At 39.7% G+C, this 72,089-nt stretch overlaps 7 protein-coding genes across 7 annotated transcripts; 4 read left to right on the top strand and 3 right to left on the bottom strand.

The window, feature by feature from the left end:
* Positions 1–8,136: 8,136 nt before the first annotated feature.
* Positions 8,137–8,813, bottom strand: LOC121146263 (NTF2-related export protein 2-like). The gene is made up of 2 exons (XM_040965655.1): positions 8,689–8,813; positions 8,137–8,635 (listed from the first exon to the last, which is right to left on the bottom strand). The coding sequence occupies exons 1-2, from the start codon at positions 8,811–8,813 to the stop codon at positions 8,137–8,139; spliced, it is 624 nt and encodes a 207-aa protein (XP_040821589.1).
* A 7,881-nt stretch (positions 8,814–16,694) lies between these two features.
* Positions 16,695–17,681, top strand: LOC121146130 (trace amine-associated receptor 2). The gene has a single exon (XM_040965438.1). The coding sequence runs from the start codon at positions 16,761–16,763 to the stop codon at positions 17,679–17,681; it is 921 nt and encodes a 306-aa protein (XP_040821372.1). The 5' UTR covers positions 16,695–16,760.
* Positions 17,682–25,006: 7,325 nt separating this feature from the next.
* On the top strand, positions 25,007–26,083 carry LOC121146155 (trace amine-associated receptor 3). Its single transcript, XM_040965473.1, has one exon. The coding sequence runs from the start codon at positions 25,031–25,033 to the stop codon at positions 26,057–26,059; it is 1,029 nt and encodes a 342-aa protein (XP_040821407.1). The 5' UTR covers positions 25,007–25,030; the 3' UTR covers positions 26,060–26,083.
* A 7,619-nt stretch (positions 26,084–33,702) lies between these two features.
* On the top strand, positions 33,703–34,742 carry LOC121146202 (trace amine-associated receptor 4-like). The gene is given in 2 exon segments (XM_040965556.1): positions 33,703–34,204; positions 34,207–34,742. Coding segments are annotated over 2 exon segments (1,038 nt in total).
* A 6,170-nt stretch (positions 34,743–40,912) lies between these two features.
* On the top strand, positions 40,913–42,000 carry TAAR5 (trace amine associated receptor 5). Its single transcript, XM_040965394.1, has one exon. It carries the CDS (start codon positions 40,962–40,964, stop codon positions 41,973–41,975), a length of 1,014 nt encoding a protein of 337 aa, XP_040821328.1. The 5' UTR covers positions 40,913–40,961; the 3' UTR covers positions 41,976–42,000.
* Positions 42,001–51,098: 9,098 nt separating this feature from the next.
* Positions 51,099–52,145, bottom strand: LOC121146126 (trace amine-associated receptor 6). The gene has a single exon (XM_040965433.1). The coding sequence runs from the start codon at positions 52,131–52,133 to the stop codon at positions 51,099–51,101; it is 1,035 nt and encodes a 344-aa protein (XP_040821367.1). The 5' UTR covers positions 52,134–52,145.
* A 15,336-nt stretch (positions 52,146–67,481) lies between these two features.
* LOC121146138 (trace amine-associated receptor 8-like) lies at positions 67,482–68,510 on the bottom strand. The gene has a single exon (XM_040965449.1). It carries the CDS (start codon positions 68,508–68,510, stop codon positions 67,482–67,484), a length of 1,029 nt encoding a protein of 342 aa, XP_040821383.1.
* Positions 68,511–72,089: the final 3,579 nt, after the last annotated feature.

The raw sequence follows: 72,089 nt of genomic DNA, 5'->3' as shown, positions 1-72,089 counted from the left end.
CCTGGGAGTTATAATGCTTGAATAAAGTGCTGGAATACCTGTGTGTGATCGAGATTCTGACTCCAGCTTTCAGTTAATGCAGTTCTGGGAGCAACGGTCACGGCTCATGTGGGATTCTATCACCCATGTGGGAGGCCCGGATTGAGTTCTGAGCTTTCCACCTTAGCCACGGGAACTGGGCCATTACAAGTCTTTGAACATCGATTAAGGGTGGAAGCTCTCTGTCGGCCTGTTTCTCTGCTACTCTCATGCTGGCTTGTTGTTGACTGTTGCAGGCCTTTCTGTTTGTTTACATTCCATATTAAAAAATGAAAATAAATACCCTCAAATAAAAGGTAAAAATATGTCATGTGCTACTTAATGAGAGGGCTCTGAGAGCCAAGCCATTGTGTGATTTGTTTTCATTTGAACAGGATGAGTGCAACACACAAAGATCATTGGGCAAAATAATCCTGTGGGATGACAGCCATATATACAGACTGCTCTTGACCAAAATCCCATTATATGATGTATAGTTCTATATCACTCAGCAGCAATTTTTAGCTCAAATCACATTACATGTCACCCTTTCTATCTAATGAATACATTCAAAGCCAAAGGTTATTTTCAGATTTTCACAGTATTCTCCTAAAACACTTTTATTTTTTTCAGCTCAACTCATATAAAACATACCCTTGTTCATGTTTGTTGCACTTCACCCTTTCAATAGACAACCCCAAAATCTATGTGCAAAAATTAAAGGAAATCTCATCACATCAGCTGAAAACTGGGATCCATTCCTGTCTCCTTCTTCTGATTCCCCATACCGAATCAAGTGTATTCATATATCTCAATTCAAGACTTAATACTCTCTCACACAGCTTCTGGGTAATTGTCACAACTGGAATGGTTAACTGTAGTTAATAAAAATGTGTTACTTCAAATAGTTATCATTTTTGTGGTGAAAACGTAACATTCTGTTAGTTTTCCAGTACCGTACAGTATCACAATAGCTTTAGTCACCAGGTTGCACTAAGGATCTCTGAAACATATTCCTCCTAAATTTAAGTATATATTCTGCCTAAATGCTCTGAACCCTGAACCTCTATAATCACCCTAGTTTTAATAACCACCACTCTACTATTCTATTAGATTTAAATTTTTAGATTTTACATGTAAATGAAGTTATGTGTTTTTTTGTCATTCTATTTCTGGCTAATTCCACTCAAGATAATGTCTCTCCAGTCCATCTGTGCTATTACAAACAACAGTATTTTCTTCCTTTCATAACCAAATACTATTGTATTGTGTATGTTAACATATTGTCTTTGTTCATTCATTTATTAAGGTTTACGTATGTTGATTCCATATCTTGGTCATTGTGAATAGTACTATAAAACTCATGAAACTATTATAATATCTAACACATTGATTGTATTTCATCTGAGTATATAGCCACTAATAGGATTCCTGGATAACATGGCAATTATATTTTTAATTTTTAAGAAGTATTTGTGGGCCCCAGTGTGATGGCTCAGTGGCTAAATCCATGCCTTGCACATGCTAGGATCCTATATGGGTGCCAGTTTGTGTCCTGGCTGCTCCACTCCCCAAACAGCTCCCTGTTTGTGGCCTGGGAAAGCTGTAGAAAATAGCCCAAAGCCTTGGGATCCTGTATCCAAATGGGAGTCTGAAAAGAAGCTCCTGGCTTCAGATCAATTCTGCTCTGGGTACTGTGGTCACTTGGGGAGTGAAGCAGCAGACAGAAGATCTTTTTCTTTGTATCTCTTTCTCTCTGTGTATCTGATTTTCCAATAAAAATAAACAAATCTGCTTCTTTTGCCAAAAAGGAAGGGATTGAGGGAGGGAGAAAGAGAGAGAATCAACCATCATTAAATCTTTAATTATTCATTACATCTATAGGTTGGGTCAGGCCAAAGCCAGAAGCCATGAACCAAATTAAAGTATCCCACCCTGGTGGCAGGTATTTGAGTATTTGAATCATCATCTGTTGCCTCCCAAGGTCAATATTAGCAATAAACTGGAATTTTGAGGTTGCAAAGCCATAAATTATCAAGAGTGAGCAGGTAGCATAAGTTTAGTCAGAACCAGGACAAAGGTGAATCTAAAACTGATGTTAAGTATACACAGGTTGAAATTAAAATAGTAAAAGTAATTAGATGGGATATACATCAGCTTCATTTTGTAGGAAAAGCATCACAGATCTTAGTAGTTTTCATTTTTCCTTTACTCATGGGACTCAAAGAATAGATTTTTGTTTTGTTTTGTTTTGTTTTAAAGATTTTATTTATTGGAAAGTCAGATAGATAGAGAGGAGGAGAGACAGAGAGGAGGATCTTCCGTCCGATGATTCACTCCCCAAGTGAGCGCAACAGCCGATGCTATGCCGATCCGAAGCCAGGATCCAGGAACCTCTTCCGGGTATCTCACACGGGTGCAGGGTCCCAAAGCTTTGGGCCATCCTCAACTGCTTTCCCAGGCCACAAGCAGGGAGCTGGATGGGAAATGGGGCCGCCAGGATTAGAACCGGCACCCGTATGGGACCCCGGGGCATTCAAGGCGAGGACTTTAGCCACTAGGCCACCCTGCCGGGCCCTGTTTTATTTTTTTTTTAAGATTTATTTATTTTTATTACAAAGTCAGATATACAGAGAGGAGGAGAGATAGAGCAGAAGATCTTCCATCCAATGATTCACTCCCCAAGTGAGCACAATGGCCGCTGGTGCTGTGCTGATCTGGAGCCAGGAGCCAGGAACCTCCTCCAGGTCTCCCATGTGGGTACAGAATCCCAAAGCATTGAGTCATCCTCGACTGCTTTCCCAGGCCACAAGCAGGGAACTGGATGGGAAGTGGAGCTGCTGGGACTAGAACTGGCGCCCATATGGGATCCTGGCGCGTTCAACGCAAGGACTTTAGCCACTAGGCCACACCACCGGACCCCTCAAAGAATAGTTTTTAAAGCTTAGATTCAAATGATTCCTTTACATAGGAATGTGTAAGCAATGTCCTCATGTCATGTAAGCAGTTCAGTATAAAATATTTGGCTTAATGATTTGACACTGTAAAAAAAGAGTTGATTCAACCACCTGGGCACTGAATAATGCCGAGCCTGCACTGATGGGGCTAAAATTATTCAGAGAAAAGAGCTTCAGGATGTATCAGAGTCATGTTTGCCAAGGAGTGTTTGACAGTTGTGGAATGGCTTCTGGGACTTATACAGCCCTGGCCACTACACTCACTGGTAAATGAGGGAGGCTGGGCAAGACCCCAGGATCTGCTGGCCTGTGCAAAAGCCAGAACTGGATGTTAGCTGGGCCAAACTAGGCCCAGTACGTACCAATTCACAGAAGAACTGGGATTGGTGACAGGCCAGGCTGAGCTAGACTGTGTAGCACCTGCTGTGAGAGCTGCGACTAAGGCCAGGCCCAGTTAGATTGGGCCAAAACACATGCTGACACAAGTAAGAGCCAGAACAGAATGAGGGCTGGACTGGCCCAATCCACGTTACGACCATTTCACATGAGAATTAGGGCTGGGAGCAGGACGAACTGCACTAAGCTGTAACATGTGCTAGTTTACGTAAAAACTGGAACTGGGGGTAGGCCTGGTGGTTACTTATGGTCATTCTTACTAGGCTGCAGCACCAATCAGGATGCATGGGAAGTGGACCTGCAGCAATCTGGGTAGGGTAGGTGCAGTACCTGCTAGTTCCTGTGAGAGCTAGGTCTGGAGGCAGGACTGATCAGGCAGCTGCACCCACCAGAATGTGAGTAGGCTGAAGCAGGAGATGGACTGAACCTGGTCCTGCACTAACTGGCATACACAAGTCAACTCTGAGGACTTCCAGGTGAGGTTTCTTGAGAGATTCCCTAATAAACCACTGGAGTCAAACCCCATCCTCAAGGAAAACTGAAGATATGTGGTTCAAGCTTGGAGCGCAAATCTCGAGACTGGGGCTCCTCAGTTGTTGATGCCCATGGGGAGCAGCCGGATGCACACAGGAGACATGGCAATGAGTTAATCTAGGCCAGCAGAGGACAATGAGTGCCTCATCAGAGGATGGAACGCAGAAGAGCGTGGATAATTCTCTTGGCCAAGCTAGCAGCATTCTCCTGGGTGTGTGGATGCACTAAGGTGGAACTGATCAGCCAACAGACCTTGGAAAGATTTTCTCTACCCTGGTGTAATGAAGCCAACAACATTTCAGAATTCTTAAAGTCACCGAAGTAACAGCCTCAGGATATTCTTCCCTGCATTGCGATCTCAAAGGAGTTGTTAAACGCCCATCCACTAATCCACAGGTGCTGATGTAGTTTGACAGCAAGGGAAAGATCCTTTCCATTAATTACCACCCCATATCTTCCTGTGGACACTGGAGAAAAAAAGAAAAGAACTGAAACATCGATCTTATCCTCCTTCCTCCACAGCTCAATTCTCACTGTAATCAGAGGCCCACATGTGTATGCATCTATCTCAACTATGTAATCAATATGAAAATTTTTAGATAAAGAGATGAGTCACATGATTTATCTGAATTAACAATAAATGTTTGTAACAGACTGTCCATACTATGTCTAGCTCTAGAGTTCAAAAAACATTTAGTTTGTATAGGTCCTTATACTATGCTTTAAAGTTAATATCCCTTATCAGTTTTAAATGTTGCTTAACCAACCAATTAAAATATTCAACAGCTTTTAGGACAGTTTGATTAGAGAATAAATGGATGTTTAAAAAATATCTATTTCATGATTGAGCTGATTGTTTAATTTCTTTAGCTGAAGAATATATTCCCGTGTTAGATTAAGTAATAGGAAGTATGCAAAAACCAGGCTCACAACATGTCATAGGGAATAAAAATGACACCTACAGCACTGGCATCCCATATGGTGCCAGTTTAAATCCTGGCTTGCCACTTCCAAGGCAGCTCCCTGCTAATAGACAAGGATGGCAGATGGCCCAAGTGCTTGGCCTCTGCACATATTTGGGAGATCCAGAAGAAACTTCTGGCTCCTGACGTTGGAGGGCCCCAGGTCTGGCCTTGGCAGCCAATTGAGGTGTGAATGTTAGTGGAAGAACTCTTGTCCCTTCTACATCTGTCTCTGTAACTGCATTTCAAGCAAATAAATAAAACTTTAAACAAAAACAAAAAACATGATACAAGTTTTATAAAATTCTAAAAACAAATCAAACAATATTCAGATTTTGCTGTGCAAATAAATACATTATAACTATTACAAATACGCATTACATGAATGCAAACTGATACACAGAAAACTAAAGGCCAGTAAATACCTGGTAATGATCAGATAGGAAAGATTATGTGAGTTATTGTTTGTGTATTCACAGTCAAGAATAGTAAGCAGATCACAAAGCAAGATGTGCTCAGCAAAATCAACTGTGATTTAATCAGATTTTGTGTCTCTGATGTCCAGTGAGGAATCCATACTTATGTTAGCAGTATATACCTTTTTCCCAGTTTCAGGTGCAAAACAATGTTTTATCTCTGTAACATTTATTTAGCCATTTTTCACATTCCCTTATGGTTTACCTTCTGCGGGGATGATTCGGTTCTCCCAGGAAGCCACATGGTGTCACTGTAAAAAACAGATCATCATCCAATCTGATCTCATTCTGGTTGCAATGATGTGGAGACGTGGGATGTGCTGGGAAATGGAAGTTTCTGAAGTCTTGATAGGATAGTGAACTGGTGTTTATTACATATGCTTTCACCACAGGCATCATTTCGAGATGATTTTCCCCAGAATTAGGAAAGTTGATTTAGAGGCATTTTCTGAGGGTCAGCCATGGATTACTATTTCAGGCTTAACCATATGCAAAGGTCCTTAAAAACTTCATGAAAAATGTGCATTATAAAAAAGTACTGTGTGTAGATGCTAAATTTTTTTTGTTTGCTGTGAAATATATTTTTAATTCCATTTCTTTTAAGTTTTTGAAGAATTCATATAGTATTCTTAGGACCTTTTTTGTCATAAATTAAATTTCATTTTTTTTGCAAGTTAAAAAATATGAACATGTCAGTTTAGTTATTGCTAGTAGTATATAGCTTTTACTTGACACTCTTCTCCATGAGAGAAGGGTAGTACTAATTGCTGCTATTTAAAGCTGTGGTTTGCAAATAGCCTAAAGCAACCACTTAGCTCACTTTGAGTAGATTATAATAAATACATTTTAATAAGTAGTATGGAAGGTATGTTCTTGATTTCAGCTCTATTCCTTTATCTTTTAAAATTCTGCTTTAGAAATATAGCATATGTTTTTAGCCAAGAGTTGATGAACTATGGTGTTTAAAATTAAACAGTAAGAAGCATTTGATTTTTATTGCAGTATAGAAAGCAGAGCTGGAAGGTCTTTAGCTTTAAAATATTAAAAAATGTTAAAAAAAACCAGGTAAAACCAAAACTAAAACTTCTCTCGAAGCTGAAAAAGTCATCAGTTTGTCATCAATCTTTAGAATGAAGATCTCTTCTCTACTTCCCCACCTCACAAAGATGAGTTAATCACATGATAAACATTTTCTAAAGCAGATCTATTTTCCCATTGGCATAAGAAATAACACATGATAAAATCAACAATTTTAATGTTCAATAACGAAGTAAAAGACAATGTAGTTGCCAGTATAAGACACAAGCATAAAATGAGATATTTTTGAAGTGGATATTATACAGAAGACTTTGGGTCCAAAGTTCACACGGAAGACTTAGAAGTTAATAATGGCACAAACATATAGTAATGGCCTTATTTCCAACTTTCCTGTTAAATTCTGTTGCCAAGTTAGATTTATTGCTGGTATTTTACTTGCAGATGTATTTTTTTTAAATAAGCTGACACATATAAACACACACATACATAGGTGTGACGGAAAGATTGTAAAAAAACATTCTTGAACTAAGTTACACTCATAACCAGTAGGCAAAAATAGTTATGAACTCAGGAATTTAAACATTAAAAAGGCACATTTTTAGGAGGTAGAAAATAAGTACAAAAAAAGTATCATTTTGCCATTCTGCAATACTTTTGGCTTTAAGTTTAGTTTTCTACATTTTTTATTTACTGTTCTCCCACTAGTCTATTAGTTGTACTGCCATTCATTGCATGGATGTATAGACTTAGAGTTGCCAAGAAAAGAAAGGGTTTTTTTGCTTGTTTGTTTGTTTTTAAAGTTTTACTGCTAAGTCACCAAATGCACCTGATATTCAGGCATCAACTAAGAACATTTCTCATGTCTCTACTTGGGTAATTCACTTCATAACACAATACGCCAGTGTAAAAAAAAAAACCTTGATAAAAGAATGCAATTCTAATATACTAGAATAATTTTACAAACCTAAATTTGTGTTGTTTTCATTACACTGATTTGGGAAGGTATATATTACAACTGTATTACTAGTGCTAACTGAAAATAGGCATGTGTTTTACTAAAAAACATATCGTATCCAAAATGAGCTGCATTTCCTTCCAGAGTTGTATTGTGCTGATATTCCAGACAGTATTATAATAAAGAATGCATACTGGTGAGTATGTTAGCACTGAGATCACTTGCTTAATATTACTTTAAGAATGAAATCACTGGACGTATCTAAGGCAGGTAAAAGTAACATTAAATCTCTTAAGGGTAACAGTTTAAACTTACACCTGATAGAAAAGTGCTGTTAAGAATAAAACAAAGCACTAAAACACATACTGGTCTGTAGGGCTTTTATTAAGAATTAATTCACCGGGCCCGGCGCGGTGGCGCAAGCGGTTAAGGTCCTCGCCTTGCACGCCCGGGATCCCATATGGGCGCCGATTCTAATCCCGGCAGCCCCGCTTCCCTTCCAGCTCCCTGCCTGTGGCCTGGAAAAGCAGTCAAGGACAGCCCAAAGCTTTGGGAACCTGCACCCGTGTGGGAGACCCGGAAGAGGCTCCTGGCTTCGGATCGGCATAGCATCAGCCGTTGCACTCACTTGGGGAGTGAGTCATCGGACGGAAGATCTTCCTCTCTGTCTCTCCTCTCTGCATATCCGCCTTTCCAATAAACAAAATAATAAAAATAAATCTTAAAAAAAAAGAATTAATTCACACACATTCCTGCTGCTGGAGCTGATGAACCAAAGATGAATGGACTCTTGCCCCCCTTTAACACCTGTCCCAGTCTTGAAAACGGAAGCAATCGCTTGCTATCTTCCACACCGCATTGGTGGAAGTGGACTGAGCAGTAAGTAGGAAATTTTGGTTGAAGAAATGTTTCTTGTTTCCATCAAACTTCACGGTTCCACTGGTCACAACGAGAACTGTTGGCTGGGACTGGGTAGCTTGTTCATGAACTGGCTGGCAATCTAACATGTTGACTTGAAATTGGCTTGACGGCAACATGTCAAAAAAATTGGTCAGGGAATCCAGCCCTGTAACAGCGTTTCCATTCCAGATTAGAGTGGCCTTGTCCAGATACAGCCTGGGGAGTGCCTGCCGTCTCTTATCCATTGTCTCGTAGTAGATGTTCACAAACTCCTCAGCAGCGTGGCAGGCCTGATCTACGTAAGTTTTGAACTCCACGGACGTGGACATCGGGGACCTTGCAGCAGCCTCTGCTGGTAGTGGCGGAGTCACCACCTCCTCGCGGGTGTGACTTCTTCGGCTGTTAAAGTACCAAACGTTCAGAAAGAGATCCAAATCGGCCAAAACGCGCACAATTTTCTAAACCGCCCGTTCGCTCCCGGAAGTAGAGTGGTCCCAGGATTTGTTTTTGATTCTTCATCATTAGTGCAGAAAATTTTGGTCAGGCTTAAGATGGTATATTTCAGTTTCTTAGGCATAGTCTCGTAGCATTGAACTTTAGGAGGAAAAGGTCTACATTTGTGCCTTTTGCTCTGTTCAAGTTCCTCAGTCTTTTGAAAAGAGGCAGCAATAATGGCTACATTTTTGCACATGTTATCTCTCTTTCTCTTCTCTCTCTCTCTCTCTCTCACTTGTTACCTCTAATTAAACACAGACTCATAAACTTGGTTGCTTTATCATGAATGGTGGATGCGACTTTGTGATTCTTGTACAGTTCAGGAAACAGTTGTTAGCTGCACTAATCAAAACTTAGGAAAGATAAGCGCAAGTTTCTTCAAAATGTCCAGCCCCCACCCCCTAATGACTGAAATAAACGTTGCAGTGGTGCTGCTTCTTGTTATTAAGTTTCTGAAATTAGAATTAGGTGGAGGATCATTTCTGACTCAGTATAACATCCTGATGAGTACCTTTCCTGTAGTCAAGTAAGACTAAGTGGGACATAGTCAACAATGGTTTCCCACTTAATTTCATTTTAAAAAGTAGAGAACTATACCATCTACCTTTTACAAAGCCCCGACATTTCATATTGGATTCCCCAAAGACCTTGATAGAGTGAAGCTATCAAAGCTGGAAATGGAATTTCATTCTTTCACACCTGAGTTTGAGTTGCCCACTTCCTCTGCACACTTCACTTTCTGGTTGAAACAACACACTTTCAGACACCGAAACACTAAACATTTCTTGAGTTATATGTTACAACCAAATTCAGCTGACTCAGTAACCAGTTCCACGTTGTATCATTTATTTACACTCATAGGTAATTTATGTTGTCACGGGTGGGAGGAAAAACTATCTGTATGTGCCTGGAAAGCATGTATACTTGTATATTTTAAATTTAAAAGATGATATAGCAGTAAGGAAACCAAAAAATCTGTTATTGATGCTTACAATCATATGACCTTGTCTATAAGACCCATATAGCCAAGTTAATTACGAGGACAATAATATTACAATACCTAATTTTTCTTTATGAAATACCAATATTGTGGGCACATAAGGGAGAAAGAATATGACATTTTTGTGTTTGTGTTAACCTAGTGAGGTAGCATGGAGACACGTGCAATCAGAAGAATCGTAGAGACGTGGTGTTGCTTTGTAAATGGTAGAATTTAATTCTTTCTGAAGTCTGAGTGGAAGTCCATGGAGTAGATGCACCGCAGTTTCTTTATCCATTGCTCTTTGGATGGGCTTCTGGGTTGTTTCCAGGTCTTTGACATCGCTGATTGTACTGCTACAAATATAGGATTATAGATTCCTTTCTCATATGCAGATCTCATTTCTTTGGATAGTTCCCAAAAGTGGGATAGCTGAGTCCCATGGCCCAGTTTGGAGTTCTCTAAGCATTCTCCATACTGACTTCCATAGCGGCTGTACTAGCCTACACTCCCAATGCCAGCAGCTGTTAGTACAGTTCTGTTAGGTGGAACCTCAATGTTTTTTGGTTTGTATCTCCCTGATGGCTAGGGAGCCTGAGCATTTTTTATATGTGTCTTAGCAATTTGAATTTGTTCTTTAAAAAAATGTATGTTCGTGTCCTTCACCCATTTCTTCACAGGGTTGTTTGTTTTGCTGTCACTGAGTTTCTAAAACTCTTTGTAAATCCTGGATATTAATCCCCTATTGGCTGTGTAGTATGCCAAGATTTTCTCCCAGTCTATTGGTTGTTTCTTCATTTTGTTGATCATGTCTTCGCTGCATAGAACCTTTTTAGTTTGATGTAGTCCCAGTTGTTTGTTTTGGTTTTGACTACCTGTGCTTTTGTTGTCTTTTCCAAGAAGTCTTTGCCCTCTAGCAATCATTCTAGTGCAAGCAGGGCCCTGATATTTTCCAATGACCAGTTTTAAATCTCACCTTGCATGGGGTCTCTTGCTTCTCAGTTAAAATTCAGAGCAAACAGAATTTTCACATCATAAAAGAACACATGCAAACGTAACACTTAAATACACAAGCAATGTAAACCAGCAGCATCTGTGGTTTTGGCATGACCAGGTGAATTGTTTAAGATATAATAATTATGCCCAATTTACCAGTCTAGAAGAATGTATTATTATTATTATTATTTTTTTTTTTGGTCACAATTACGCTGGGGAAAATAAAGAAAAATCAAATTAATGGGTAGTAAAACTTCCCAAGCCTGGGCTGTGAGACAAAGCTTGGACTGTGACATTCTTAGATCTTCTGAAATAAGGATCCATGCAACTATTTTTCTGCTTGAACAATTGATTTTATCCAAATGCCTGGGGTTGGGATCCCTAGAGCCACTGGAAAGTCAGTGGTTCAGATTTCCTAAGGTAGCCTGTGTGTAGAAGCGAGCTTAGAGTCCTCAACCCTGCAGGTGGTTGCTCTAGCAGAAACTCTTGAGAGGACTCAGGAGTGGTTTGGGCTCATTCAAGATGTCAAACTTCAGATTGACAAAGTGCTTTTTTTTATATTCACTGTTCAAATCCCCTTGAGACTAATTAAGTTTAAAAAAAAACCCAATTGTTACAGTTCAGATCTTCCAGTCCTATATAAACGTTTGCAACAGGTAGAAAAGAAAGGAATTTCTTCATTGTGGGCTTAATGATGGCATCTTCTGGGGTGCAGCAGGTATGTGGAAAAGGGCTTGTTAAGGGAAGGTCGATGTTTCCTCATTCTCAACATTTTACAAGAAGCAAATTGTCACCAAATCAATTGCTGGTGCAGTGATTGATTCTAAGTTTTTGCATTTTGATTACACGTAGAGAGAATACGTAGGAATGTGGAATTTGTAGAAAGTTAAAAATGAATTTATAACAAAAATGAGATCCATTTTAATATGTATAGAGAATGGTGTTCTGCCTTCTGGTGGTACAACTTATTTCCTAGGAAGAATATGTAGAATCCTGAAAGGTTTACTTCTTTATACGTAGTATGTGGAATAAATAACTTGTCCCTGGTGTTGCGAGTTAGGGCTGTTATTTGACTTTTTACATACAATCTTGTTTACTTTCCTGAGGAAGATATTTTCTGGTAAAAATGTTTTTGAATGTAGCATTTATCTTCAATAAAGGAGAAGAGAGGGAAGAAACAAAGGAATGAAGGGAAGGGAAGAGAGAGAAATGACAGAGAGGAAGAAACACTGGATACTGTTCGTTATATAGCAGGCATTGTGCTAAGGTTGTTCTTATGCATTATTTAATGTTAAGATTTACTAAAATTAAATATTTATGGAAATTAAACAAACACAAGAAATAAGTACTTAGAGAAGGATGGAATTATTCCAGAAATGCAATGAGGATGATCAGCAGGAAGAAGGATATAACACAAATCCTTCACAGTTTTAAGTGCTTACTGCAAATATAGTAAAAAGCAAAACAAATTTGATGACATGTTAGCAATGAGATCACATTTAAAAAACGAGAAAATTGTCATTGTGATCATCATCCTGTGTTTTCAGCACTTTCTTTGACACTATTTTAACAATATGTTAGAATAAAATTTAAATGCAGTATTTGCTTTTAAAGAGGGGTGATGCTTAAATGGAATCAAAGTAATGTTTCCTGAACTCATCAGATAATCATCTCACATTCCCCTCCAAGTTCTATGGTGGTTAAATCAACTTACACATCATAATCTGCCTTCAGAGCACTTTATTCTGAAATTTACTGCTGTTTGCTAATTAAAATCTCTGAACACTAAGGAGGAAAAGGAATCGTACTACCCTGTAATTTGAGCCATAGAAGAGCTGAGTATGAGTTTTACAAAAATTAGAATAACAGAATAATTAGTCATTTTGGAGCTGCTGTATCAGGAACACTAAGAGGTTTAGAAATGATCTTGAAATATCCCGCTGCTATGTGGTTGCCTCATTGCCTTTCAGCATAAGAGTCTTATGTGTGTTTCTATGATAGCCGATACAATAGAATAATTCATTTCTCTTAATTTTCTAATAAGAAAAGTGATTGGAAAAGCAAAACAACAGAATTTCCTATGCATTTCCTGTGCTTTCTCATGAGCACACCCAGTAAGCAGAATCTCACTTTCTTTATTGGTAATATAAATATTGCATTTTCTCTAGAATTTTTTTCTGCAGTGGTGTTTAAATGGTCAGCAGGTGGGCAATAGACAATGGCTAGTAAAGAATGAACATGCTGCTGAGTGGAGGGGAAATTCCCTTACCTCTGCTCTGACTCTCCCATCCCTGTAGAAATGCTGGGAGGAACAGGAACGGGATGCTATATATGTATTTAAAACCTCCGATATACCTACTACAAAGGAATTAATTTGATACTTGGTTACATACACTTAAATTTTTTGGGATAAATTTTTTAAATAAAACTATCCTTTAGGAATAAATCTGTTGTTTCTGTGGGTAGCCTTTAGGGTGGCAAGACCTCTGCTATTGTTTGACAGTGCTTCTGTTGGGTGGTGTGAAACCATCAAGGTCACAAATGAAAAAATGGCTTCTTCCTCTGTCTTTAGTCGCACTGCTAAAAATATGTCCTTCCACTCAGGCCATTAGTTCTCTGCAGGTTGGGACTGAACTCCAAGTAGGATGAATAAGGAAGACAGAACTAACCTGGAATCGTCACTTGGAATACATTGAAGCAACCTTTTTAAAATTTTAAATTTTTTGACATTTTATTTGAAAGAGAGACAGAAGCAGTAAGACAATTGAAGAGAAATCTTTCATATGCTATTTTACTTCCCAAATGCTTGCCAATGGCCTGCACTGGAATGGACTGAAACGCAGGAGCCAGGAACTCAATCATGCAGGTGTCAGGCACCCAAGTAGACTTGAGTTGTCAACTGCTGCCTTACAGAATGCATGTTAAGAGGAAGCTGGTTTGGATGCAGAGGAGTTGGGACTGGAATCAGGCTTTCTGGTGTGGAATGTAGGCTTCTCAATCAATCCAGGAAGAAAACTTTTTAAGTTTATGTTCCCTTGCCTGGAGCTAACTGAATTGATTTCATAGTATTCACTATCCAAATTTAAGGGTGAAGTTGGCAAGAAACACTGCGTTGAGTAATGACAATGCAATTAGAATCCCTTTTCCCCCACATTCTTATCTTTCCTCAGTTCTTCAGTTTTTATGTTGTGTTTCAGAGATTTCTGAAAACCAAAAATTTTAAAACAACATTTAGGTTTCAGAGTATTTACAGCCCTGTGTTCCTTATAAATGCTTTATCTGGTTTATACTTTCTTTCTTTTTTTTCCTCTTCTCTGTTCAAATTCTACTTATCCATTGATGCCCATGTCAAAGCCACGTCCTCATTACTATATCCTTGTCCAGATTATCCTGAAATTCTCTTGTCTGTTTTTTAGTTTGTTGCTATACATTTTGCTTAGACTTGTTTTTGGTCAATGAATTGCCACTGTTGATGTTAAGTAAGCTGAGGTATTAAGTAACAATGTTTTATTTCTTTGGTTGTTTTGTACGATTGTGCAGCCATGGATTTTGTTCATGATTTCTTTTTCCTTAGAACGTCTTGTATATCATAATATTTTTTTCTTTCTGCTTAATTCATCATACATCTTATATCACAGAAGTTGAGAATTTTTGGTTTATCTGCCAGTAACTGGTCAAACCTGACTGTGAGATCGTGTAAGAACAATAGCTATTCTTTGCATTTGGGTAGCATTTTCTTAACTAAAAAATCTATTCATTTACTGGAGTGACAGTGAGAGGAAAGACAAAAGAGGAGCATCTTTTATCTGTTTGTTGATTCCCCAAATGACTGTAGCAGCTAGATCTGGGCCAGTCCAAAGCCATGAACCTAGAATTCCATTCAAGCCTCCCACATGGGCAGCAGGGGTCCATGTACTTGGCCATCATCTTTGCTTTCCCCAGCACATTATCAGGAGTGGACTGAAAACGAATATCTGGAATTCAAATCAGTACTCACATATGGCATACTGATGTCACAAGCAGCAGCTTAATCTACTGTAAGCCACTCCCAGATGATATTAAAAATAAAAATTGGGACCCGGCACAATGTCTAGCAGTTAAAGTCCTCGCCTTGAATGCTCCAGGATTCCATATGGGCACCAGTTTGTGTCCTGCCAGCCCCACTTCCCAGCCAGCTCCCTGTTTGTGGCCTGGAAAAGCAGTTGAGGACAGCTCATAACCTTGGGACCCTGCACCCACATGGGAGACCCGGAAGAAGCTCCTTGCTCCTGACTTCAGATTGGCTCAGCTCTGGCCATTGTGGCCACTTGGAGAGTGAACCATCAGATGGAAGATCTTCCTCTCTATCTCTCCTCCTCTCTGTATATCTGTGTTTTCAATAAAAATAAAATAAATTTCAAAAATTATTTGGAATCTATGATAGGTTACAACCAGTAAAGCTGCTTCTAGTGGCAAAAGCTTATTATAAAGGTTCTTTATGTCCCAGCTACTCTACTTCCAATCCAGATCCCTGGAAATGACCTGGGAAAGCAGCAGGACATGGCCCTGGTGCTTGGTCCCCTTCCATCTATATGGGAGCCCCAGTTGACTTCTGGCTTTTTGCTTCAATATCATGGTCATTATGGATATGTGGGGAGTGAACTGGCAGATGGAAGATGTCTCTTTCCCTCTCTCTCTATCCCTCACTGTAACTCTTTCAGATACATATATATTTATTTTTACTGGAAAGGTAGACTTACAGAGAAGAGACATAAAAAGAAGGCCTTCCATCTGTTGATTCACTCTCTAAATGGCACGATGGCCAGAACTAAGGTGATTCAAAGCCAGGAGCAGGGGTCTCCAACACTGGTGCAAGGTCTCAAGGCTTTGGACCATAAGCAGGAAGCTGGTTGGAAAGTAGGGCAGCTGGGAAACAAACCAGCACCCACATGTGGTGTGCTGGCATCCCAGGATTGAGGATTAGTCTGTTGAGCCATGCCATCATCCTTCAAAAATTTAAAAATAAAGTTATTCTAATTCACAAACACCCCAAATATACATGTTAATGCTAAGAAGTGAATTTTTGTAGGCATAATGTCCTACTCAACCAACACAAAGAGGGAATGAAGTTGTTTTTCTTGTAGGGGAGATGACTTGCTTTCTGAAGGTCTCCTACCTTGCTTGTAGTCTGTGTGTTACACACATGGACTTGACAGACCGTGGCTGAGTCCTGCTGTGCTGGATAAGGTTCTGCGGTGACTCCCAGGGGAGGCATGCTTGCTCCTCACAAAGAAGTGAATGTGGTCCAGACTCAGACTCCGGCTCCTCTTTTACCTGTTTCTGGCAGCTACAATGCTTGTCGAGGCTGAAGGGCATGTCTCTGCCAGATATCCAGGGTTCCTTAAATGTTTATCCTACAATGAAAAAACCTTAGAATGCAAATAATAAAAAAACGCTCCTGGGACCACAAGGAAATAGACTCCATCACACAAAATCTGATTGTGCTTTCTAAGCTCATTTGAGGAGGAAGTCTGTGCATTGTCTCATAGACACATGTTCTGCCCATGAAGATAAGGAGAATCAATTACAGACACTTCAATATTAAGTTGCTTCTTCTTCATATTCCTCTTCTCTGCTTTTTTCTTTCCTCCAGTGCTCCCACTTTAAGATCTCAGACTCTTGAATAATAAATTAAGATCATAGTAAATATTGGGGTATAATTAAAATTAAATATTAACTAAATAATCGCCATTTAAATCCGCCAGTAGGATTTTACAAAATTAACAATAAAAGTTAAGATGAATGGAGATGTGAGAAGCAATATTTCAGCATGATTCTCTTCCTTGAGTCTTCTGTCTTCTTTCAATTTTCTTATGGAAACGTGGAAAACCTGAAGAGGCTAGATTCTCCGGGACAATGAGACCTTTGTAAATGATTTTATAAAGCAGAATATTTTTATCTGTTTCTGATAACATTTTGTGTGTTCTTGCTTCTCTGAAGGGAACCTTCAATTGCTCTCATTATGGAAATGGATCTTGCCCAGAAAATGACAGACTATTGGCTATCCGAGTTGCCATGTATGCATTTATGGCAGGTGCCATATTCATCACAGTGTTTGGTAATCTGGCCATGATTGTTTCCATTTCCTATTTCAAGCAACTTCACACTCCGACCAACTTCCTGATCCTCTCCATGGCAGTCACTGACTTCCTGCTGGGCTTCACCATCATGCCATACAGTATGGTCAGATCAGTGGAGAATTGTTGGTATTTTGGTCTTGCATTTTGCAAGATCCATTATAGTTTTGACTTGATGCTTAGCATAACATCCATTTTCCATCTTTGCTCAGTAGCCGTTGATAGATTTTATGCTATCTGTCACCCTTTAAGATATTCCACTAAAATGACCATTCCAGTTATTAGAAGGTTGGTCCTTCTGTGCTGGTCAGTTCCTGGAGCCTTTGCATTTGGGGTGGTTTTCTCGGAAGCCTATGCTGATGGGATAGAGGGCTATGATGCCTTACTTGCTTGTTCCAGCTCCTGCCCGGTGATGTTCAACAAGCTCTGGGGGACCACCTTGTTTATGGCAGGTTTCTTCACTCCTGGGTCTGTGATGGTGGCGATTTATGGCAAAATTTTTGCTGTATCCAGAAAACATGCTGTTGCAATTAGTAACTTGTCAGAAAATCAAAATAGTCAAATGAGGAAAGACAAAAAAGCAGCCAAAACTTTAGGAATAGTGATGGGTGTCTTTTTGCTATGTTGGTTTCCCTGTTTTTTTACAATTTTACTGGATCCCTTTTTGAACTTCTCTACTCCTGCAGTGTTATTTGACGCTTTGACATGGTTTGGCTATTTTAACTCCACATGTAATCCCTTAATATATGGTTTCTTTTATCCCTGGTTTCGCAGAGCACTTAAGTACATTTTGTTAGGTAAAATTTTGAGCTCACATTTCCAGAATACCAATTTGTTCACTCAGAAAGAAACTGGATAGACTTATGCTATACGAGTGAATTGAAGCAAAAGGCCTCAGTTGGTCAAAGTGTGTGTGTGTGTGTGTGTGTGTGAGAGAGAGAGAGAGAGAGAGAGAGAGAAAGAGAGAGAGAGAGAAAGGAAGAGGGAGAGACAAAATGAGTGTATACTATTTTGGCTAATATAGAAGCCTCTTGAATTCTAATATTTATGTAAAAATTACTACTTCTTGAATTGTTTATTTAGTTAAGCTTGTGATTAGAAATAGAACTTAAGGTATATCATTTAAAATTGTAGAAAAATGAGAAAAGAAGAAGGGACAGTATGGTGGGAAATATTATGCTCTTAGAAACTGTATACATGCAGTGCAAAAAAAAAAATGTTACTATGAAAGTTAAAGGAAAGAAAGAAAGGTGGGCCTGGCGCAGTAGCCTAATGGCTAAAGTCCTTGCCTTGAACACACTGGGATCCCATATGGGTCCCGTTTCGTGGCCCAATGGTCCAGCTTCCCATCCAGCTCCCTACTTGTGGCCTGGGAAAGCAGTGGAGGATGACCCAATGTCTTGTGACCCTGTGCCAGCATGGGAGACCCGGAAGAGGTTCCTCGCTCCTGGCTTCGGATTGGTGAAGCTCTGGCCTTTTCGGTTGCTTGGGGAGTGAATCTTTGGACTTAAGATCTTCCTCTCTATCTCTTCTCCTCTCTGTATATCTGACTTTCCAATAGCAATAAAATCGATTAAAAAAAAAACAGGAAAAAAAGGGTGACATGCAGAAGAGAGCTAAGGAGGCAACTATGGTCATCTTACAATTGTATCTTTGAATGTCAATCCGAAAAACAGTACCTGTAAACTGTAATATTTACAACCCCAAACAATCTGTATCTCATGCAATAAGATATTGTGATGTAACAAATGAAACCACAATCAATGTGAGTCAGACTGCTTATGATCTACATCAAAATATTTTAAAACCTAGTATACTTTTAAAACCCTATGCTACTCGGAAATGGGGAGGGAGAGCAGAGAAATCTTCCATCTCCTTAGAAGGTGTGAGGAAGACGTGAAGTATAACCTATCAGGAACATAACAAGTAACTTATAGACAACAGATTCAAATCAGCATTAGACAATAGTAAAACTACAAAGACATACAGGGGGAATCAAGAGTGGTCCTGACAACCTCTTAACAGGAGGTTATATACAAAGACCAGAGGGGGACGCCAGAGTGGAGCAGGTGGACAGGAGGAGGCTTGTATCCCAACCCTGGAGACTCCTGGTTCTCACCAAAGGCTATCAGTACAGTACCAAGGACAACATCCCAAATGCTAAGGAGACCACGGGGAATTGGAGTGCCTTGGAGGCCGAGAACTCTGAGGTCACCCACCCCCATTTGAATCTACCATTTCAAATCTACTATTTGAAGAAGTCCAAATCCTTCCTCGCAGGATCCAAGGTCATCGGAACAACAGCCAGGAACCCTCAGTGGTCCGCAGAAACAGAATAGTAAACTTCCTTCAGGACTAGGGAGGGGAGCTTTCTATGGTCCTTACTTAGTTCCAACTTTGGATCCCTACCCTCTCTTGCAATGATCATCAGGTCGCTCCAGAACCGCCCCTCCCCCCCACCAAGCACACACACGCACACACACGAATAGATAGAGAACAACAAGGAAAGCTCAGAACCAGAAACAGTCAGCTTGGACTCATACCTTACTAGGCAGGACACAAAGATTAGTTACTCCTCACTAGCGTATTGAAGATTTCTCTGCACACCCCTCCTAAAACTGTTCTGTGCCTCAACTGTTGACATATGCCTTGCTAGAGTTACAACCCAGTTTAGATTATCCTAAAATCTCCCAAGTTCAGCAAAATTAATCTTCAACCCTATAAACTGCTAAACACGAAAATGAAAATAGACACGAGACAGCTGAATAGTATCCTATAGCCATTTTAAGGTGTATAGAATCTGATTATATATAAACCAAAATTGAAATGTCAATGAAGAAGTCGCAGAATGTGGTTAAGAACTTGCATTTTTTAACATATTTGTTACTCAATACCATGTCAATTAATTCCATAATGTTGTAAATTGTTCTTGATGTTATGTTGTGACTTTAAATTGATCAGGATGATATTCTGCCAGCTCTGCTTTCAGACCAGAGATGGTTTTCCCAAGAAACCGTTGAATTTACCTGGACAATAAGATGCTGGACTCTATGCTTGGTATATGCTTGCAATGAAAGAATCTTGACTGAATTTGAACTATAATACTGCAACAAGGTGGAGGAATCCACCGTGGGGGGAGGACACGGGGAGGGTTGGGGGAATCCCAGAGCCTATGAAACTGTGTCACATATTGCAATGTAATTAATAATAAAGAATATATATATATTAAAAAAGGAGAAAAACAATTGTTCTTTGAAACAAATGAGATTGGCTTAAATTTTATATATTGGAGTTGGTTCTCTTTATATTAACAACTTTTTAAAAAGGATTTTTCACTTCGGATCAAAACTTCCTCCAATTATTTTCAGAATTTCTTTAGTGTCCTCATAAATTTCTTGTAGAGAAAATAAAAGGAAAATTGGTAAAATAAAGAGAAGATGCGGAAAAAGCAGGACTGGAAGAAGGTACATCCATAGAAACTTGAAAGCAATTCATGAAGGGTCAGACCACGAGCCGGACTTGAGGGCTACTGGTCCGTGTTACTGCTGCCCTGTACTGCGTAGGGTATTCCTGCTGAATGGTTCTGTCTCACATCTGATCAGCTGTTGTTTGAAGCAGCAACTAAAACACACAAGTAATTAAATAGAAAAATAACAATTTCAAAAAAAGTTAATGTTCTGTGAGGAAGGAAGAGTTTGTCTTCTAGGAGTTAACACTTCACTAGCTATTACTGTTGCAAGATAAAAAGTCTTTTTTTTTTTTTTTAAGTAAAGGACTAAATGGAAAACTGCGTAACTGAGATCTGTTTCCAGGCAAGTTTCTATGAATCATATCAAACACGACAGATGATAATTTTTTATTTTCCTAGGGGAAGAATTCTGTTCAGTGCCTTCCTTCCTTGTGTCAACTCACCCATGGGCTGTGTTACTGTTCAGTGTGGTGATGTGTAATAAATGTAATATATTTACCCGGAATAGTTGTATTTTGAATTCTTCATTCCTTATTGCTTATTACTTATACCTGTGCCTTAGTAAGTACTACAAAGGGTAATCCAAGAAAAAAAATTTAATATATCTGCAGCAGGAAGGGACATTTGAGTACTAGAAATTTTACATTTGTTATGCAATATATTTTAAATTGAAACACTAGACTCACAAATATGGCATGCTACACCCAATGATGTATTGTTAAATAGTTCACACTTACTGGGAACAAAAACAAACAAAAGCCCAGATTTGTAAATCTGATTCCTTTATTGCTAACTTTATGCAAATAATGTCAACTGCAGCAAAACCCAATCAGCATGTACTTACTCTGGCTCTTGCAAGCACCGGTGGATATGGTCACTTAGCCCAGCCTGGCTCTCCCCATAACCAGCTCACATGTAGACCAATAGGTGTTGTTCCTGTACCCAGCCTGGTCTGCTCTCGGTTCCAGTTCTTACACTCACCAGCAGGAGCCTATGCTGTCCCCTACTGGGATCACCCCACTGAGTGTTACCTGTGCTGGTGGGAGTTTCAGCCCTGTCTGGCATGGCCCACTTCACTCACCTCAGCATTTGCCATTGGGTGCTGTATCCTGGCCTGGTATGACCTGTCCCAGTTCCCAGCCCTAATGTCAACTGGTTGGTGTTGTGGCCCAATGTGGCCTGTCGTGAAACCTGTCCTGGTTGTCAGGCCTGTGGGTGTTATGAACTGGCCCAGCCTGCCTTGCCCCCAGACCTGAGCCATATGTATGCTAGTGGGAACTGTAACCTGGCCTGGTCTGGTCTGCTCCCAGCCTCAGTTCTTGTGCTCACCTGCAGGGACTGTATCCTGACAGAGGAGTTCTCCAAACTCCTGTATCAGGATACCTCCTAGTGGCACATCTTGTACACCCTGGGGGTTGCTTGGCCCATCCTGTCTTGGTGCACCTTCTGTCCTGGTAGGTACCACCTTCTGTCCTTGCCTGACTGTATCACACCCACACTGGCTCTTACTATTAAGTGCTGTAGCTCAGCCACACTTGGTCTACCCCCACACTCAGGTCTTACATGATTCAGCAGGTGTCAAGAGCTGGCCCAGCCCATCCTACACATACTCTCTCTCCTGAAAACACCAGTAGATGATGGAGTCTAGTCAAGTCTGGCACAGACCCTGTCCACGCCCATGTTGAAGTAAACTGCAGTCATGTGCAGCCCAGACTGCCACCCTCATTCCAGCTCTCACATTCACCAATGGGAACCACAACACAGCTGGGGCTTTCCTTTAGCTCTCCAAACAGGCCTATTCTCAGCCACAGATTTTGCAAGTGTTGGTGGTTGCTACTGCCCAGCCCATCATAACCCTCCCCTTGTTCTGGCCTTTATCATCGGTTGCTGCAGTCTGGCCTGGCCCAGCCTGCTCCCAATTCCAACTCTTCACTGGTGGGTGCAGCCTTGCTTTGCCTATCCTGCTTTCATCCCTGGCTTTCATGTAAACCAGTGGATGTGATAACTGGCCTAGTTTAGCCTGTTGTAGTCTGCACCCCAACCTGGCTCCTACACATGCCAGTGTGTTACAGTTTGGCCCGGCCCTGCCTTATCCACTTCCCTTCCCCCATAACCAATCCACACACTTGCTGACAAGTGGAACTGTCTGCCCAGCCTAATCAACACCCAGGCATGGATCATGTGCTCACCAGCAGGAGCTGCAGCCCACCAGGGGAGTTCCCCAAGTTACCCAACCAAGCCCACTCCCAGACCTAGATCTCACATGGGCAATAAAAATACGCAGAGTATTTTAGTCCTGGGAAATGGTTAAAGGAGCAATTCCACTGGGTATTTTGCAGTGAGTGTGTCTCTCTCGAGTTCTGGTGTCTGAATACTTTGTCCCCAGGTCTCTTGAGAACAGAGGCAAATTTATATGAATCAGATATTCTAGTCAGTTACACTCAACTTTCCAAAAGCACATGCCAACAAACTAGAAGAGACTCAGTGACTCACAGCCAACTTTTCAGAAGAGGGAAGGTACTGGGTCAATAAGAACTGAACACAGCTACCTCTTTTTATAATTGCTGATTTATTTTCTTTTTCAAAATGATTCAATACCGATAACTGAATTTGATACTCAATGGGAATTTGTTATAGATATTTTGCAATAGAGAAGATAGGTCTTTTTTTTATCCTTAGCTAAAACTATAATTATGACATCTCTTTCACAGTTTTAAATATTTTATAACAATATGTGATGCAGCTTTTGAGTTTGTAAATAGTGGCAAAAAATGCTTTTGCAAAGTGCAAGAATTGTGCAAAACAGGACTATAAATATAACAGAACTTATATATTTCAATATTGCTAAAATCCACTTTCCTCTTTGATATTGCATCTTTGTAACAAAAATACTTATTATATATTAATGAGATCTCTGCCAGAGACTGCATTTGTTATTTTTGGAATTCCTCCCTGGCATGAAGCATTTACTTAAGGTATTCTGTTATTTCTAACTTACTTAAAACAGTGTCCTTATTTCACATGCAGAATGTCCAATTAGATAGTTTCTCTGTTGTGCAGAGAGATTCTTCTCAGCTAAAACAGGCATCTAAATAACTACAGCTATAGATTTCTTGCTAACCTAGTGAATCAGAAATGAAATGTTCACTATTATTAGACATGCCAAGAGGGTGGGCGGAAGTCCCCTACAACAGAAAGCAGAAAATCTGGGATATAATGCAGCTGCCAGCATTTAGCAGCAACTGGTACCCCAGAACCTTAATTATCTCCTATGAGTGAAGTCATGGGAGGAAAAGGTAGAAATGTGCTTTGGAAAATTTTTAGCATTACATGGATTTTAGTTTCTTTTTAGAAGAATATTTTTGATGATGTTTACATAGTTGATTAGTGTCGGAAGGGTCAAAGATTAGGGAAAAGTGGGTGAGACCACTGTTTCCAGATTTTTCCTTTTCTTCTTTCTGTATCTAGAAGCAGTAACTACTTTTTACATAATATTCGCTGTTTCTTTCCTGCTGTTTTAATCTTTTCCAATCCAAATGTGTGTAATACCATGACACAAGAGGCCTATTAATTAGGTTTTCAATGTGTTGGAACTAAATTCTTTCTTCTTAATTCAAGAAGCCATTGTTGCTAACCTGCCGTGTGTCACTCTGCTAAAGTGCTACGAGGACTGGCGGGTTAATGAGTGTGATTTCAGATTTCAAGAAATGTTACTTAAGAAGGAAACAAATGTGCATGAAATCATAGTCTGGCTAAAAATTGTTTTTAAAATGAGAAAACTCTGAATCTTTAAACATAGATTTGACAAAAACAGCTACATCATTCTAATCATGCCCTACCGTAAGACAGGGAAGTTGCTTGTTTTACTCCTTGTTTCAACAGCCCTGTTAAAAAGCCAGTATAACTCTTAAATCATTCCCATTTTTAGAAATGCAAAGCTCAGATTATTAAAGAAAAGTTTTGTGATTTCACTAAGCATTTCACTTAAATATTTTTAAGGCAAAGGAGACAGTATTTTATTAACTCAAATAAAGTTCTAGGGAAGTTCTTGCTCAGAGTGAAACTTGGAAATCTTCCAATGTACTACCAGGAACAAAGCAGTCAATTGCTAAACTCATGTTGAATTAATGCACTGATAGAATGAAATAAAATGATAATACAGGGAAGAATAAATAAGCAACTCAAAATGATAATTTTTTAAAAAGATTTTTTGTTTTATTTTTTATTTGAAAGTAAGATACACAGAGAGGAGGAGAGATAGAAGAACACAGTGCATCGGAAGGTTCACTCCACAAGCATCCGCAACAGCTGGAGCTGCGCTGACCCGAAGCCAGGAACCTGGAGCTTCTTCCAGGTCTCCCACACAGGTGCAGGGTCCCAAGGCTTTGGGCCATCCTCAACTGCTTTCCCAGGCCACAAGCAGAGAGCTGGATGGGAAGCAGGGCCGCCGAGACACAAACCGCAGCCACATGTGATTCTGGCGTGTGCAAAGCCAGGACTTTAGCTGCTAGGCTACCTTGTCGGGCCCATAATGATCATTGTTTAAAGAAGCAAATAATTCCAAGAGCAATCACAGCTGATGTAACTGGCATTAATTTAAACTAATCACAATTGAGGCGAATTAATAACAGGTGACTTTAACTTTTTTTGTGTCATTAGGAGCTGAAACTCAGCAGAATCCCTTTGAGAAGCAATGTTGGCCCAACCTCCTCGAGAGGAATTTGAAGTGAGAAAACACTATGGATCTAACTTATATTCCCGAAGACTTATCCAGTTGTCCAAAATTTGAAAATAAATCCTGCCCTCTCACCAACCGCCCTCTTCGTGTCCGAGTGATGATGTACCTGCTTATGACTGGAGCTATGGTGATCACCATCTTTGGAAACTTGGTTATTATAATTTCCATATCTCACTTCAAACAGCTTCATTCTCCCACAAACTTTCTAATCCTCTCCATGGCAACCACGGATTTTCTGCTAGGTTTTGTCATTATGCCCTACAGCATGGTGCGATCAGTAGAGAGCTGTTGGTATTTTGGGGATGGCTTTTGTAAATTCCATGCAAGCTTTGACATGATGCTAAGTCTGACCTCTATTTTTCATCTCTGTTCCATCGCTATTGACCGATTTTATGCTGTGTGTTACCCTCTCCACTACACCACCACAATGACACCCTCCATGATCAAGCGACTGCTGGCCTTCTGCTGGACAGCCCCAGCCCTTTTTTCTTTTAGTTTAGTTTTATCTGAGGCTAATGTTGCTGGCATGCGAAACTATGAGATTCTTGTGGCTTGTTTTAAGTTTTGTGCCCTTACTTTCAACAAATTTTGGGGGACAATATTGTTCACTACATGTTTCTTCACCCCAGGCTCAATCATGGTTGGTATTTATGGCAAAATCTTTATTGTTTCTAAAAGACAGGCTCGAGTCATCAGTACTATGCCTGGAAACACAAAGGGGGAAGTGAAGCAAAACTTCTCAAGGAAAAAGGACAGGAAAGCAGCTAAGACTCTGGGCATAATAATGGGAGTGTTTCTGGCTTGTTGGTTGCCTTGCTTTCTTGCTGTTTTGATTGATCCGTATTTAGACTACTCTACTCCCATAACAGTACTTGATCTTTTAGTGTGGCTTGGATACTTCAACTCGACCTGCAACCCTCTCATCCATGGCTTCTTTTATCCATGGTTTCGGAAAGCTCTCATGTACATCATGTCAGGAAAAATATTTAGCTCACATTCAGAGAGTGTGAATCTGTTTCCTGAAGCATAATAATGAAAATCCATATAAAAGTGAAGAAAGGGACAAGGGCTTGACACAGAAGCTACGATGTCAATTGGAATGCCTGAATCCTATACAGAAATCCTGGGTTCAAGTCCCAGATCCAGCTCTTCTAGCTACCTGGTAATGTGCAACCTGGGAGGCAGAAATCTTATGTTTTTTTTTTTTCTGAAAATATGAATGTTTTGAATTCAAAATGTCAAAGCTTTTTGAGTGTTTTGATAGCCAAGTATCCACCACAACCACTCACCCTGGTAGATAAAGATGTCATCTGACTTTTTCTAGAGACAACCATTTGATACATTTGATAAAAGACAAAAATGCTACAGGCCTCTAGATACAAAATTTTGACAGAGTTGCAATTAAAGCATTGTATTCCCTTAATGCTCAATTTAAAATGGAGCATAAAGTAATAGTCATATGAAGTATATTTCTGTAAGAATTAATGGTCACATATCAGTTATCAAAATATTAACTATAATGTCTGTTTCTGTTGAATTATAATGTACTCCTGTGGTTCAGCCAAAAGACATGTGTTCATCAATGGCGATCATCAAACGCATCTGCACACATCTTCCTGCACCTCCACCTCTCCTTCTGCTGCTAATCCAGTCTCATGGTCCTGATACACACTGCTCAAAAGTGGTTTAACAATTCTTCCGTCAATCAGTATATCCGTTATTTACTGTTAACTCTGTATCCACTGCACACCTGACTCCCTCCCCTCCCCTCCACCTCCTCTCTTCTCCCCTTTCTTTCCCTCCTCTCCTCTTCTCCTCTTCCCAGTCCTTTTCTAACTGTATCTACCCATTCTGTTCAGGAGACTTACCTGCACTGGCCAAGTCAGATTACAAAGCTCTTTTGTCAGTGGCTGCTAAGGGCATTTGGCCTGTGGAAAGTACCTGATAGACATCAGAAGAAGGAAGAAGGGTGAAACCATGGTAGTTACCTCAGGCGGCCTACCTAATTCTCCAGGCTGGCTGTCTGCCTCCAGGAGAGGCTATGTGGAGTCCCCCTGCATTCATTCATCCTCTGGGGATTCCTAGCTTCTCCATTCCATGCAATGGTACCTTGCCCCCCACCAAGTAATTCACTACACTGCTGTATTTTTAGAGGCTATTCAGCTCCCTCTTTTACTTGGGAAACTATTTTACCTTTTAAAAAATAAGTCTGTCAGCTTGAGTTTTCTGGTTGTTCTTGGGCATAGCAGTGATGCTCAAAATTGAGATTAAGCAGCCAGCAAGGTGTCTCGACTGGCTGATCCTCAACTTGCAAATGCTAGCATCCCATATGTGCCCCAGTTTATGTTCTGGCTGCTCTGCTTCCCCTTCTGCTCCTTGCATACGGACTGGGAAAGCAGCAGGGGATGGCTCTAGTCATTGGGCCCCTGCACCCAGGGGGAATATTCAGAAGAAGCTCCTGGTTTCTGGCTTCAGATCAGCTCAGCTTCTGCCATCATGGCTGTTTGGGGAGTGAGTCAGCAGATGGGGGATCTCTCACCATCTCTCTGTAAATCAGTCCTTCAAATAAAAAAAAATATTTAAAGATTAAGATTTTCTTTTCTTTTCTTTGTAATTCTGCCTTTACAATAAAAATAAATAAATCTTTAATAATAACAATTCACTTCCATAAGGGGATGATTTCCATGCTTGTGAGAACCTGCAGCACCAGCCAGGGTCCATCTTTTTTTTTTTCTCCCCACCCCCCCAAGGGAGTCCTCCTTAATCTCAGCAGTATGAAAATGCATTCCACAGAGCCCCTCCTCATTGTTTCTAGTTATATTCCCTAACCCTGCAGAATCATGATTCCTATAGTTATCAAGAGTGTGAGAGCAGACACTGTGGCATAGTACATTGAGCTGCCACGTATGGTGCTGACATCACCTATGAACTGATTCAAGTCCTGACTGCTTTGCCTCTGATCCAGCACCCTACTAATGTGCCTGCGAAGGCTGCAGAAGACGGCCCAAGTGCTAAAGTCCCAGACTCCTGGCTTCAACCTGGCCCAGCCATGGCCCTTGAGACCATAAGGTATCAATTAGCCAAATAAAACAAATTTGTCTTTTTTTAAAGCAGTATTAACCTCTGTGGATTTTGTTTATTTACTACTTTATTATTATCATTATTACTGTTAGTTAATTTTGTCCCCTTCATCTTCCAGTACCTTTCTTTCTTTATTGGAAAGTCAGGTATACAGAGAGGAGGAGAGACGGAGAGGAGAGAGACAGAGAGGAAGACCTTCCATTTGCTGATTCACTCCCCAAGCAGCCGCAACAGCCGGAGTAGCACCAATCCAGTCAGGAGCCTCTTCCAGGTCTCCCACACACAGATGCAGGGCCCCAAAGCTTTGGGCCGTCTTTTAAAAACAATTTCCTACATTAAGTTCATTCTGTCAAAATTATTTTTCTTTCTGTTTTCTTGTCTGAACCCTAACTGAAGCAATCAAACTTTTCAAAATCATATAATAGTTACTAGTTCTTTAAGGAAACTTGGAAAGGAATGTTTTGTAAGCCTAGAGAGGCATGAGAGGCAAACTCATCAGTTTTATGAAGAAAACCTTTGGGAAAGTAATGCGATTATTTAAACATTTTTTGTTTTATCATTTATGTAGTTGAGGAATGCATGCCCATGTGGGCCTCAGATTAGCGGGCAGAGTGTTGAGATATGGAGGAAAGTGGATAGGAGAAATGTTTCTTTTTTTTTTTTTCATTCCTTATATCTGGAGGTGGGGGTAAGAGAGAAGATCATTCTTTGCTATCAAACTGTATCAGCACCCGGGGGTGGGAGATGGCTCTTTGATGATACACCATAAAGACCCCGTTGTGGGGAAGCGTGTTCAAGAGTGTTACTTGAGTGGACTTGGTTTTGAGTTGCTGGTTTCATTGCTCCAGGGTTGAATTAATCATTTCAAGGCCTGTTGGTTGACAGTGTCTACCTTACTGCCTCTACCGATCAAGACACTTGCTGCAAATCTTGTCCAGGAGAGTATCTGTCCTGCTTCATTCTCTGTCCTCTGAGGAAGCAGTCAGTGTCCCCTGCTGGCCTAAATGGGCAGATGAGCTGGCTGTCATGACCGGTGTGTTCTTCTGTGTATGTTTTTCCACTGCATAAGCAAGAGCTCCTGAGGAGGCCCAGTCCCGACACATGTGCTCCAAGGTCGGACCATGTGTCTTGTGATTTCCCCTGTAGCCAGGGTTTGAGCCCAGTGGTCTAGTTAGAGTCCCCAAAGAAACCTCTGCTGAGAAGACCTCAGACTTCACTCTTGTGTGCCCCAGCTGGTGCAGGGTCAGATTCAGTGCATTACCTGAGCCAGCCAATGCACATACTGTTGTGGTCCCTGAAAAGTCATTCCACACCTGTCAAACTCTCCCCTGGTATCCTCTCTCCCACACAGCCCAACTCTTCTTCCACAGGGAATCTACAGACAATGGGGCCATCAGGGGTCATGACACACTGGCATCCAAGGGCTAGTTTTAGCAGTTGATTTATTTAATATTAATAAGTTGATTCCAATTTGTAAATGTCTTTGTTTAAAAGTCTTTATGTCCTTCCTCCATGGAAATGTTATTTTTTTGGTGGATGATACAATTATCAGTTTCTCTAGTAGTCATGAAAACACATAGTGAATGATGTTTTTTTTTCAACTGGTTGTGTTGTGTTGAAACAAATTTTTTTTTTTTAAATGTCATTGATTCTTTTATAACGTTTATTAGGAAGGCTATAGATTTACAGAACTGCAGTACAAAAGAAAAGCACTCACTGACTTGTGCGTGGCCTCAAAGAGCAGACAGCTGGCATGCCTCTCACTAGCAATTAACAAATTCATTGCTAGGATTTGACAATAATGCCAGGTAACTTGTGAGCAATCATTGGATTAGAACTAAATTTTCTCCTTCTTGTCTCCTTTCCCCAGCTCTTCTCCTTTTTATTTCCCTCTTTGCTTTGTTTCCTTCTTCCACACCTTTATCTTTGTGAGATTAGTTCGCATTGTCCCTCCGAGGTCACAGTCAGGCTGGCACAAAACTCAGTCACCCACTTGGAGCCAATCCTCTGGTGAGCTCCAGTAATCGCTTTGTTGGCAGCACTCTGGGGTTGTGAAAGGACACAGGTTAATGCAGCCACAAGAGGTGTGTTTTGTGCATAAATATTGGTGGCTGCAAAGCCTTCCAGCAGGTGCCCTTCAAAGAGAGCGGGCCTATGAGCCTACTGGGCGTGAGGAGCTGCAGGGAGCACACTGCTCACCCTTCCGGTAAGCACAGCAGGAAGCTCACCTTTCAGTGATCCTAACTCCCTTCTACCTGCTTTGTCTAGCAAATCCTGGCATCAAAGAGTATATATTCAGAGAGGGGGAAAAAATCAGATTCACTCATCTTTTCTTTGCTATATTTGTATGATGTGAGGAACTCTATCTAAAATATGATCCATAAAAGTAAAACTGGAGCATTTTAAAAATCATTAAGATCTTGAAAATAGGGAGGCTTGCAACAGACTTTTCTTAAAAATCTAATTCACATATTATCTTCTTTATCTAAGAAACCATTATATAGAAGAAATATAGCAGAGTAAGATAAAGATCCTAAGTTTTCAGAAGTAGTCACAGGAATGGAGTACTTGGGCTAAGCTAGCTTGTAATTGCAGATTACTGGAATATATGACAAAGCAGATCTTCTAAAATCTATCCTGATTTTTCTCCACTTACTCATAGTAAGTTATTGAGCTGCTTACTATTTTTCTCTCCTTAACTGGTGGAAATATACATATATAGTATATAGTATATATATACTATATAGCATATATATATATACTAACACTTTTTAAAAATATTTATTTATTTATATTTTAAAGAGTTAGAGAGAGAAATGGAGAGAGATGTTCAGTCTGCTGGTTCATTCACTAGATGGCCATATTGGCCAGGACTTGGCCAGGCAGAAGCAGGACCTAAGAGCTTCCTTCAGGTCTCCCAGGTGGGTGGCAGGGGCTAACATACTGTAGCCAGCCTCTGCTTTTCCCAGGCCTCTAACAGGGAGATGAATCAGATGTGGAACACTTGGATATAAACTAGCAATTGAATTCAATTCTGGTGTGCCTTATCCGCTATGGCATAACCCTGGACACACTAAACATACTTTTAAGTACATAATAAATACTTCAGCAAAAATTTATTATGTGAATCTTTTGTTTTTATTTCTTTTCATTGAAATTCTGAGGAAATTATGCTTCCTAAATCATGCTTTACAGTTCTTAGATCTGATTCATTAGTCTGTAATCTTTTCCTTTAAAAAAATGAGTTAAAAATGTATCTAATTTTTGTACTTCTTGGGGATTGTTTGCGATATGTCTTTCTACTTCCTGAAATAAATAACTGATGGCTTTTTATGCTTTCTTTAGGTGATTGTTTACAATGTTGTGACTCCCCAAAGGAAAAGAATCTCAATTTTGTCAAGGTTTTAAAACACAACACCAACTATATTTAACTTCATATCATATTCCTTTTAATATAGTAATAGATCCACAGTCATACCTGCATTTGGCTTACTAGGTTTCGAAACTTTTGACTGAATGCTTAAGATGATATTTAACATTGTTCTTATTTTTTAAAAAATTGAGAGCTAGACAGTTGTGGAAGGTGAGTACCATTTAGCACCTTGGGCCGTAGGCCAAACACTACCCCCCAAGTTGTTCTTGCTTTTGACGTTACTTTAAAAATCTATTTATATATTAGTTTTTTAAAATGAATGTGTTGCTTATTTTATCTTCCTATACTGAATGTTTAACTCTTTACCTAAGCTGTACAAGGATACACCAAGAACATGCAAAAATACTGCTAAGCTCCAGAAGTTATTATGATATGCTTTGAAACAAAGAATCTCATTTTACACATATATAGAGTCAAATTATATCAATTTTTTGAAAGATTGAGCTTGCAAAAGTGAAATTTTAAGCTTCAAAGGTCATGATACACATAGTAGTATATTTTAAGTAATTTTTGGTAATTGTTATGGCTCTTTAAAGATAATTTTAGAAGTCAGAAACAATTACAAATGTTTTAAGAACCACAATATGGAAGAATATAAAAATAAAAATATTAATTTAGTTAATAAAACAAATAAATTATTTTCAGCCTTTTAGGTTTAATAATCAAACTAATAAATAATTTGTGACATTTTCTGCTTGATAGACTCCACTTTACAAAGGTTCTTCTCACATTTTACTTTTCAATGATCTGTTTCTTATATTCAATTGTTTCATATTTGGTTGGCACATTTAACTAATATAAGAAAAAGTGATAATTTGCAAAATTAGATTACTAAATCTGGAACAAATAAAATGTGTCAGAGTATTAAGATTTCAAACAATACTTAGATTTTGAAAATAGTTACTGAGATATTGTAACAAATAGAGTAAAAAATAGAAAGTAAAAAGTAAAAAAAGAAGAAACTGTTTTCAAAAGTCTTGCACTCTCCTTACTGCTTGTTTCAAGTCTATGGTGAGAATGTATTCGTGGGTTAGTTCTCTCCAACAGACTACTGAGTTTCAGTTTATTCTCAGGCCAAAGTTCATTTCAAAGATCTGGCTTTAAATCTCACAAATGTTTGCTGATGGTCATTAGAAATGTACATTGAGCATGGGCTCTGGGAAAATAAATCTAACCATGTCATACTCTGGGTGAGCTAGCCGTATGATTTTTACATTATGACAACTCACATGAGGTACAATGACATATTAAACAATGAGTACTCTAATGTGTTAAATTTGTCATTACTAAAGTAAGATTTGAAACCTGTGCCAAGAGCAGGTCATCTGAACTTGATAGTCTAATTCCCAAACACCAAGGAGTGCCCATGAGATTTACAAAATCAGTTGACTGTTTTTATTTTTTTTGAAATTATTTTTGTGTAACTTTGTAAATTGTATCATAGTTTTAGGCTGTTATTGCTATTACTCCAAATTTTAAAATCTATATTCTTCACATTGGAGAGAGAAATGATTTCTTAGCTTAAATAATATGAAACAAAAGACAGGATCAAAACCTTCACAAATGCCAAGACTTTTATTTATTTTTTAAAGACGCACCATAATTTTCAGGTCATAATTATTGTTCAAACTAAATGTTAAGTTATGGTTCCACAGTTCTTGATAATTCTTAGGGGCTTTTATCCAGAAATTTGATTAATACAGGCAGGGCAGAAAGAATTCTTGGTCTGACTATGAATTTTTGAATCTCGAGTAAAAACTACAGGTTAATGCAATCAGAATATGCACCCACAAGTGTTATTTGGATGGTGAGTGACTGGATGTCAATTCCATCTGATTTAGCTCCTTCCTATTGAAGGGGAATTCTTTGTGTTAACAGAGTTGACATCTGAAAGTGGATGAGAAAGGCAGACTCTCAGCCATTACCCTAGTGTCTGGATCTGGGTTTATAAAGACACCCCATATACGAAGGTTTAAAAATAGTAATCCCAGTCAACAGGGAGCTCCTGCTTGCGTTAACAATGTTGTGTTGTGAGGTCTCAGTAAAATGTATCACTGCTAACAATTATTATTATTATTTGTTGTTTTTTCATAGAAGGAAGAGAAATACAGGATTTTATAAAAAGACTCATAATACAAAATATTCGCAGAACAAAGACAATGAATTCACCAAATTGGAACCCAGTGGAAGCACAATTTTGCTTTCCTTCAGTTAACAACTCATGTCCTAGACATGTGAGGCCCTTGCTGACTGCCTGCATTATGTATGTGGTCATGATTGGTGCTATTGTAATGACTATGCTGGGCAACATGGTTGTGATCATTTCCATTGCTCATTTCAAGCAGCTCCACTCCCCAACCAACTTTCTGATTCTCTCCATGGCCACCACTGATTTCCTGCTGAGCTGTGTGGTCATGCCCTTCAGTATGATCAGGTCCATTGAGTCCTGTTGGTACTTTGGAGATCTCTTTTGTAAAGTGCATAGTTGCTGTGACATTATGCTCTGCACCACCTCCATTTTCCACCTCTGTTTCATCTCAGTGGACCGTTACTACGCTGTTTGCGACCCTTTGCATTATGTCACCAAAATTACCATCCCTGTTATAGAGGTTTTTCTGCTCATCAGCTGGTCCATTCCCATTTTATTTGCCTTTGGTCTGGTATCTCAGAATTAAATCTCTTTGGTGCAGAAGATTTTGTTTCTGCCATTGACTGCACAGGTTTGTGTGTACTGATCTTCAACAAGCTCTGGGGGGTGCTGGCCTCCTTTATAGCTTTCTTTATCCCTGGAACAGTCATGGTGGGAATTTATATACATATCTTCACAGTAGCCAGGAAGCATGCTAAGCAAATTGGCACAGGCCCTAGGACAAAAGGGGCTGGGTCAGAAATCAACAAGAAGGCATCATCCAAAAAAGAAACAAAGGCCACCAAGACGTTAAGTATTGTTATGGGAGTATTTGTGTTGTGCTGGCTGCCCTTTTTTGTGTTGACCATCACTGATCCTTATATTAATTTTACAACTCCTGAAGATGTGTACAATGTCTTCCTGTGGTTGGGTTATTTTAATTCCACTTTCAATCCCATTATATATGGCATGTTTTATCCTTGGTTTCGCAAGGCATTAAAGATGATCATCACAGGAATGATCTTCTGCCCTGACTCTTCCAACTTAAGCATGTTTCCTGCACATGCTTAGTCAGTGCTCCCCACTCAGCAGGATCCTTTGCTGGTAGAAAACATTGAATGCCCTCTTCCCCAAATGTGGGGGATGGACTTTCCAATGGGTGAGACTGACTCTGAAGTAGAAACAATGGATTCAGCTTTCCACAGATATAGAAAACAGCAAAGGGATTCATTTCTCAACTTTTGGGAATAAAGAGAAACTCTATATCAGAGGTTGCTGACTCTAGAATTTACAAAATTTGAGATTTAGATTGTACTTCTTTGGCCTAGATAAAATAAGGAATTTTCTCACTAAGACGTATAAATGATGTAGGGTATTCATTTTTACAATCCTTGACAATCACATGTAACTGAATTCATCTAAATTTTCTGAAATCGCTACTGGAAAGCCAAGTTGCAAAGTACGTGTGTAACACAGAAAGACAGAATAGAACAATTGCAGTTCCAGTAATACAGCTTCTGACTTAAACTTCTTTTCAGAAAGAATTGCTGTGAGGTTTGTAATATTTGGTCAAACTAGACTGCTTTATTAACTGAGAACATAGAAGAGGTCCAGGAAAACTTTTCCATATTCTTTTGATGTATGTATGCATGTGATCTGGCAGTGTGTAAAGGGGAGGTGTTCATGTCTTTAGGTGTATGCTTTTTGCACCTACTAGTCATTCACCAAGACTAAGCTTCATTCACAAAACTCTGCTGCTTCTTCCCCTTCCCTGATCCTACCAAGGCTTTAGAAAAACACTTGCTATGTTGATGAGTGTTTTTTCTCTATATTATCTTTCTTCTTTCTCCAACACAGTAGACTTATTTTACCAAATGTCTTTTACGACCTTTTTTAAAAAAGGTTTTACACCATCACTCCATCTTTACAATCCAGCTGTTTTTAACTAGTGGCGGTTTTGCCCCTAAGAATCATTGACAAAGTCCAAACACATCCGTGACACTCACTGCTGGGAAAAGATGCTACTAACAAATAGGAAACAGAAGTCAGGGATGCTGCAATCCAACCTGCAACACACAGGATAAACCCAGACAATGACTTATCTGACTCAAAACTTCAGTGGTGTTATGACTGAAAAATTCTGTTCTCGTCTTATCTTAGAATTTCCCTTACCATTTCTCTACCCCCCATAATTTGTACTCAGCCCTATTATTGCCTGAAAATTCAATCCAGTTATTGCTACCATCCACGAAACATTTTTCTTGGTGTTCCATCAAGATCTTAAGCTCAGCATATTCTTGTATACCTAGGTCATCACTCCCAAATCTGTATTTGCTGCTGTCTGCTTTGTATGACATAGTTATTAACAGGTGTTTGGTCTCTCTATCTAACCTAGAGGCCTCCTCTGTGAAAGAGCGGGTCATAATATTTATTTTTTTATCCCCACGTGACCTGAAGTGTTTCTCATACAAATTTTAAATGCACTCATTAAATACATGAGACATAAAACTGAGGAAAAGAGTATAAAAATTCAAATTCAAAGAAATAGCTGCTAGAAAACAAAGCATCCTATTCACAAAGAGATTAAAATGAATTTAATTCCAGTTCTAATGGGCTTTTGGTCACATGTGCACACTACTCTACTGGGGAACCTCAGGACAGTACCAGCAGAAGCACATAATAGAAAATGGCTCATCAATTCAGAAGCATTTACAACGCCAATATGAAGTTGTCATACTTACATGAATGTAGAATGACCATGGAAATGAAGTGGCTGTTCTAACTCATACCAGTTGTTGACCTTGTTTCATGGCTTCTCACTTATGGTAGTGTATAGTAACGGAGTACTGGGGTCTATCATATATTGACATGGGGGTATAACGGAACATGCATCTCTGCATCCAGATGAAAAGTGGACTCCCAGTGAAACTGTTGGGCATGTGTAAACAATGGGATGCTGGACTGCCTGACATTATCTGTATCAACAATGTCGTGGTACACTTAAATAAGAGACTGATAGAATTATGATTCCCTATGAAGGACTACACTACTGTAACTAAATGGAAAAAAATCTGACAGGGGGTGGGAGTTTGGGGGGGAATCCCAGCCTATACAAAAATGTACCACATAATTCAAAAATTCAAAATAAAAATATTTTAAAAATCATTCTAAATGAAAAAAATAATAAAATGGCTCATCAGTTCAGAAGCATTTGCAAGAGCCAATATGAAGTTGTCATACTTACATGAATGTAGAATGACCATGGAAATGAAGTATTTCTTTTCCTTTTCTAATGACTGCTTTTTATTATTATTATTATTTTTTCCACAGAGTTCTCCATAATCACTATACCAATTTGCATTCCCACCAATGAAGTTTAACAGTTTGCTTTTGTCAAAACCCTCACCAACATTTTGTTTTAGTTTTATTTTGTTTTGTTTGATATGAGATGATATCTTACTGTGATGGCTACTGATGAGAACTCTCTCTTTTTTTTTTTAGAGCTTTATTTACTTATTTGTTTATTTAATAGGTAAAGTTATAGATAGGAGAGAGACAGAGAGGGAGGCTTGCTATCCACTACTTCATGCCCCAGGTAAATACTACAGCCAGGGCTAGGTCAGGCAGAAATCGGGAGCTAGGACATTCATACTGGTTTCCCATGCGGATTTATGGGCTCCAGCACTTGAGGCTTTCTTTGCTGCTTTCCCAGGCACATTAGCAGACAACTGGATCAGAAGTAAACCAGCCAGAACTCATAGTGGCACGCCTATAGGATCCTGGTGTTGCCCACTGAGCAACAGCATTGGCCTTAATAGCTTTTAATGCTTTTAAGGGGGGTTTGCTGATGTACAAAGGTTATTTACTACGTTACAGATCAAAACGTTTGTTGGGAAATTTCTTAACTGGAGATGTTTGCTAGACATGCACTTGCAGCCCAACAAAACATATTTATAACATTAGAATCTGTTTATATGTGCCTAAGCAATATGTTCATTAAATTTCCTTTAATGTTGCAGAAAGTAAGGTTCTTTTTCATAACAATAACTTAAGAATGCTGGTAGGCTACAATCTGAAATGTTAACAATACATTTATGTGAAATGTATTTTATTGCATATTAATTCTTGCAGTAACATCAGAATATTTGGTTATCAAAACCTCCTTTCCTGTAATTTGGCCAAATGATGTCACATTCCATGTAAAGTATCTTCATTTTAAAGTGTCTAATATTTATGTGTATAAATCCTACATATTTTATGGATCTCTTTGCTCTTTTGTTTTGAAGATTTATTTATTTGTTTCCATTGGAAAGGCAGATTTTACAGGGAGAAGGAAAAACAAAGAGAAAGATCTTTCATTCACTGGTTCCCTCCCTAAATGGCTGCAGCAACCAGAGTTGAGCTAATCTGAACCCAGGAGCTGGGAGCTTCTTCCAGGTCACCCATGTGGGTGCAGGGTTCTATGGACTTGGGCCACCTCCACTGCCTTCCCACAACATAGCAGAGACCTGGATGGGAAGTGAAGCAGTTGAGTCACAAACTGGCTCTCGCATGGGATGCAGGCACTTGCAGCCGGAGATTACCCAGTTGAGTCATCATGTTTTTTGTTTTGTTTTGTTTTGTTTTTTAACTCTACCCTTGCTCCACTGTGTGTATTGGGGGGTTTGGGTGGAGATTACTCCTTACTTCAAAACATCTTTACTTTCATCTTTATTGAGATGAAATATTCTATACATTCTTAACCTATGTATTCTGTTTGATTGAACATATTGTATAGATTCTCAAGGTCAATGTTTTTAATGTGATCTTGGAATACAACATTTCAGGTTGTGAGACACTTCAGCAAATTACTACTAACACATAGGAGTATTCTAATTTAAAAATTTTGATTTTCAGATGCTTCACAGAGGCACTAATGCTTTTGCTTCTGATTGTACTAATTTAACCACTTGGGATAGTTCCCCTTGCCTAATCCTGAAGAAACATTCGGAGGCTGAAGTTCTCTTTCTTTTCAAAGAGACAGAGAGATAAGGAGAAATTGTTCGGGGTTCAGGCTTAGTTAGTCCTTATTCCAGGTCCTTCTGGGCAGCAGACCTGCGTTATGACAGCACCAGTGTTTACAGTGTTCTGGCCATGATAGACCCCTTTTTGGCAATCTAACATACATGTTTGGATCACTTGATCCAAAAGATGAGCAGGCACTGCAGTTACTCATTCAATTCACACTGATTTCCTCATGTGATCCCTAATGTAACACAAAATGTGTGGCTTAGGACCTAGGAACTGAAAGTTTCTTCCTTAGCTCTTATTCAAGTTTTAAGACATTTGTATATATATTTCACCAGGGTCATAATTAATTCAACACAGTCAGAGGATTCTCTAATGGATACAAAGGATTTATGGGTTTAAAGCTAAGCAGGTATCATGGTAAGTATTAGTGCAGATCCTTCTAGGCCTACTTACCTTCTGGAATTGAAAATATGTGTTCACACATATGTATTTGGCAAAAGGCTACTTTTCCAAAAGTTGTCAAACTATAGGGAACTTTGCTGTGGAAAGAACCCGGCTTAGTCAGAGTTCTGTGGACAAGGACAGGGTACAGGCCAACCTCCATCCTTTTTCACGTTCTGCCCCATCTGCTTGGACAGATCCCTCTGATGGAAGCAATCGTTTGTTACCTTTAGAATTCTGTCATTTTTACAACCATTTTTGCTTATATTGTGACCATATTTATGACCGTGAAGAGACATACCAGTCCCTAGGAGACCAGGAAACAGAAAAAGCAGAATACAATTCAAAGATGTTCTCCCCAAAACTGTTCCTATGACGTAGACATATGTGTAAAATAGTATGTACTAACAGGGAAACAAAAGGGAGATGTCCAGATGGCATAAGAAGTGACGAGACAGGAGTTGATTCTGCCTCCAGGTGGACCATTTCATCCAGCACAATTTCTTTAACTCTCACAAAACCTAGAAATTTAAAAGAACATCATGAAGAATATTATCTAAGGATCAAAAAGCTCCTTTTCACAAAAGAATGTGCTTAATAGTCTCAACTATTTCTCATGTTTAGAGAAAAGAACAGAAGAAATTATCGTAACGCAGAAGGATGTTAAAACTCACTATAATTGAAATTAAGTAAAACAATATATCTGATATACAAAATAAATATATGTAACATATATTATATATGCAGTATATGAAACAATATGTCTATTAAAATTATTCACAGGCATGAATACCCTTAAGAATACCTTAGAGCTCAGAGGTGAGAATTCAAGAATATCCAAATCTTGTGTTTTGAAATTTTATCTCTAGTTGGTTGTCAGGGTGAATGATGCTGTTTTGAGAAGGAAACCTAAACAACTGAGACTTGTGATTAGTGGAAGCTAGGTCCCTAGATGCCCCTTCACTGCCCACTGATGTCATATCACATGAATGAAAAGTTTTTATTGGGAGTATAAATGCCCTCACTAATTGCACACCTGTCACCTTTTCTGACTGGAGCGAGGTCTACTTTCCTCCTATCTGTCTGCTGCTAAGAAGGCTTCCTCGCATGAAGTGAATCTGATTCCTACCTGTGTAAGTAGTTTGGAAGCACTGAACTCCATTGCTTATAACTTATTTAATAGTTCTCAGACTAGTTCTCAGGATAGTTCTCAGTTCACCATGACAGACAAAATTATTTTTACATCAGATGATACACTCATGTATGTAATCACTGTGGTTTTATCTTTAGAAAACATGCAGCACATAAAACTTTCATAGTACTTGCTGCAAAGAGTGAAAATATAATTTAAAATCTTAATCTACTTAATTTATTAGTAATTTTTAATTGCCTGAGGAAGAAAGCTTGAGGTTACTCCTTCCGTAATAAGTGACTTATTAAGAAGAATTAATGAATTACTGGTTCAGATTCACAACTTCAAATTACCTTTAACATTTGACAAGCACCTTATCAAAATGCAAGAGACACCATTTTCCTAATTTTTCTGTTGTTTTTCTTTAAAAAAATGTTTTGTTTACATTCTGTTTCTCCTTTTTTAAAATGATTCTCCTTTTTTTCCAATTTACCAAGTGCCTAGTCAGACAAACCAAGGCTATATTTCCATGTTTTACTTGGCATATTTAGGGCATATTTAGTTCAGTAGCCGGGGAAATTGAACCATATTCTAAATTACCCTTCAATTTCCTTCTCTTTCTGTCACTTTCTGATTGTTTAGCAAAGACATTTTTGTTCATTGAAGAGTGTGACCAGTTCCCAAAGGGAGACACTTAACAACCTTAAATGAAAGCTGTCCTCATGCAAGGTGCTGAACAGCGCCCAGCTGCGTTTTGCTACCAGGTAAATGGGTCATGTCCTAGGACAGTGCATCCTCTGGGCATCCAGTTGGTCATCTACACGGCCTGTGCAGTAGGCATGTTGCTTATAGTCCTAGGGAATTTATTTGTGGTATTTTCCGTGTCGTACTTTAAGGCCCTTCACACACCCACCAACTTCTTGTTGCTCTCCCTGGCATTGGCTGACATGTTGCTGGGCCTACTTGTGTTGCCTCTCAGCACCATTCGTTCTGTGGAGAGCTGCTGGTTCTTCGGGGACTTCCTCTGCCGCCTGCATACCTATTTGGACACCCTATTCTGCCTCACCTCCATCTTCCATCTCTGTTTTATTTCCATCGACCGCCACTGTGCCATCTGTGACCCCCTGCTTTATCCCTCCAAGTTCACTGTCAGAGTGACCCTCAGGTACATCCTGGCAGGATGGGGAGTGCCAGCAGTTTACACTGCCTTCTTTCTCTATACTGATGTAGTAGAGAGAGGGCTCAGCCAGTTGCTCGAAGAGATGCCATGTGTGGGCAGTTGCCAGCTGCTGTTCAATAAGTTTTGGGGTTGGTTAAACTTCCCCATGTTCTTCTTCCCCTGTCTCATCATGATCAGCTTGTATGTGAAGATCTTTGTGGTTGCTAGCAGGCAGGCACAACAGCTTAGCACCTTAAGTAAGAGCTCGGCAGGAGCTGCCAAGCGTGAGAGAAAAGCTGCCAAGACACTGGGCATTGCTGTGGGCATATATCTCTTGTGCTGGCTCCCTTTCACAGTGGACACAATGGTTGACAGCCTCCTGAACTTCATCACACCACCGTTGCTCTTTGACATTTTGATCTGGTTCGCTTACTTTAATTCAGCCTGCAACCCTATCATCTATGTCTTTTCCTATCGGTGGTTCAGGAAGGCACTGAAACTCATCCTGAGTCGGAACATCTTCTCCCCACGGACATCCACTATTGATCTATACCAAGAATGAATCCTTCTACTGAGAACAGGCAAGGGATGGATGTTTCTGCGGCTACAGATTGTGCGGTGTCATAATTTTATAGGAAGTCTTACAGAGAAGCATATTTAGAGTGGAAGGGAGAAACAAGCCTCTTAATTTGAAAAGGTGTAACTACTGTCATCATTCAGTTTATAGAGTAGACACGGATTTGGGAGAAATCAGTTTTCAAATATTCATTGGAGACCAAACCAAATATTTGGACCTCCATTCATTGCTTTATTACAACAACTAAGATACAGATATAGAAGGAAGAGAACACCCCGATCTGGATTGTGGCATTCTTACATCGAGTCTGCCACACAATTCAGTAACCAGGTGAGTCTTCAACACTGCCAAATTGTCTCTTTCCTTGCCTCAGAGTTTCCTCATATAGAAAGTTACAGGTTGTGTAAGTAGAAGGTGTTCAGAAGCCAACTGATGGATAATTTTTAGTTTTTAGAAACTTTATTTGAATAATAACTTTGCTTCATGTCTTTTGAAATGCTCATTTTAGATTTCCTGTTTCTTTGGACTCTGAACTACTAAACAATTTTGTGAGTCAGGTCTATCCATTTTAATAATTATTGAATTTATTTACTACATTTCGGAATGGGTTTAAAAATTTTCAAATGAGTGCAGCTTGAAAATTCATGAAATATGTGACAATAAATACTCACCCACTTCTCACTCTTTTTAATATCTCTTGTCCAAGAAAGTCCCTCTTATAGCTCCAGGTGTCGCAGCACATGATTTGCTTTGGTCAAATGGGTACCTGTGCCACATACTTTCTCAGACTTGAACCAAGCGTTTCTCAGCAGGTATGAGAGCAAAAGTACTAGCATTTTTGTACATCTTGCTTCTGCTTTCTCCAGGAAGAATGTCTTCAAGGTCTCTAATCACCCTACTTTCATGTTTCTTATAGATTTTTTAAAGGCTTAAAAATTAACATGAAATATGGAGTGAAAGGCCCTGGGAGAGAGAGAGAGAGAGGAAAAGAATGAGATTTTCCTTCTACTGACTCATTTTCCAAATGGCCACCCAGCTAGTGCTGGCCCAAGCCAGAACCAGGAGCCTGGAACTCCAAATGGACCACCTTCTGCTGCTCTATCAGTAGCACTAACAGAGATCTGAAATACAAGAGTGGCATGAGGGGCATGGACTCTGGTATAGAATAGCAGCATTGTAGACAGTGGCTTTACCTGCTGTGTCACAATGAAGCCCAGACTTTACAGACTTTTAAAAACTTCACAGTTGCTTATTTGAAAACCTTACAATTTTTTTTTCAAATATTCAGAGTGCATATACATAGACAAATATAGATCCAGATGCAAATATATTAAGTAAAGAATAATGAGTCAGTGCTCTCTAAAAATAATTCATACATCAGCATTCATGATTAGCCATTAAAATAATTGAAAACAGACATTTCAGTAAACATGCTTAAAGAAGTAAAAGTCTTACTTTGTGAGTGAGTTTATTCCACCCTATATGATAGTGATTAAAATATAAATGGAGAAATAACCTCTGTTAGTCTTGAATTTATCTTTTTAAAAAATAAAAGCATGTTGCAAAATGTTTTCTGTGTATTTTTAATGATTAATTTTCTGAAAGTAATATAATAGTCTTTCTCTTCCATTATGATGTTAAGAATCATTATATATAAATAAATTGTAGATTAATAATAAAAAGCAAATTAGAATGTATCTCAGCAAATGCAATTTTGGGACATTAAGAAGACAAAAACATTATGTCTTAGACATAACAATAAATGTAAGTTAAATGTAAGTTGCAACACATATGTTAGTCATTACTTTAAATTGCACATTTAAGTAAAACCCACTCTCTATTTGATTGGGCATGGAAGTCCCCATCTTGGAAGTGAGCATTCCCAACTGCTTCACAAGGTGGCAAATTGTATTAATTGCTTTCACAGAAACAGAAAAAGGGGCTATGTCTTATAGCCGCTCTTGTTTTTGTTGGGTGGAGAAAGCTGCCTTAGACAGAGGGGGATCCCGCTGGGGGAATGGAAAGGGAGGAATTAATATTTGTTGAGACCTATGTTATTTTGAATCTCACTTAATTCCTATAAGCCCTGTGGAGTGGATGCTACTAAATTTGTGCTATAGACAAGGTACACAGAAAATTTGGTAATTTACCTTGATTTCCTTCTCTGAAAGTTATTGTCTTTTTCATCTATATCAGAAGAAACTGGGCCACTAATAAAACTGTGAATAAGACTAACATGAAAAACTAGACAGGAGGTCTTCTCTGCTGCAGAAGGTCTAGATGCTGCCTGCGTGCCTCCCCATTGCAGCACCACTTCCAGCTCCGCTTCCAAGCAGACTAACTGCTAATGCACCTGTTAAAGTGCAGAGGATGGCCCCTGCCCCCCACGTGGGGACCCAGACAGAGTTCCAGGGTTTTTTTGTTTTTGTTTTTGTTTTTTTACTTTGATCTAACCTAGGCCTGGCTGTTGCAGCATTTTAGGAAGTAAGCAACAGAGGAAAGACGTCCCTCCCACCAGTTTTCCTTCTTCATAGCCCTACTTTTCAAAAACAAAAATCCTTACAAAACAAACCAAATTAAATAGCCAGATTTGTGCAATAATATTGTGCTGCTTCTTTCTGAAATCATCAAACAAGATCTGTTGACACATGCAAGAAAGCTATTGTAAATCTACAACAATGGTAAGTACAGAAGAAATTAGTTTCTGGAGCAACTGTACTGTGAGGTGGATGCATTGATTTCTTTTGCTGACAGACATTAGTGACAATGCTGAAATCACTGTGATTTTGACTACATTCAAAACAGAATCTCCTTTACATGTAAGTTTTAAGACACTATTCAACATAACTTTGTAATCAGATATGAGCTGAACCTCTCCAGGAACTACACATAAGCTGAGGCGTGATCAGTGCTAGTTTTCATCTGAAACACGCCACCAGAAATCCACTAAACAAGCACAACCATTTCTTAGCATTTTTGTGCCTGTTTGGATCTGCCTTTTCAATTACTTTATGTTTCACAAAATATATCAGTGTGATCTCAAATTCCTAATAGATTCTTCTTATTTTGCATGAATTTGATCACTTCTTTGTCTCACCATTTTAAAACTCCTATTGTTTTTTTTTATTTTTCAAATGTATTTATTTATTTGAAAGGCACAGTTACACAGAGCAACACACACACACACACACACACACACACACACACACACACACACACACACACACACACACCCTACACACAGAGGAAGAAAGAGAAAATGAGAAATCCAACTTCCATTCTCCTTTTGGTTTACTTGCCAAATTGCTGCAACTACCTAGACTGAGCTGATCTGAATCAAGGAGCCAAGAATTTCTTACAGGTCTACCACATGGGTTTTAGGAGCTTAAGTACTTGAGCCATTGTATATTGCTTTAGCGGAAGCTGGATTCTTTCTTTAAAAAAAGATTCATTTATTTTTATTGCAAGTCAGATACACAGAGAGAAGGAGAGACAGAGAGAAAGATCTTCCTTCCGATGATTCACTCCCCAAGAGACTGCAAGCACCGATACTGCACTGATCTGAAGCCAGGAGCCAGGAGCTCTTCCACGTCTCTCATGCAGGTGCAGGGTTCCAAGGCTTTGGGCCATCCTTGACTGCTTTCCCAGGCCACAAGCAGGGAGCTGGATGGGAAGCAAGGACCCCGGGATTAAAACCGGCGACCATATGGGATCCTGGCATGTTCAAGGCGAGGACATTAGCCGCTAGGCCAAGCCACCGGGCCCAGGAACCTGGATTCTAAGCAGAATCACTGGGACTCGAATCAGCACCCATGCTGTATGCCTGTGCCATAATGCCACCCTGTAGCTTGCATTTTTGTACAATTGATGTAAACCATGTCACAGTTTACCCCAGCTGGCAGCACATGAGAGTATATGACATAACTGAGTGTGTGTGAGTATGAAACGATGAAGGTACTCCAGAAAGCTTGCAAGGCAGTGGAGGCTTGGTGTAGAGGGTTCAACTATCACTTGGGATGTACACGTACCATGTGGCGTGGCTGATTCAAGCCCCAGCTAATCCACTTCAGACCCAGTACCTGTCAAAGCACATCTTGGGGAGGCAGCAGATGATGGCTCAAGTATTGGCCATCCTCAGTGTTTACTCAGAGCACCTGTCCCTGCTCTCACCAAGAGAGCTGTCTTCTACACGACCCATTTCTATTTTGTCCTCCTCTCCTATGAGAATTCTCCCATACTCTACCCCCGAAAGGAGCAAATGTCTCAAATTCACTATTGTTAGACCTGATCATAGTATGTACTTTAATTAATAAATATGTGTGATGCGACACTTGCTATGTTCAAGTGCAGCTTTAAAAATAATTATGTGGTTCAGCCTGGCCCTTTCAGTTTTGGGCAAGAAAACAGGTAGGTTGCTCCATTGCAGAAACTCCTTTAGCCTAGCTCACTGAGTGAGAAGACAGGCAGGACAGACCTGCAGTTGAATGCCAGAAGCAGAAAAAACAGCCCTGGCACAGCCCTTATGTTACAGAACCAAAAAAAGAAAGGTTACTATCAGAAATCATTAAAAGTCGAATATGTTAGTTTTTCAGTTATTTATTTATTTATTTGAAAGGCAGAGTTACAGAGAAATGGAATCAACAAAAAAGAGAGAGTGAGATATTCCATTTGCTCTGGTATTTCCCAAATGACCCTAGTACCTGAGCCGAGGCCATGCTGAAATCATAAGGCAGATATTCCATGTGGGTCCATCACATGAGTAACAGGGAAACTCCTGGGACAATCGTTCACTGTTTCACAGTGTTTATCAACAAGCTTGATCAGAAATGGAGTATCTGGGATTCAAACCACAGACTCATATACAGGAGAGAGAGAGAGAGAAACAGAAAGAGCTTTCCATGTGTTGGTTTATTCTCCAAATGCCCACAACAGCCAGGGGCAGATCAAACTGAAGCCAGGGACCTAGAATTCCATCCTATCTTGTACATGGGTAGCTGGTACATATGCTGTTACATGACACATTCCAGGACATACACTGGCAGAAGCCTGGAACATAAGCAGAGGCAGAACTGGTTTTCCAACACAGGGTACAGATATCTCCCGTTGCAGTCCAACCCACTGCACCACAACTCCTACCACTAGATTCAGATCATAAGGCTAATCTTTATTTTCTATAGATCAAATCTATTTGGCAGAAATATGTGTAACATATGTGGTGATTATGCATACGTGTACAAAGTAATGAGACACTCTACATTCTGTTCTTACTAAGGCTTTGAAATCTAATGTTTGATTCACTTTTAGGCTTTTTGGCTAAGATCAAGGGAAATCTAATGTTAAACTTACAGTTGTTACTAAAGGACTACACTACTGTGACAAAACGGGGGAAGGGCAGGAGGGAGAAAATGAGGAGAGGGAAAGGGAAGGGGAGGAAAGAATCCCTATATCTACACACTGTCATGGAAAATAATAATAAAAGCTGATAACCCCATGTTTCACATAATTATCATGTTGAACAGTGCAGATGTAGGCCCAAAATAATATACTGGCAGACGGATTGATTATGGCTCACCAAATGCTCTGCTTCAGATAGGTCTATTGATTTTTTTGTGTGATTAATTTTTTGTATGTTCAATTATCCCATTAACTTTATACATAATAAAATATATACATCCATGTGTGTATTTACATATTATACATACATACATGAATACATATGTATGTGTATACACACATACACACACACATATATATAAAACTGCTCCACATTTCTGCTCAGCTTCTACTCTCAGTTCTCCATGGAATGCTCTTAGATTGTTTTGTTAATAGCATTGTCTGTTTTCTTCAAAGTCCCATATTCCATATTATATAATTTGTACACTAAAACTAAAAACACAAACAAACAACAAACAAACAAAAAATCTAGAATAGATAGACGAGAACAATAAGGAAAGCTTAGAATCAGACAGGAATGGTCAGCATGGATTCACTTCTACCTCACTAAGTGGGACACAAAGATTAGTTACTCCTCACTAGGGTATTGAAGATTTCTCTGCATACCCCTCCTAAAACTGTCCTGCACCTAAACTGTTGACATACTTTTGTTAGAGTTATAAGTCAGTCTAGACCACCTGAAAAACAGCCAGTTTCAGCAAAATTATGCTTCAACGCTATACAAGTGCTAAATACTATAATGAAAATAGACACGACACAGCTGAACAGTAATGCAGAGCCATTTTAAGGTGTATAGAACCCAGTTGTATATAAACTAAAATTGAAATGTCAATGAAAAAGTCACAGGATGTGGTTGAGAACTTGATTTTTTTTAACATATTGGTTACTCAATACTATGTCAATTAATTACATAATATTATAAATTGTTGTTGATGTTATGTTGGGGCTTTTAATTGATCAGGATGATACTTTGCCGGCCCTATCTTCAGACCAGAGATGGTCTCCCCAAGAAGCCATTGAACTTACCTGGACAATAAGATACTGGACTCTATGCTTAGTATATGCTTGCAATGAAAGAATCTCAACTGAACTTGAACTGTGGTAATGCAACAAGGTGGAAGAATCCACCATGGGGGAAGGGCTTGTGGAGGGGTAGGGGAACTCCTTGTGCCTATAAAACTGTGTCACATAATGCAATGTAATTAATAAAAAAAAACCCTAAAAACAAGCAAATCATGCAAAACATGAGTGCCTATTTAATGCTATTTGTTAATGCATTTGAAGGACAGGGTGGCAGAGGAAGGAGACGGAATCGAGGGATGGAAACTGTCATCTAACACCGCACTTCTCAGTGGCCTGACTGAAGCTAGCAAGCTAGAACCTCATCTAGGTCTGCCAGATGTGTAGCACAGGCAGAAGGGCTTGGGTCATATTTTACTACTTTCTCATATGCATTATCATAGAGCTGTATCCGAGTGGAGCAGCTGGAACCGTAGTTTGTACTCTACTATAGAATACAGCTACACTTGCTGTCCCACCTCACTGGCCCACAGCTCTACTATTTAGACATGTAAATTCAACTGATCAAATAAAAGGTGAAAAACCAAAACATCAATACAAAACAATGAATATATTTTATAACTACTATAAGCAGACAATGTAGATATATGTTCATTAAATATTTCCTCGGAACATTATTTGAGCAAATATTCCAAAGAGATCTTCATGCTTAAAAAGACTTTGCACACTTACAGTTGGGCAAGTTATTGTTAAAACAGCCTTCTCTGAATCTTTACTTTGACAATGTGCTGAGCTGTTCTTCAAGATCAGGACACAGAATACAGCCATTCTAACTCAGCATTGGCGCAAAATTGTTGGGGGCATTTTATGTGATGGTCATTATAATCTTTATTTAGGAAATTGCTGGCTTAGAAGAGAAAACAATTACCAAGTCAAATCTTATGGAGAGACGTGGAAATAAGAATGCTCCCAAACATCAAGATGATACTTGGGGAGAACTAGGAAGAAGAAATGGACGTGTTTGGGTGTCAATATCAAAAAGTTTCCTGTGGTGGCTATTTGCTGTTTTATCTGCAGATTCCTTGAGCATCCAAGGCACATTCTGTTTCTTTGCTCTTGATATTTTCTCAGCATGATTTCCACTTTTTCCTCCCACAAAAACTTACTGTGTAGCATAAGATCCAAACAAAGATAGGATAGATATCATCAAGCAGGAATTACATGGTCTATTTGTTTATAAATACTTATATTTCAAAATAGCTTTAATTTATAGAAAAGTTGCAATGATAATACAGTTCTTAACCCAATCAAAAATATCCTATTATTAATATCTTAAAGTAGTAGAGAGCATTTGTTACAATTAATGAACCAATATTAAAACATGATGGCATATTAATGAATCACAAAAGTCCGTGAATTATTCAGATTCATGAGTTTTTATTTTCAACCTCCCTTTTAGGACTCCATATTATCTTCACTTTTCATGTCTTTTATGTTCTCTGGGCCATAAACCATGAAACCTCTTTGCTGTAACTAAGTTTCATTATAGAAAAATAAAGCTAGAGATTCTCTCTAACTATAACAAGTAATAAGTAACATTGAGTAGTGTAGTAGAGGGTGCTGTCCAGACCAAATCTTAATATGGTTTTTGATAACATCTAGAAGAGCAGCCACACCACCCCAACATAATTATAGGAAGTAGAGTGGCTCTTGTTTTTACTTTAACCCTGTAACTTTCTTTTAATTGTTAATAACATTGTATTATGTGATACAGTTTTATAGGCACTGGGCTTTCCCCCAGCCCTCCCACAACCCTACCCCCATGGTGGATTCCTCCACCTTGCTGCATAATCACAGTTGAAGTTCAATTGGGATTCATTCATTGCAAGCATATACCTAGCATAGAGTCCAGCATCTTATTGTCCAGATAAGTTCAGCGGTTTCTAGGGGAGACCTTCTCTGGTCTGAAGGTAGAGCTAACAGAGTAAAGTCCCGGTTAGTTAAAAGCCCCTACAAAACATCAGCAACAATTTACAATGTTATGAAATTGGTTGACATAGTATTGAGTAAACAATATGTTAAAAGTAATGCAAGTTCAATTTTTCACAACACATGGGTTGAGACAGTATCAATGACAGGTTCAAAAACAAATAAACCAACAAACAAATAAAATTACTGTAACCCTGTATCTTAAGATCTCTCCTAAGACTAACAGGTTAAACTGGTACTCATGAGGCTCTTTGTCTAAAAGAAGCAAAGCAAAACAAAGAATAGGAGAAAGTTGAAAACTTTATAAGGAAAGGAGGAAACAAAACAAAACAAAGAATAAAGTTATTCTTAGAGGACATACCAGAACAAAGGGAAGAATGAGTGTATTAAAAGAAGAAAGAGAAAGAGGTGTTAGAATGAAGTGTGTTGAGCTCTGAATCAGATAATATAATTTACTCTGACTGGTCAAGTTGAAATATTTGTGAAGTAACAACCAGGTGCATTTCATAGCAAGACTAGAAAACAATGATCTGTTCCATCTGATGTGAAGACTGTTAAGCTTACTCTTCAGTACCAGTCTTACTTTTTAAAGTGCCCTTGATTTAGAAATTTTAAGGCTAGCTTCAGCTTCCTCCTTGCAACTATTTATGCTTGCTCAGAGAACAAATTCATGGTTGCTGAACTGTTTCTTAAAACTTGACCACTCAAAATAATTTTTATAGCTTTTTTAAACCATGGGTAAAATAAAGCATAAATCAAAGGATTCATGGCTGAGTTATAATAAGCACACCAAACACAGATCTCATAAATATAGGCAGGGGTTATGAAGCCCATAAAGGCATCAACTAACGAATCAATACTATAGGGTAACCATGAAATCATAAATGCTACCACAGTGATGCCCAAGATTTTAGCTGCTTTTCTCTCTCGCTTGGCCACTCTGGCTTTGTAGCTTTCTGAAGATGATTCTGTTTTGCTGCCAATATTTTCAATTTTTTGAGCTTGCTGTCTAGCCACCAGAAAAATATTACCATAGAGAATAATCATCACTAAGGTAGGTATAAAGAAGGACAGAAAATCTATCAACACCCAGTTCTGATTTACAACTGTCTGACAACCTCCTATACAGTTAACAGCATTGGATAACTCCTCCAGCCCATCGTCATAGACACCAGTGTAAAATACAGCTCCACTGTACACCAGGGGCAGGATCCAGGAGATGCTGATGCAAATTCCTGACACAGACACCGTGAACTTGGTGGGATACACTAGAGGGTCTGTGACCGCAATGTACCTGTCGATGGAGATGAAGCACAGGTGGAACAGAGAAGAATAGCAAAAGGCCACATCACAGCACGTGTGGAAAGTGCAGAAACTTCTCCCAAAATACCAGCAGCTCTCCACGGACCTGACCATGCTGAAGGGCATCACGGTCACCCCCACCAGAAAGTCGGCACAGGCCAGAGAGGCGATGAGGAAGTTGGTGGGGGAGTGCAGCTGTCGGAAGTGGAGGATTGAAATCATCACCAGGAGGTTCCCGAACACAGCCAGCAGGGACCCAAAGCCGAACACCGTGTAGAGGAGCACCCGTGAAGCCAAGGAGTAGGGAGCTTTCACGCATGACCCGTTCAGGTTCTCGAAGCAGAACTCTTCAGTTGTGGGTAGGGACGAGTTGCTCATGTTCCTGCTGATTATACTTGAAGTGCTTGTGTTTTTCTTCAAATTTATTATTGTTTGTTTTTCAGTGTATAATCTTAAATGTCACTACTCCTGGTTAGGAGGAAGTGATTCACATATTCCAAATGTTTTCTGTAACAAAATAAAATGCAACTAGGTTTTCCACCATTGCAAATACCTATAATTCCATGATAAACGTAAATAACTGAATGTAAGCTTCTGACTGTTGCTGAAGAACTAGTGTGTGTGAGGGAAATAGGGAGGGATGAAGAGGAGGTCAAGAGACGAATCCCTATTTCTACAAAACCGTGCTGCAGAAGACAGTAATAAGAAAATATGACCACTGAGAACAGAGGGACAAAAATAAATAAAACCACCAAAATTATATTCTGTAAATATGCAAGTATGCTGGGGATAGATTTCAACCCACCAATGATTTATTGCCTTACCTTCATAAATTTTTCTTTTAGTCATAAATATTATTTAATCTTCCTGTTATATGTATATATCATCTGTCTGGCATTGCTATCCCAAGATGTGAGCCTTCCTACTAAATAAGTGTCATGAAATGGGAAAAGAAATCCCTCGACAGAATCCCTGCAGTGCAAAGTGTGAATTAGTAAGATTATTTTCAGCAGTGATTATTGGGCAAATTATTCCATTAAATCTTCACTCTACTATAATGCTTTTATGTTTGAAGATTTTTTTCTTTTTTCTTAAAGATTTATTCATTTTTCATTGGTAAGTCAGATATACAGAGAGGAGGAGAGATAGAGAAAGTTCTTCAATCTGCTGATTCACTCCCCAAGCGGCTGCAATGGCCAGAACTGAGCTGATCTAAAGCCAGGAACCAGGAGGTTCCTCCAGGTCTTCCACTTGGATGCAGGGTACCAAGGCCTTGGGCTGTCCTTGACTGCTTTCCCAGGCCACAGGCAGGGAGCGGGAAGGGAGCCAGGGCCACTGGGATTAGAACTGGCACCCATACGAGGATCCCGGTGTGTACAAGATGAGGGCTTTAGCCACTAGGCTGCCACACTGGTCCCAAAGATATTTTTTCTTCAAAAAAAAAAGTTGTTCTATTTCCCCTTTTCATAATCATGATTTGCTTCTTCAATGCTTTTTATTTCAGATATGAGGACACTTCAAAAAGTTCATAAGAAAATGACAATAAAAAGATTGGTGTAGGAGTTTTTCATACTGTTTAAGAAGGGACTTGGGGACCTGGCGTGATAGTGTAGTGGTTAAGGTCCTCACATTGCATGCGCCAGGATCCCATATGGGTACGTGGCCCCACTTCCCATCCAGCTCCCTGCTTGTGGCCTGGGAAAGCAGTCAAGGATGGTCCAAGGCCTTGGGACCCTGCACCCAAGTGGGAGACCTGGAGGAACCTCCTGGTTCCTGGCTTCGGATTGGCACAGTATCGGCCATTGCGGTCACTTGGGAAGCGAATCATCGGACGGAAGATCTTCCTCTCTGTCTCTCCTCTTCTCTGTATATCTGCCTTTCCAATAAAAATAAATAAATCTGTTAAAAAAAAAAAAGAGAGAAAGAAAGAAAGCACTTGGGACACCTGTGTCTCATATCAGACTACTCAAGTTCAAGTCCACCTTCTTGCTGTCAAGCAGCCTGCGAGGTAGCAGGCAATGATTTAAGGAGGTAGGTCACTGCCACTTCCATGGGAGACCCAAATTTATATCCGGTTTCACTGCAGTTCAGCCATGGCTGTTGAAAGTATTTGGGTAGTAATTCAGTGCTTGAGTGATCTCTCTCCTTCTATTTCATGTGGTGTGTTGTGTGTGTGTGTGTGTGTATTAGGGGAGGGTGGGAGTGTACATTTTCAAACCAATAAATAGATTTAATTGAAGCAGAAATAGGTCCCATGGGAGCAGATTCTTTGGCAACATTCTCATGCCTAGAATGGGAGAATAATGCAGTTTAAGAACATTATTCCATTTTCCTGGAAAATGGAACAAGTCTCTTCCTAGTGAGAGACTGGCCTTACAATGCTTGTGCTTTTTGAATTATCAGTGCTTTTTGAATACTTGTGCTTTTTGAGCTATAAGAAGTGATGCTATTATCATTAATCTACCTGGCCATCTGATTTTTAATCAGTGTCATCTACTTGTTTAGATACAATCCTGTGCCCGGTGTCTCAATTTAAGCATTATTGACATTTGAGTTTTGATCACTATTTGATATAGAAAATTGTCCATACAGTCTATGGTGTCTGACAGCATTCCTGCTGTTACATGTCAATAAGAGCTTTCAATTGAGAGAACCAACCATGTCTCCAGATATTGGCAAATGTTCTCTGGGGACAAAATCCAGTCCTCCTTTAACATCTTAAAACCATTCTTCCAGGTGATAAAAATTATGATGTGATGACTTTTGCCTTTTTGAGTAGATAAACAGCTTTGTAGCACCCTCTGTGGCTTAGAGGTTTAGTTATTGATTATTCCAGCTATTTACAACATACTATTGAATGTCTATACCTGAGTATAAATCTTCATGAAGCATGCACATTTTAAAAATTATGTATTGGAAAGGTAAAATTACAGAGAGAGAGAGAGAGAGAGAGAGAGAGAGCGCATAAGAGGCAGAGATCATCTTTCTGCTGGCTCACTCCCCAAATGGCTCCAAAAGCAGCTTTGAGCCAGGCTGAATCAGGGTGTCTGGAGCTTCTTCAAGGTCTCCCATTTGGGTGCACAGGTACAAGGAGTTAGACCATCTTCCACTGCTTTCCCAGGAACAATACTAGGGAGCTGGATTATAAACCCAGAAGCTGGGTTTGCAACTATGCCCAGCATGCTACAGTGCCCATCCTGAAGCTTGCAATCTTAAGAGGGAAATGATTTGTTATTAAATAAAAGTGTCACAGGAGTTGTACTTGTGTGCAACAGGTTAAATCACAGCATGTGACATCAGCATCCCACATCAGAATATGGGTTCGAATCTATCCTACTCTATTGCTGATAACAGCTTCTGCTAACGCACCTAAGAAAGTACTATACAATGGTCCATGAGCACGGGGTCATGCCACCTATGTGGAAGACCAAGATGGCATTTCTGGGCACTGGTTTCTGTTTGGCCTAACCCTGGTTGTGGCAGGCATTTGAAAGGTAAACTAACAGATCTTTTCTCCTCTTTCGCTCTTTTTCCCTCTGTTACTCTGCCTTACCTAATAAATAAATAAATAAATTTTTAACATTTTTTCCTATCTATTTGAGAGGTGGAGAAGGAGAACAAGTGGGGAGAGGAGAACGAGTGGGCGATCTCTCCTTCACTACTTCACTCCACAAATGTTCACAATAAGCAGAACTGGACTGAAGGCAGAAGCAAAGAATTCAAACCAGGTCTCCCACTTTGAGGGTAGGAACTCAATGACTTAAGCCATCACCACTGGCTCCCAGGGTCAACATTAGCAGACAGTTGGAATCCAGTGCTGAAGGTGGACTTGAACCCGAATGCTCTAATACGGTGTGCGGATGTTCAAACTGGCAACTTAACCACTTAAGCCTAATGCTCATCCTCAGGAAATAATTTATAAGCAATTAAATATAGAGATTGACTCTGGAACACAAGCACTTGATAAGTACTGCAAAGATGAGAGACAGCTTGCAAATGCAGATTAAAAAGAGCCCTTACAATAGTTAGATGAAAATGCTGGATCAATATTTTTAGCACTTCAACTCTTGCACTTCCTAAGCTATACTATATACATTAGTTATTAGGATCAAGGTTAATTTATACTTTCATGTTTGGGCTTTGTCAATAAATAAAGCCCAGAGCTGAGATGAGATGTTAACCTAAAGTGGTTTCCAAGGACTTTAAAATCTTAGTACATAAATGACACTCTGCTTTTTCTCATATGACCATCTCCACTAAGTAGATTTGTGTAACTTATGATCAAGATTGAGAAATCATGTTTCTCATGGGCTTATGATTCTATCACTCAGGACAGCATTGGGAGACCAACTTTTGATTATCTTGCATCAGCCAAAGTTTTCAGGCTTATATCTAAACTTGACTCTAATTTGCAAGTTGTAAACTCTTGAAATTCATTTTAAATTAAGTCCACTAAGTAAATCATCACTCCCATGAGAGAGTGTGAAACATCCCTCATTAATACCGAGGAAAGAAAATGATGTGATAATGATGCCCCAAGGCCATTGCAGTGTCCACACTCAGAAGTTTGTTAATGAGACGAAGGGAAGAGAACTGTTTTATACCCCTGTCACTTTGGATTAGAGATTAGAGCAATCAGGCACACAGCACGGTCAAAGTGTTAAACTGCATGAAGAGCAATGATCACTGATTAGATGTAGTCAATTTGTTTAAGTAATGATGTAAGCAATTCTAAAAATTATCAGGGTAAGAAACAACAAAAATGACTTCTGGCCCAGTGACAGCTTTCAAGTCTATTCTATTCTATCTTATTCCTTTCATCCCTTTATCACATCTTAGACAGGAATCATACCTGCCTCGTCAATTGCAGTGTTAAGACTTTCAATTTTAGGGAACTCAATTTTAAAACTTCTGTCCATATGTACTTGATTATTCCTGAGCTCCCTGCCAGAGTAAAGAGGTACAAACAAAAATCATTTTGGGGAGAAATAATGTCTGCTTTTTATTCCACACCCATCCTCCATTTCTGCTTCCATTTCATACAGAGAAAAAAAGAGTAGAAACAGGGAAACAAAATATTTTGATCTTGTGGGCCAGCATTGTGGCACAGCGAATAAAGACACAGCATGCAATGCTGGCATACCAAATAGGTGCCAGTAGTGTTCAAGCTACTCCCTGCCAGTGGCCTGGAAAAACAAGAGAAAGATGATGCAAGCATTTGGTCCCTGCATCACGTGGGAGACCCAGAAGAGACTTTTGTCTGGCTTTGGTGTGGCCCGTTCTGGCCATTGTGGACATCTGGGGAGTGAACAAGTAAATGGAAAATACTTGTCTCCTTCTCTATGTCTCTCCCTTTCTCTCAGTAACTCTGACTTTTAAAAATATGGAAAAATTGAAATTCAAGCATAAAAGGGAGTCTAGAAAGTTCATAGAAAATACATATTACAAAGAAAGTTATGCATGGAGTCCAAAATTTTTGGCACTATAATAAGTGAACCTCTTAATTTCCCTATATCCACATTTTTGAAGTGCCTTCATAGCTTCACCTTCAGCACTGAGACTGCTGATCAAATCTAAAATACTATGGCAAGACAAGATATGACAAAAACTTTTATATCCTTATCAGTACCCTCTTTTATTCTATTCTATTCTATTCTATTCTATTCTATTCTATTCTATTCTATTCTATTCTATTCTACTCTATTCTATTCTAATTCCGTTCTATTCTATTCTATTCTATTCTATTCTATTCTATTCTATTCTATTCTATTCTATTCTATTCTATTTCTCTTGTTTTCTAACAATGAGAAAGAGAATAGAGGGAACATCAGACACTTATGCTATACCTTTCCCTACTCTAGGTCTATAAGTCTTGGATCTGGATAACACTAGGATACAAAAGCTAAGGGTTATTTAAAATTTTGAATCTGAATTTTATAATTCTTGAGTGGGAATTTAAACCCAGGAGTGGAGAACTACAATATTGGCTCAGATTGTTATAGATATGGTTAAGATTGTTGAATCTCAATACCTGAATTGTAGTTACCAAATATTATGTTCACGATTTGTTACATACTCATATTCACTTCCATCATGCACTCAATTGAATGAAGCCTTCACAAATATTAAGTATGACTAGTCTTTATAACTCAGAATATAATTGGTAGTCAATTTTAAATCCAGTAAGAATTTAATTCAGGCAAATCTGTTGCAAATTTCTAATTAGCTTATGAAGATTTCATACCTTGCAATTTATCTATAGATTTTTTTTATCGCCTGACCTTGATGTCTTTGGTATTCCTCTTTTTCAGTTAGCAATATGTGATATGATTTGTTATTTATACATCACCTCTTAAATCTCCCCATCCAGACACCAAATCACCTGAAATGAAGTCTCTGTAGCACAAGGTGTGGCTAGTAAGAAGAAACTTTGATTATTAACTGCCACTTGAAGTTTAATGTTTACTGAAAATTAATACTAAATTCGAAGGGGAGAACATAAAAAAGGAAAATGAGAGGATACTGTAAGTTATGGTGTACAAAACTTTACAAACCCAATTCAGATTTAGAATCATCTTTGTTAGAGTCCATGCCAAGGATGGACTTTAACATTAAAAAATCAGTCAGCATAATTTGACATCTTAACAAGCTAAGATTAAAATCTAATGATCATCTGATGTGTGCAGAATTTTTTCATCAGTAAAAAGAAAAACTTGCAAACTGGAAATGTAAGAGAAGGTTTCTATGAAAGGGTGTATCACATGAGTGAAACTTGAGAACATTCTTTTTTGTAGTATTTATTTAGTTGAAAAGCAGTGTGTGTGTGTTTGAGAGAGAGAATCAATCTCCTTTTGTTAGTTCAAGTCTTGAACACCCCATAGCACTGAAAATGGGTACAGACAAGGCAGGAGTCAGATACATGTTTTGAACTTAAGGAGCTGAACCATCGTCTGATGCCTGCCTAGGGTACACTCAATAAAAAGCTGAATTTCAGGAAGTTACAAGACTCTAAACCAGACCACCCTCACATGGAATATGGGCATTGCAAACAGTGACTCAACCCACCACACAATGTGCCTAACAGCCTTCTAGTTAAGATCATTAAGGCAAAACAAAACAACACAACAACAATAACAAATAAAAGCTTTTGAAATCCTAGATGTATGGGGTATAAGCCTACCTATGACAACCTTAATGTAATGCAGAACGCTAATCCATATACTAATGTTATATTTGCTTATTAGGCATCTATCTGTCAAGTTTTTGAAACCCAAGAACAAGAAATAACACCTGCTCCCAATGTGCTCTCTAAAACAACAGTAAAAACACAATGTGTTTCAAAATAAATAAACACATATAGAAAATGTAAAGCAAGAAATTGTATGGATTTGACTCATGTATCTGAAGGTGCTTAAAAGGAATTCCTGAGACTAGCATAATCGAATGTAAAGGTACTATTCAGTATGTGTCTCCACTTCTGAATAAAAGACTGCCAATGAAACATTTAAATATACCTCTAAAATATGATACTAGGTTTTCTCTCTTGGCCTTTCCTTATAATGTTATGATACATTTAAATGTCAGAAAGTCACGATTGTAATTTGTACTAAGGGATTATACTAATGTGATAGTTTAAGGGGAAGGGAGAGGAAGGCAAGAGGAGAAAAGGGAGGGAAGAAAAGAAGGGAGAGGGATAAAATCCTATACTTACACAAACATATTGTAGAAAAACAATAAATTTTTAAAAAATTTCCCTGTGGGGACCACACATTGTGTCAAGGAGCATCAAGCCACTTGGGATTCCCATATACCATGTCAAAGTGCTGTGTGAAGCCTGCTGCTTTGCTTCCAATCCAGCTTCCTGCTAATATATGCTGGGAGGCAGCAGATGATGGCTTACATGTTTAGTACCCTGCCACCCATGTGGGAAACCCAGATGGTATTGGCGTTCCTTGGCTCCTGGCCCGGGCCTGGTCCATCCCCAGGTGTTGTGGGCATCTGGAGAATGAACCAGTAGATAGGTGGTTCTCTCCTCTCTCTCTCTCTCTCTCTCTCTCTCTTTCTATCTCTATCTCTCCATGTCAAATAAATGAAAATAAATACAAAGAAATTAAAAAGATAGAATTTCATGAGGATGTGAATTTAGACCCGACTTTAGAAGGAATCAAATAAAAGCATTAACATCAAGAAAAGGAACAGGATCCAAAATAATACAGAAATTTTTACATTCTGCTGATCTTTTTTCTTTTTTTGTCTTTTGATTAGCACACGGGAGTAGGGACACATCCTTCATGGCAAATAACAATCTTAACTTCTACAAAGTCAGGTCAGCTGTGGTGTAATATTCTTGATATTTTCTAAAACTTATCTTTAATAACTTTTTAAGAAAAACATTTTATTTGTTTTTATTGGAGAGACAGATATACAGAGAGGTGAGACAGAGAGAAAGATCTTCCATTTGCTGGATCGCTCCCTTAGCTGCAATGACCAGAGCTAAGCTGATCCAAAGCCAGGAGCCAGAACTGCCTCTACAAATACCATGCGGGTGCATGGTCCCAAGGCTTTGGGCCATCCTTTACTGCTTTTTTAGGACTGAAGTATGGAGCCGGATGGTAAGTGGTGAAGCTGGGACATAAATCAGTGCCTTTATGGTTAAGACAAGGGTTCAGCCAATAGGCTATCGTGCTGGGCCCAAATAATCTTTTGAATTCCTATTTTATAGAACACAGTACACTGAAGCTCAGGGGACTTTAGCACCCCACTCTTTTCTCCTAGTTACAGGATGTTATGCAATGTGTCCTGCATCCATGCAAGTGGATTTGGTCTGTCTTTGCAAATTGTGTCTATGTGTAACAACCAACCTCCTCAGAGAAATGGGAAGATTCCATGTTACCAAACTAACAACATGCCCTCCTGGCCTTGGATCCAGTAATGTCAATTACACATGTGCCAGATCATCTATAGGTGATCTAACAATTGTCTAATTGGCATGGCCTTTGTAAATTTCAGAGCCAATTAGTGATAATATATCCTCGTTCAGTCTGTTAAATGATCCTCTTTAAAATTTTTCAGGGATTACAGGACCAGCACGGTGGTCTAGCAGCTAAAGTCCTCACCTCAAATGCACCAAGATCACATATGGTTGCCGGTTCTAATCCCGGAAGCTCCGCTTTCCATCCAGCTCCCTGCTTGTGGCCTGGGACAGTCCAAAGCCTTGGGACCCTGCACCCGCATGGGAGACCTGAAGAGCTCCTGGCTTTGAATCGGCGCAGCTCCGGTGATTGCGGTCACTTGGGGAGTGAATCATCAGACAGAAGATCTTTCTCTCTGTGTCTCCTCCTCTCTATATCTGTGACTTTACAGTAAAAATAAAATCTTTAAAACAAAAAACTTTTTTCCAGTGATTCAGTACTGGCTCATGATTCTAAGTTCCTTCTTGATGGGCATCATCAGTTGAGTCTCAGAGGTTTTACTCTGTCAAAAGTTACCTTCTAGTTTAATTGCCATTTCTTCCTCCTTCAATTGCCCGTTAGCTTCTGCTATTATTCAGTGCCTGTCCAGGACATGAACAAGATAACGAAACACATTTTAATTCCCCAACAGTATATAAGGGTTCCCTTTTCCCTGCATCTTCACTAGAATCTGTGGGCTTTATGTATACAGGTGCCTGTATGTTGATCATCCCTGCATCCTTGGGATAAATCCAACTTTGTTATGAGGAATGACCTTTCTCCATGCTGTGGTGCTTGAGAAAGGGGAAGAATCAAGTGGGCAACGATATCCTAGGAAGAATGCCTAGGAAGAATGTTGCTATTATTATTAATTATTATTATAAAGTTAAGCATTATGATCGCAATAGCTTTTTTACCTCTTGAGAAGGTGGTTTGGTGTATGTACCACTGTTTAGATTTGTGGCTTTCATTTTTCTTTTTACAGTTTTCCTTTGTCTCAGAAGGAGAGACATAGATATTCCATCTGTTGGTTTAATACCCAAGTGGCTGCAACGGAGCTGATACGAAGCCAGGAGCCAGGCACTTCTTCCAGGTCTGCACGTAGATGCAGGGTCCCAAGGCTTTGGGCCATCCTCTACTGCCTTCCCAGGCCACAAACAGGGAGCTGGATAAGAAGTGGAGCAGTTGGGAAATGAACTGGCACCCATATGGGATTCCAGTGCATTCAAGACAAGGATTTAGCCACTAGACCACTGCACCAGGTCCCTTTATTGCAATTTAAAATCTAGTTATTTCATATTAGTCCAACAGAGCTGTGATATTTCTTCATACCCTTAGATGCCTATTATAGAATTGACTAAATTTTGTTGAAAAAAAAGGATTCTCATCTCTGAACTTCATTCTTCCTGGACTTCAAATTTTTTCCCTCTTATCTCTGACATTTAGAAAAAATGTAAAGCATTTATCCCAGATTTGCTAGAATAGTTCTATTTGAGTCATTCTGTCATTACTGGAAACAGATATCCACATGTGGATTTTATTTTCTTTAATATTTATTTATTTGAGAAAGAGGAAGGGAGAGAGAGAGAAAGAGAATCTGCAACCCACTAGTTTATTCCCAAAAAATACATTTACAACAGCTAAAGATGATGCAGGCTGAAGCCAGGACCCTGGGACTCAGTCAAGTTTCCTAAGTGGGTGATAAGGGTCCAAATACCTGGACTATCTTCCTCTGCTTTCCTAATCGCATTAGCAGGATTGGTGGCTCAGGAGCAAATCGCTTGGACTCAGAGAGGCACTCTGATACGGGATGCTGAGGCACCTGTTGTGTCACAATACCAATCCCACACATGTGTGAACTTTAAATAAACAAAATAATTATGGCTGTTGTGTATAATACAACCTGTCACTGAGTGCATTTACATTTTAGGTAAACTAATTGCAGCAAATATATATCTATAATCTGTCTCTGTATCACAGTTTCTAAGATTAATTCTCAACAAGTGACAAGGCAGATGGGGTAAATTTATTTTCAGTTAAATGCAAATAATGATTAATTTCACATTTTTAATTTCTGCATCTATCCTCTCAATTTGTGTTAACTAATGATTATAAAATGATGACTCTAAAATGTGGCAACATAGAATTATGTTGTCTTTATCTTGATTCTCAAGAGAGTGCTACTTTTTTATATAATTATTTTTATTTTTGATGATTTTTACATAGTTGATTAGGGTGATAAAAGTCAAGGGCTACAGGAAGGTGGGTGAGATCACCATTTCCACATTCTCTCTCTTTTTTTTCCTTCCTGTGTCTAGGGGAACAAGGAAGATAAGGGGAGAAGCCACATCCAGCCTCCCAAACATCTCAAGGTCCCCAATGTGGGGAATACTCCAAGGGTCCTAATCAAGAGGATTTGGTAGTTCAACAGTTCTGAATTGCTTGCAATCCCACCACTCTAAATGTGGTGAAATCTCTCCAGAAACCCCTGATTAAGATAGTACACCTTAAAGTCTCTGTCAAGATATTCACTGCCAACATTTGACTGGGGTAGTTAATCAATTTGTTCTGTCATCTGTCCTCTGTTGTGGTACCAGGTGTTTGCAGACTGCCATGTCCTCCATGCGTACCTGGATATGCTGTCCACGGCTGCACCTAAGCCACTGAGGAGGCTCAGCTTTGACACATGCACTCCACACTCAGACCATGAAACCTGTAATTCTTCCCATGGTTAAGGTTCTGAGTCCAGTGGTTCAGTTGGTGGGCAATTGCCAAAGAAACCTCATCTGAAGTCATCCCACACCTGATTCTTGCGTGTATGCTTGACAATACAGGGACTGGTGCAGTCCATTGCCTCAGTCAGCTTATGCACATGCTGGTGGTTGCAACTGCTGAGTTGTTTCCAGCTGTGTCTTCTACACAATGTGCTGTAGCCCAGTCCAGCCTTTCCACTATACTCTCAGCCTTCACATACACCAGTGGGAGCTGTAGCCCTAGTCGGAGTGACTTGCAATAACCCCCACCCAGTCCCACCCCGTGCCCTGATTCCCATGCTTGCCAATATGTACAGCTGACAGTTTCAGTTTGTCCCACATCCCATTCAGTTGTCATATGTGTCAATGGGCATTGAAGCCTAGTTCAACCCAATAAGCCCCACTTTCCAGTCCACACATGTGCCAGCAGGTGCCACTCTCTGTCTAGCCATGACTGCCCCAGGCAGTGCCCTCTGTTTCTCTAATTGGCCCACTCCCACTCCTAGATCTTACACTCTCCAGGTGGCTCTGCAGTTTAGCTTGATGGAGTTTATCCCCATGATGCTGCAGCAAAACCCAACCAACCCACACTCACTCTAGCTTATGCAAACACCAATAGGAACAGTCAACACCCTGACTTTTCCCTGACTCAGCTCAGATGAGGCCAAAAGATGCTGTAGAGCTTTCAGACCTGGTCTGCCTCATCCTGACGCTCATGCTCATAGGTGGGAGTGGTGGTCCATCAGGGGAGTCCAATGCAACCCCCTCCTCCTGGGTTCTCATGTGTGCTGGTTGGACTCTGCAGCCCAGTCTGTCATAGCCTGCTTCACCTCAGCATTTGCCAGTGGGTGTTGTAGCCTGGCCAGGAACGGCCCACCCTCAATTCCAGCTCACACTAATGAGGGCTGCAGCCTAGCCCAGCCCAGCCAGCTCCTAGTCCTGGCCATCATGTGAAATGGCATGTGTTATGATTGAACTTGGCATGACCACACTCCATTCTGGTGCTTGAATTTGCCAGCAGGTGATGGCCCAGCCTGATTCACCCCTGATATGCACCAAATGTACACCAGAGGGTACCATACCCTGGCTTGGTCTGGGCTGCTCCTTACCGTAGTTCTTACACTCACCTGCAGGGACTGTGCCCCAACAAAAGAATTCCCCAGGCTCCACTATCAGAACCTCTCCCAATACAATATCTTGCACCCATTGTTGGGTTCATAGGCCAGCCCTACTTAGCCACCTCCTGTCCTAGTAGGAACAGTGGTCTTTCGTGATTTGCCTTCAGCTCATTCTGGTTTTCACTAATAGGTGTTACAGCCCAGCCAAGCCCGGTCCACACCCAGACATAGTTTACACATGGCTCAGCGGGGCAGAGGCCTAGCCTAATCCATTCTACACCTCCCCTGGTTTTCATGAGCACTAGCAGGTGCTGGAGTCTAGCCCAGTCTGGTGCAACCAAGACCCAGTCTACATTTGTGCCAAGAGACACTTGCAGCCAAGTCCAGATCACATCACTCTGGCCTTGGCACTCACTAGTGGGAATCACAACCCAGCCAGGACATCCCCTTAGCTCCCCAACCAGGCCTGTTCCCAGCCATAGATCTTGCACATGCCAGTGGTTGCTGTAACCCAGCTTGGCATAGTCCCTCACCTGTCTTGGCCTTTGTCTTTGGGTATTGCATCCTGGCCTGACTTGGCCTGCTCCCAATCCCAGCACTTTCTAGTGGGATGCTGGAACCTGGCCCTGCTCAGTCTGCTGCCATCCCTGGCTCATGAAAACTGGTAAGTGTGACAGCCTAGCCTTGCATGGCCTGCACTCCAACCTGGTTTCTGCTCTTGCCAATGAGCTAAAGTTCGCTTGGCCCTGCCCAGTCCTCCCCCTTCCAAAACCGACCCACACATTAACCAATAGTTGAAGCTGTCTTGCCCAGCTTTCTAGATCCCCATGCCTAGACCATGCACTCCCCAGTGGGAGCAATGGCCCACTAGGGGAGTTTCCCAAGTTCCTCCACTCAGCGCACACCCAGACCCAGATTTCACATGTTCCAGTGGGTGCTAGGTTCTTGCCTGCCACAGCCTGTCCCTGCATCTTAGCCTTATTTGAGCCAGTGAATGTTGCAGCCCAGCCTGCCCAACAGCCTGTTTTCTGATGTACATGCAGGTGCTGCAGCCTGGACCTACCCAGGCTATTCTCAGTCCCCGTTCCCATGAGTGATGGCAGGTTCCATGGTCACACCTAGCTCAGCCCATCACCACCCCACCTCTTGAGCTATTCAGCAGGACTTGTATTTCTACAGGATTTGGCCCACATATCCCCAAGAACTTGTGCTGGTTAGTGTCATGTCCCTGCCTAATGTGAGCCATCCCTTGTTCTGACATTCAGTCAGGTACCGGGATCTTTCCCCCTGCTAGACAGGTTCCCAGCCCTAGCTTTCATGTAGACTAGTGTGTGGTGGTTAGCAATGTTCTAGGCTAACAAGCCATACTCAGTTCTCCTGTGTAGGTTTGTGTATCAGTCTGACCAATACAGATCTTCCCATGTCTCTCTTTCTTCCAAACCACCAGGTCTCAGTTCCCTCGCTTACCTTTAAGTAGTCCTGTTGTTGGGAGTACCTCAGGATTCATTCTTCACCTACACGTATGTTGTCCTATCCATAGATGTCTCAAGGTTTATTCCACACCCCCACAACCCCAGAGCAAAGCTCAGCACTATTGGAACTCTGGACACCTGCAAGCCCAGGATTCACTCACCGCTTAGCAGTGGTGGCTGTGGCTAGGACCCCAAGTGTTAAGTCTAACCTGGCTCAGGTACCCCCAGCAGCCACCACACTACTAACAGCTCCATCCACCCCTCCCCACAGCATCTTAGTGCCTGCACCAAACACCTACCCAGATTCATGTTTATAAAAATAATAATATCACAGAGTTCACAGAACAAAATATCAAATTGTGCTTTTAACACTTTTAAATCTTCAGGGAAAATGAAGCAAATCATCTTTTGATGTGAAAAGTTGCAGAAATGAGTTCACACTATTTCTGTGTGATTAAGTCCATGCAGAAACAATAATTATTAGCATCAATTGAAAATTGCTTTACAGAATTTCCCTTTGATAATGATGATTGTGCCAGGCAGGCACTTTGTGTCCAATTTTTCCACTTAACAAAATTTAGGGACAACTCAGTAGTGATTACTAGGTCCTAAAACTTAGTTTCTGGACTCATCATATTATGAGTGAAGATTGTGAGATTTTTTTTTAATAATTAAGTTGAAAACACTTGCTGTCTCTAAAATTCATGGGAGTTAAAACATTTAAGGAATATGGAGGAAAACCAACAGAATAGCAGCAAATAAACAGGTTTTTGGGGAAGCATCAGTACACATGGAATGCATCTGTGGGGAAACAAAGTTGATATTCCAACATCCTAGCTTCCAATAATTCAGTCTTCAAAGAGAGAGTTATGGTGCTTTCTATTCCAAGATAACCTGTGGAAAAGCATGTGAGTGCACCAAAAGCAGCCAGCAATCTGTAAGTGATGCTAAGAAACCAACCCTGTCGACAGCCTGAACTCAACCCTTCTCTCCCTCCACTCTGTTGAGACACTGATGTTTTACGATATAGGCTCCCCAGTGTGTAGTAGTTCATTATAGCCACCCTAGCAACTTAAGCCAATACCATAAATAATGAATTTATCTTCATTAGGTAATATATGAGTTGTTCAAAAAGAGAAGATTTAAGATTGAATATTCAGAAATCAGATTCACATAAAAATCTGAAAGAAAGAAACCAGGGCACTGAACAAGCAGGTAAACAAAGTGTGGAAATAAGGATCAGTGAAAAGCACAAAATGATTTTTTTAGTACAGTAAATTTTATCACAATGTTTCAATCTCCATGATATCTTTGTTTTGGCTAACTTGAAAAAAACGTATAAATATTCTCTAATCTAAAAAGGTTTTATTCATTAATTTCATCATAACATCACAATTTTGAAATTACTAATTTTTCAAAATGGTGTTTATATTTATTCCGAAGATAAACTAATGTTTGAAGAACCATCTTTAAAAACTTCCCCACTTAAAATAAGCTTTAAGGCTTTCCTAAACCAAGGATAAAATAAAGCATAAATTAAAGGATTCATGGCTGAGTTATAATAAGCACACCAACCAAAGATCTCATAAACATAAGCAGGGGTTATAAAACCCATAAAGGCATCCACTAATGTATCAATTATGTACGGAAACCAGGACATCATGAACGCTATCACTGTGACTCCCAGGGTTTTAGCTGCTTTTCTCTCTCTTTTGGCCACTCTGACTTTGTAGCTTTCTGAAGATGATTCTGCTTTGCTACTGGTGCATTCGATTTTCATTGCTTGTTGCTTAGCCACAAGGAAAATCTTACTATAAAGAGTGATCATAACCAGGTTGGGAATGAAAAACAAGAAGAAATTAATCAAAACCCAGTCTTGGTTCACTGCAATTTGACAGCCACCTACACAGTTGAGAGCAGTTACTAAGCTTTCCAAGCCGTCATCATTGACTCCTGTGGAGAACACAGCCCAGCTGTACACCATGGGCAGAATCCAGCAGATGCTGATGCAAATTCCTGACACAAGCACTGTGAACTTGGTGGGATACACTAGAGGGTCCGTGACAGCAATGTATCTGTCAATAGAGATGAAACACAGATGGAAGACAGATGTGTAACAAAATGCCACATCACAGCAACTGTGAAAGGTACAAAATTTGCTTCCGAAGTACCAGCAGCTCTCCACGGACCTGACCATGCTGAATGGCATCACAGTCACCCCCACCAGAAAGTCGGCACAGGCCAGAGAGGCGATGAGGAAGTTGGTGGGGGAGTGCAACTGCTTGAAATGCAGAACAGACGTCATCACCAGGAGGTTCCCGAACACAGCCAGCAGGGACCCGAAGCCGAACACCGTGTAGAGAAGCACCCGAGGACCAAGAGAATAGGAAGTTTTCACACAGGATCCGTTCACCTGCTCATAGCACAGCTGCTCCACAGGTTGTGAAAAATTTCTACTCATTTTTCTGCTTTGTGGTATGCTTGCTGTGCCTGTCTTCTTTGATAGATTATAATTATATGGAATGCTGAAAAATTAAAAAATATATATATACTTCATGTCTTAGCCAGTGACCTTAACTATTGTCTCATTATTTTTCTTTTCCTACACTGGTCACAAAAGAACTGGTTTTGAAAAGTGGAAAAAATGCTGCCCCTTTCTTTGTTTACATAATTAGTACTGTTACTGCGTGTAACTCGGAGTTCCCCACATAGAAGTATTTCAATTTTACATCAGCCCAGAATAGTACCAACCAAATAGAAAATTTTAACGCCAATACCTACCCTTTGTATCCATCAAGTTCTTCCCTTAGAAGAATTATCTCATGCAATATGATTACATATTTAAAAAGTTCACCCTTTAATAGCCTCCTTCTCCTAGGGATTTTAGGAAACCAGCCAAGCAACGTCACCCACTCTACCTTCCTAACAAGGAGTCCCTACAGTGCAAGGTGTGAATCACAGAAGGAAACTTGCATCTAATCATTATAATTCCCGAGTTCTCCACACATCATGACTCTCTATGCTCTGCTACTTTGTAAAATCACATGATTTTTATCATCAGGATGTTTCTTTAAGTTTGAGTGTTTCGAGGTAGCTTACCCCAATGTTTCACACTAATGTTGCCTATTCTGTGTTGGACAAGGACTTTTGTTTAAAAAATATACACAGGAAAATTGTTACAAAAATGTATTTGTGTCACAGGAGTTCATATCATTACACAATCGTTTCCAGCTGCACGTATTCCATTGCAAAAGACAGGATTTCTTTTTTATGAGTAGTGCTTATATATAATCCTTATATATAAAAATTTAAATATCCTGCTTTTTTCTTGTAGATTTTGAAATTTCTCAAATTTCTTTAATGGCTGTGATTTTTCTTTTTGTTGTTGAAATATCTTTTGGAAAGCTTATCTGGTGGTGATGAACGTTTTTCTTGCCTCAGAAAACATTCTTTCTTCTCCGTATAGGATAGAGGGCATAGCGAAAGAAGATATTTTTATTGAAAGTGTTTTTTTTCACGCAAGATATATACTTAGATTCCCCCAACAATTGTAAGGTTTCTGCTTAGAAGTTTGCTGTTCATCTAAGGAAAGCTCCTCTAAATGTGACTTGACATATTTTTGTGGATCTTCAGTTGTTTGCATTGAACATTTGAGAGATAATTTATTAAGTGACTTTTTTCAGAATATGTGTATATAAATGTAAGTTATTCAAACTGGGGAAATTTTTAGCCATTTTTTTTTTGTGTAGATGCCCATGCATACCTCAACTTCTCTAATCCCTTATCAGATTTTCACTAATTAAAAAGTGTTGGAAAGGTCCCTAACAATCTGTCTCCAGTTTCCCTACATTTTTTTACTTTAATCATTCACTTATTTTATAGGAGATAAATAGAGCACATTACATTTGTTTCAGGTATTATTTCTTCTGCTGAACAGTTGTGGGGACTCTTTATTTTTCATTTGACTGTTAAGTGTTTTGATTCTCAGATTCCTTCCAAGATTGAGCAGATTGCAGTGAACACCACTACAACCACCTGGCCGTAGAGTACATATGTGGGCCCAGACTGCATCTGGAAACTGCTAAATTCATCATGGGTAAATACTAATCATCCCTGTAACCAATCCAGTGACCAGGGATGGAAACTGGTAGCACCAGATGTAGAGGGCTGCCTCAGCTGCTTTATAGCTAAGCAAGTGTTACACTGCTGGGAGAAAAGCAACCAGTACGTGGCAGGTCCTTTGGGCCTGGCTAATATCAAATCTGTGATAACTATACCAGTGTTGCCTATTTTATTTTTCACAAAAATATTAAACTTATTAAAAATATATTTTAAAATTTTATTTTTATTTTATTTTTAGTATTGTTTCCATAGTTGAGAGGAGTGCGTGCCCATATGAGTCTCCAATTAAGATGGGGAGAGTTAAAGTTTGAAAGAAGGCAGGTGGAACAAATGTTTTAATTTTTCTTTCTCCTCTGTCAGCAGGGAGGAAAGGGGAGAGGGCAGCTAGTTCTTGTCAAACCACATCAGTACCCTGGGATGAGGGAACAGTCATTTGATGATGCCTTAGAGACCATGAGTAAGGTAGAATGTTCTGAGTGTGTCATTGAGTGGTTTTGATAGTTCTGAGATGTCATCAGAAAATATTTCCAAGGTTCATTGGCTGATCAAGTCTATCTTAGCACATCCAGAAACTCAGGAACATGTTGCAAAGTTTGGCCTAGAGAGGTGCAGCCTATTCTTTCCATCCTCTGAAGAGGTGCTCCATGTCTCCTACTGGCCTAAATAAGATGGCTGTCATGTCTGCTGTGTGCATCTGGGCATGCTGTCCACTGCACAAGCATCAGCCACTGAAGAGGTCCAGTCTCGACAAATTCACTCTAAGGTGAGATTACACACATTGTAATATTTCCTGTGGCTGGGGTTTGAATACAACCATCTAGTTGAGGAGACCCTCCAAGAAACCTCATCTGGTGTAACCTTAGCTTTGACCCTTGTGTGCGTCAGTCAGTGCAGGGTCAGGTTCAGTCGACCATTCAAGTAACACACTCAGAAAACTCTTCCCCTCATTGTAGTCTCTATGGTGTCATCAGATGACTGACTCCACCCCCAGATGCTGATTTAATTTGACTGCAAGAAGTTGCCCCCTCCCCTACCTCTTTGTGGACATAGGGCGAAAATCAAACCATTCCCACCCACATTCCTCCATACCTTCACCCTCTCATCCTAATTAGAGGCCCACATGGGCATTCATCACTCTCAACCATGTAAACAATATTAAAAACTAAAATGAAAAGTTAAAACAATTACATATAATAAAACATACAAATCTGTGTACAGGACAATGGCTCTATGGCCAAATCCTTGCCTTGAAAAGTGCTGGGATCTCATATGGTTACTGGTTCATATCCCAGATGCTCCACTTCCCTTCCAGTTCCTTTCATATGCCTGAGAAAGCAGTAGAGGTTGACCCCAAGCCTTGGGACCCTACACCCGTGTGGGAGACCCAAAAGAAACTCTGGCTCCTAGCTTCAGATCAGCTCAAATCATTTGGGGAGTGAACCTGAAGATGGAAGCTCAATCTCTTTCTCTCTCTCTCTCTTTCTCTTTCTCTCTCTCTCTCTCTGTTTATAAAATTAATCTGCCTTTCCAAAAAAGAAAAAAAAATAGATCTTAAAAAAGTACCAAGAAAGAAAGAAGGGAAAGAAAGAAACAGAGAGAAGGAGGGAGGGAGGGAGAGAAGTAGGAAGGATGGAAAGAAGGAAGGAAGGAAAAACTAGTAAATCCATTACTGGGCAGATATTAAAGATCTCTGAACCCAGTCCAGTGACTGCATTTGGAAAAACCTGGTCTCTGTCTCTTTGTTGAATTGCTCATTCATATCAGATGTTGTTTTCTGAACTTCATCTAAGTGTCTCTTCATATTCTCTTGCATCTCTTTGACCAGCCTCGTAGTTGTTCTTTCGAATTCAGCAATTGTTTCAACAATATCATTTTGTTGTGAGCCTATTAAAACCTTGTTGTGTTCTTTGAGGGCTGC

This window comes from Ochotona curzoniae, unplaced genomic scaffold, assembly GCF_017591425.1.
Source record: "Ochotona curzoniae isolate NIBS_2020 unplaced genomic scaffold, NIBS_Ocur_1.0 scaffold_3890, whole genome shotgun sequence".
In the NCBI taxonomy this organism is placed as follows: domain Eukaryota; kingdom Metazoa; phylum Chordata; class Mammalia; order Lagomorpha; family Ochotonidae; genus Ochotona; species Ochotona curzoniae.
This window is presented reverse-complemented; position numbering and strand designations above follow the sequence as displayed.

Bases quoted from the DNA above. Each gene is read 5' to 3' on its own strand.
- LOC121146126 (XM_040965433.1), bottom strand. From the start codon at position 52,133: ATGAGCAACTCGTCCCTACCCACAACTGAAGAGTTCTGCTTCGAGAAC.
- LOC121146130 (XM_040965438.1), top strand. From the start codon at position 16,761: ATGTATGCATTTATGGCAGGTGCCATATTCATCACAGTGTTTGGTAAT.
- LOC121146155 (XM_040965473.1), top strand. From the start codon at position 25,031: ATGGATCTAACTTATATTCCCGAAGACTTATCCAGTTGTCCAAAATTT.
- LOC121146138 (XM_040965449.1), bottom strand. From the start codon at position 68,510: ATGAGTAGAAATTTTTCACAACCTGTGGAGCAGCTGTGCTATGAGCAG.
- LOC121146263 (XM_040965655.1), bottom strand. From the start codon at position 8,813: ATGCCTAAGAAACTGAAATATACCATCTTAAGCCTGACCAAAATTTTC. The intron at 8,636-8,688 runs GTGCGCGTTTTG...GTACTTTAACAG, and splicing joins AACGGGCGGTTTAGAAAATT to CCGAAGAAGTCACACCCGCG.
- TAAR5 (XM_040965394.1), top strand. From the start codon at position 40,962: ATGAAAGCTGTCCTCATGCAAGGTGCTGAACAGCGCCCAGCTGCGTTT.